Raw genomic sequence first — 70,434 nt, forward strand, 5'->3', positions numbered from 1 at the left:
CAGCAGCTTTTTCGGCCCAACCATATGGAATTAAGCTCTGAAATTTCACCACAATGATCTACACTCATTTTGTATCATTTGATATGAAGAAGTCGATGGCCTATTCTGATTTCTTGGTAGAGATATAATTGAAGGAATAAAGGAGCCGAAAGTGATTCAAAATCACTCCAAAACTCATCATTTCTATCTCCATTTAGTGCTCCACTATCTCCAATTAGTGCTCCACTATCTCCATTTAGTGCTCCACTATCATTTATTTAAGGCCAACCACTTTGGCATGGTAGCCTATAAATAGAGGTTACAATGAAACACTTCAACACACAATTCATCAACAACAATCTCTAAGATTATCCAAGCCTCTCTAGAGCAATCCCTCTCCCTCTCTTACTGGTAGTCACACTCCAGTCCTAGTTTTCTCAAGAGCTGACTGTCAGTGCTACCAAACCCTCCATCCAAGCTAAAGTCACGCTTTAGCAAGTTCTCCCCACTTCCCGGTGATTTTCGCTCTGCTTGATCTACAATGTCGAATATCGATTGTGTGATATTGAAGAAGCTCAGAAAAAGTCCTCATCACGAGGCACAAAGACCCCTGCGACGAGGTTGGTGTTCCCCTCGTCTACAATCACTTGAAAGAAGTCAGGTCAAGGGACACCCCCAATGACCGCACCCAAACGGTTCTGGCACGCCCAGGCAAGAAAAGAGACTATTGACCAGCTGCAACAAAACTGGAGCCAAACACCAGGTAACGAAAACCCAGTGGGACAAAAACAACCCTAGTCGAAGGAGAAAAAGAGTACAACGCGCATATGTCATAGGTAGCATAATTTTGAATGCTCCCCCTAATGAGAATCTCCCCTGATTGTTGCAAGCTTCAGTCATGTATGTAATAAAATACATGCACCATGTATATTAGATATGGTGTGTCGATCACATAGGTGAGACCATGTGTGGTGTGTCGATCACATAGGTGAGACCATGTGTGCTTTGCATAAAGGGGATTCATCTTGAATTGCAATTCCTGCAAAAGTTAGGGTAATACCAATAAACTATGATAATAAATCTTACCTCAAGTAAAACCAATTTCATATGCTCAAATTATAGATAAAGATATTAGCAAAGAATAGCAATATAAAGGAACAACAATTGACTCATTTACCTTTATCCGAGCATTGAAATTTAAGTATGACATACTTAGCCATAAATATCAATTTGTATAATTGATAATTTCATATATGCTCAATATGAGCTCTAGATAAATTCATAACTTCGCGAAAGTTAGAATATGTTGCAACATTATGAGTACGATTCGAATTCGATTTCTTGGTCTTGTTATGTACTCATTGAGGCAATAAGTCACTTTGACCCTAATTGAATGAGTATGTATGAGCTTTAAACTTTTGATTCCACGAGTAAGCTTTAAACTCATTCATTCATGGACTTACCTTTGACAATATGAATCGGTCAAGGATTTGATTAAGCAATATGCTTATAATGACACATAGGATTTGGGGATTTGCTTTTAGCAATTTTCCATTAAGATCTTCATATTAGCCAAGACAACATGCCATAAGTCTCTTGTCAATATAACACTGTCCTTATAGAAAAGCTGTCGCTTGGAGAAGAATGATAAGCCCATGTCTCTATAAAGAGACTTGTGTCATAGTGATTTTAATTCACTGGAATGAACACCCTCATGTATTTTAGGGGTTATAAAGTCCAAATATATCATCACATTTATAATGTTCAAATTCATTAGAATTACCTCTTTCCAATTTGGCCAATAGTATAATTTGTTGACACAATGAAACGTGGTAGTATACAGCCTTGATGATATTTAGTAGCTACAACATATGAGATATCATCAATGATCATCAATTAGAGATCTATCACACATTCAAAATATATGCATGCATTAGCTATAATAAGCTTTGTTGATATCAGGTACCATTGCCTCTTTTAGGGCATTTGTTGTCTCTCAATGACAAATTAATTAAAAAATTTGGATCTTTGTATAACCTCATGAAGAGCGTTATAGGGCTTGTATAATATTCTCTTATAGGGAGATTAAAACATTGGACTTGGTGGAACCGACATAGGGGCCCACTTTTCAAACTTTAAACCCCCCCCCCCAAGGAGGGCAAAATAGACATTTATAATTTAATATAATTTCTTTTCTTTTTTCTCTATTGACCACGGGCAAGTTGACCGCGCCACCTGCTATCCATCAATGTCGTCGCTCTCCAACTTTCCAACCTCTACGCCACCTCCGAGCTTCTTTACCACACTCCCCACCCTCCGCCTCTCCAAGAGGCTCCCCGATCTAGCCGTCGACCTTGGAAAGATTGACAGCAACCAAATCAATAATCACAATCAGCCATTCAATTCATAATTCAAGATTCATAGTATAACTTGAATTCACAAGCCCAACCAGGTGGTTATCACGCTCCAAAACTCCAGATACAAGCCCAGAACCTCCTTAACAGCTGCTAGAAAAATCCCTGAAAACCATTGTGCACAGTGAGGTCCGTCGGTACCGAAAGCAACCAAAAACAAATTCATTCATAACTCAAGCAATTGAAAACCACGTATACAATCGTGTAGAATGTGAAAAAGGGATCGATTTTTGTACCTCATGCATTGTTGATGATCACCGGAGCCACCAAAAACATTGGTTCCTTTTTAATTTCTGATTTCTTTCTCCGACTAGGGTCTGAATTTTGATCCTCTCCTCCTCACCCAGTGACCCAACTCTCTCTTTCACACCTCACAAGCTCCCACCATCCACTACACTGAAATTCTCAACCAAATTCCACACCTTCTCAAATTTCTAATTATCGCCAATCAATGCGAGCACACCACCGTTTCAACACAATCCTGCAAATAAGATGCAACACAACTTCTCAATCCAATTGGCCAAATTCCCAAATTGAAATAAAAACCATTCAGAGCAATCAAATCAAAATTACCTGCCCTCTGTGTGCTTTCTCAGCCTCGTAGAAAGCCTTGATAACAAATTCTTCATAGAAAATCTTGTGCTGCAACTCAGCACCTATAAGCAATTCTCATCGAAGGACTTCTTGCAGAGCTCAAAACCCCACTGCTGCTACTCAAAACCGGACCCTGAAACACCAAAATCGGGCTCTGAAATTGAATCACAAACCCATATCGAGAAAAAGTTTTCACTGAAATTGAAGGATCCGAAATTGAATTTCATCATGATAAAACCCAATTGGATTTCGCAGAAACCCAGTTCGTCATGACAAAACTCTGGATCTGCTCCCGTAAAGCCCGAACCCGCTCCGAGCCCAACACCTCAACGCTCCTGGATAAGTGCCTCGACGACCAGAGAAGTTACAGAAGCTTGTGCCTACGCTGCCGATTCCGATCGAGGAGGAGGACGAGGAACGAGATGGCGTGGTGTGGAGCTTCAGATCGAAGGAAGGTGGAGGTGGAAGTGTGGTCGTCGATGTAGAGAATGGGAGAGAGGAAAAGAGAGAAGAAGAAAAAATTAAGAAAAGAGAGAAAAAAAAAATTAGAAAATTGGAAATGTCTATTTTGCCCTCCTTGTAGGGTTTAAAATCTGAAAAGTGGCCCCCATGTCAGTTCCAACTCAGCATATGGCATCATCTTTCGAGCAAAATTCAAATTTTGGACTCGGGTGATGTCATTTAAAAGTATTGGGACCATCGAAATCGATTTTCAGAAAGAGGGACCAATCTGATTTTAGGCCCAAAGTTTAGGGGAGTAAACTAAATTTAATCCTAAAATAAAAATACATCGGTCACGCCAAAATAATTTTTATTTGGCTCAAGGAAAATTTTTAATTCATGATATAGTATACAGTAGTATACTCATAGTTGATTAATACAACATAAAATAGGTGGAAATTTCATCACCAATATATGCAATGGTATTCCATATATGTAACATAATATGAGCTCAGTTGGAGTCGGCTATCAATCAAGATCTGCAGCTCTTGAGATGATTGTTACCTTTACCTTTTGGAAGCATCAATTGTGAAAAATTATCAACAATTGCAATGGATCATGTCCATAGTTGCATTATATGCATGCAAGACAACTATGTTTGTCATTATATTTATCATGAACATTATGGTTCAAATTGAATTTATTAATGAACACATGGTTCATATTATTATTTGACACTGAAAACAAATGTCAAAATTATATACTCAAATTTGAGTCTGGGACAGTAGTCCATATGGGTATAAGCATATACTCTAATAATAATAGATTTAGGGACCGTGGCCCTCATACTCAAAACATTTGATTTAAGTCTTTACAATTAGAAGCATGTTCTAAAATTGGAGTGAACATAGGTTCACATGTATTCATAAAGAGAAGGGACAACTGTCTTGACATAATTGGAGATCAAGAAACAAGAGGTTTCGATCTATTTTATTGTATAACAATCAGTGGAGGAATTTTAAGTCCACATGTAATTGGATCAAGAAACATGTACGTAGTTTCGATCTCATTATAAAGTGACAATTTTATATTGAATAATCAGATAAGATAATAAGAGGAAATTAAATTGAAGTTGTCAAACTCATGAAAATATATACCTCAATTTTGTTGAAAATATAATTGATATTGTTGATTTGTTGATACCAATATGTGAGTACCATATGCCAAAAATAGAGGGGTACTCATTTAGAGTCAATAATTGATACATGCATTAATATAACATTATGACAAAATAATCATAAATTTGTTGTAGTCTAGTTGGTTAGGATATTTAGTTCGCATCCAAAAAGACCAGACCTGGGCTCAAGTCCCAGTGATGGAAAAATAATTTTGTTATTTTTTCACAAACGACATAATCATATGAGGTAGATATGACAAAAATAATCATAAGACATCATGATCGAATAAAATAAATAGCTATGATAAGTATCGAATAATGGTAATAGAATGAGTTACTTATAACAATAATTACCGGAGAATGGTAATAAAATTGATAATAAAATGAGTTATTAATAACAATAACTACAAGATAATGGCAATTAAAAATATTATCATGATAATTGTAACTCTTGCAACAAATTCTCATGACAAATTTGGTTATGAAAGAATTGTAATAAAAGTAATTTAAACATAATGAATGTGATTAAACAGATAAAGATAAGGAAACGTAATTATGTTTAATCGGTGGCAAAACATAGGCTTAAAATGACTAAATAAAATAAATAGAGACAAAAAAAAAAGCCTAGACATAGGCTTAAAATTAACCGATGTCAATAAGATCGGCGTTGATCATGTCATCAACATGTTTTCCATTGTTTACAAAAAAAAAATCAGAGACTTTGAGCTTGTTATCTTCACTGACAGATTCTCCACATAATTTTAGTTGAGAGGTAATCATATATGTTTACCGGAATTAAAAATCAGTGACAGATTTAAAGCTATGAAGGCGCAAAATGCGTCCATTCATATCGTGCTCTAGATAGAACAATGATTTTCTGGTGAGCAAATCAATCAGCCAATGCTTGCCAAATCCCAAGTGGATCTTTCACCAAGTGGATCTTTTACGATCTTATCAAGATGATAACACAAGAAAATCATAGGCTTGGCAGGATCTTGCACAGATGACTTGTTGTCAACTTTGATGGCTTTTCCAAGGTTTTTAGTCATAAGGTGAATTTCAGCATCAAATAGTTCTTGCCATAAATTTTAAGAGGAACAAAGTCCAATTTTGTCACGTGTCATCTTCTCCCGAGAGAAAAGACGAGATATAACAAGATCCATAATTATTAGAACAGTATGTTCTATGAAAAATGATAGAAAAATCATATACGAAACAAAGGTTTCGAAGAGTTCATAAATATGAACAATGGATCCCATAGGGAACACACGAGAAAAACATTCGTGTGATGTCTATAGAACTATAGGTTCTAAGACTACTCGGTTAGAGGACTCGAGTCTTGAGCAATGGAACATGTAGTTCTCATTGTCGTATATGAAATATAAATTTTCAACAATTATATTGTATAAAAAATACATACAAATATATGTAAATGATCGCATAAAGAAAATTGATATTCATCTAGGAAAGAAAGAAGAAAAACTCATAGATCATTAGCCTTGGTCATAAGCAATTATGTTGCACCATAAGGCTTGCGGATTATCATGGAGTTCAAAGAAGAAGAAGAAGAAGAAGAAGAAAAATAAGAGCAAATTCGTGTTGATAACGTGTTATAAACTAGAGAATTAGAGAGAGATAGAATAGAGAAACAAAATGTAGGAGGAGGTAGAAGTGTGTATTTCATTCTCATTAGACCCCTTTATATAGGAGTAATGTTTACATCATAAGGACATAACTAATGAATATTTACAGTGGACAACCATATTTATATAATATTTATAACATATAATTAATAAGTAACTCTCCTAATCTCCTATTTAATCTCCTATGTTGTCGTACAACACACTCCTAGAGTTTGTAATCGAGTTGCTCACTGCCTAGCAAACACAGCCTATGAAGCGAATCATACCTCGGTTTGGCTAACACTACCTCCAGATTTCATTATGAAGCTACTTACCGATGATTGTAAACATTTAGGATGATTTATCCCCTTGAATGAAGTACCCTTGGCTCATAAAAAAAAAAAAAATTAATCATTTTTGAGAATTCTCATGTAGAATTTCATATCTTTGTCAGGTCAGTGTATCTTATTATACTTCAAATTAATACAATCATTATACAATTAAGTTCATTAAACACTTTTTTCAAAATATTATAGGTAACTGATCACGTAAACATTTCATAAAAATTCAGTAATGATTTCCATCATTTTTTTCAAAAATTTACTTAGATCGAAATTTCCTCGATATTTCCATCAAAAATTTCATTTTTTGGACTATCGATATTTCCTTGATATTCCATATTTTAGAGCATCTTTAGTAGACTCTCTATTTTAGCTCCTTAGCTATTTTGGAGGGCATGTTTAGCTTTTTATCTATTTTAACAACTGCACCAGACTCCTAAGTGACTCTCTATAATTTAAAACATTCATTTTAAGTTATTTTATGTAATTTATAAATACATTTAAACTCTTTAATCATCATTTAAAAAATAATATAAATTCAAAATTAGCTAAAATAGAGAGCATTGATACAGACGTATTTCTAAAGTGGCAAGCCAAAATGACTTTCTAACTATTTTAGCTAAAATTGAACTAAAAAATGACTACCATTGCTAAAGATGCTCTTAGTCCTTGGTTTATGGAGCAACCTTAAGGCCTCGTTTGGTTCGTGGAAAATAAGCATCAGGAAAGGAAAGTTGTTCATTTCATGTGTTTAGGATGCAAAAAGAAAGGAAATACTTTCCTGAAGCAAAGGAAAATAGGGGAAATGGTTCATTCCATACTCCAAATGAATCACTTTCCCTTCTTATTTCCTTACATTTATCACTCACAACACATTATTTTATTCCATTAATTACATATTTTTTAACAATTTTCCGGATAACTTTCCTTACATTACCAAACATCAGAATGGAAAGCTCTTCCGAAATTTCATTTCCCTTCCCATGGGAAAGACAAAGGAATTACTTTTATTTCCGTGAACCAAACGAGGCCTAAGAGGGGCTAGGGTTCTCGTGGTGGTAGCGGCGACCTTGTGGTCCCAGATCAGGCAATTGAGGCGAGACGACGACAACGTGGCTTAGAGAGGCGATGCTCCTGCAGGTTTCTCGTGCGATAGTATGGTTGCATCTCGACCCGGTTTGAGACAATTTTCAAGGCTCTGATTGCAGCGATAGACAGTTCAGGGTGTGGATCCGAGTGCCTAACTAGGCGATGGTCTCTCTGAGGTCGATCTGCATCGGTCGCATCAGAGATTAGTCGTCCCAAGGAATGCGGCTTCCGATGTTTGCCGTTGATTGCATTTTGATCAGTCCGATCAGATCCAGGCGGGTGGCAATCTAAGTATGATGGTAGTGGCTTTTCCAAGTCGGGTCTAGGAGCTTCTTATCTAGATTATGACAATGGTACAGGACTAGGGCCGGCCACCGGACTGGTGACCGGAAGCTGTCTTCTTGGTGGCTCGTTGTTGGTGGTTCTAAGGAGGGACGGTGTGAGAAGATGGGCTTTGGCTATTTGGGCCTTCGTCTGCCTGGGCCGCTGTTTGTGGCTTGGCTGGGCTAGCCCATCTTCTTTTCATTTTCCTTTGTTGGATTTTGCATGTTGTGGGCCTTTGGGGGAGCAACAGATTGTTAATTGTTTTTGCTTCGAATAATTGAACTCGGCTCGGCTCCTACCCATTTTGGCCCTTGATTATTGATGTGTGCTTTTTGATGAGTGGCGATGTACACCATGAAGGTTTTAGGCGTCAATACTTGTCATGTCAATTGCTTTGATTTAGGGTTGGATAGGTGTAGGGGTTCTTTTACTTTTTGTTTTTTCATTTTTAGTTTGGTTTTTTAGCTTTTGATAACTCTGCTATTACAGGTTGATTTTTGCATTGAGATGTAATACGAGGAATTTTTGAATTCCTCTAACTTGACCGAGTGAGGTCGTTATTATTAACAGAACCTGATTTAATTTCCCTAAACAAAAAAAAAGATATGCAAAATGAACACTTGGAAAATAGTTGTTCTGGGATGATCCTAAATTGCAGAATGTATGCAAGTGTAAGACTAATGTTTTAACAAGAAAAAGAAGTACCATGTATTTAATTTCCCTAAACAAAAAAAAAGATATGCAAAATGAACACTTGGAAAATAGTTGTTCTGGGATGATCCTAAATTGCAGAATGTGTGCAAGTGTAAGACTAATGTTTTAACAAGAAAAAGAAGTACCATGTACTAGATAGGCACTTGGCTATAGTTCCTATTCCATTTCCATACAATAAAACTATAAGAAAAAAGACGCGTTCCTAGATATTCAAAATTCATTCATCTTTGTCCTTGTTTATGTGAAAATTCTACTAGCATGGACCAAATAGAAAATTCTGGTGGTCCTGGTCTTAATCACTTGATGCGACGTGCAACTATTCAATTTCTCAAACTTTGAATCTTCAAAGCAATTACTACCAAATTGCAAAGAGATGGAACTTTCGTGCAAGTAGCGCCAACGATGGCCTGCTGTCTACAATTCAATAACACCACACAAAACTATAGTCTATGAGTAAACATTTATCATGTGCTTTATCTAAAATATTTGACCTTTTATTCAAGATTCTTATTGCCAATGCTCTACCCACTACAAATTAAACCAAATTAAATTGCATACATTTGATCTATGTTTTGTTTACGGTAATGGGCAACCCCATCTCCATTAAACTATGGTGTGAAGGATTCCACGTTTTGAATATGGCTGCTTTTGCTAAGTAGCGAAGTCTTGGTAAACTAATATGTGTTCTTCGTCAACAAATTATATAGTATATAATTATATATATATATATATATATATATATATGATCGACAACTTTGTGTTATAATATAATGAGGTGCATAGAGCACAGCGCAGTGAGAACATTTATAGATCAATCTAGAAATAAAGGATTTAATATTATGGGTGCAATTGTTTTGTTTAGGAAGCGTTATGTGCCATTATGCTTTTAAATGAAGCGATCATACACGATTAGTATACTCAAGAATAAACTAGGAAGATCAGTATACCAATATTGGATATAAACAGTGGGTGCGAGCAGCAGCAATCCACATCGGTGGTTTTCGAATGCAAGTAGTTTTTGGCTACCTTTAATTTGCAATAGTTTAGTGCAGATGGGGTTGCCATCTCCAAATAAAGGACACCTTATTAGTTTTCAAATACAGTCTCATTTAATTTGATAGACTTAATAGATATGAGTCTGATTGATTTTATTCTTTTGATATATTGCTTTTAATGGCAATTTTAAACACGACGCATTCATATGTTTTTAGTTATTAAGCTCAATCATAAATATAACAAACTGTAACAAAATAATTTCAAAATAGACTGAGAGGTCACGTACGTACCCCTCAACAACAATAAATAATATATTTCTGTTGTTGTTTTTTTTTTTTAAGGCTCAATATAAATTATGAGATAGGTTGTCAAGAGAATCTCCTTAATATCTTATTTCGTTATTTCAATGGAAATGGTAGAACTAAGAGTTTCATTCGCTTAGGGTTAGTTTTCACTTGGGACAATAAAGGTAGGGGTTAGAATTCAAGTAGTAGACGGAGCGTGGCCTCGGAACATGAACCTTGTAACAAATGCATGGGATGAAAACAGCCTTAGGGTTCCTGAAATTCTAAACGCAATTGAGCACAAAAATAATATAATTTTAGTGAAATCACTAAGGTAGTCACTTTGTAACTCACTCATTTGCATAAATCACAATTTTTCTTGTGTAATCGTACTCTAACAACCAACAATCATGTCAACAATTAAAAGCCATGTCGTACCTGAATCTGAGAATAATCTCCGCAGTAAGAGCAAAAACGGAAGTGACGCTTCAATCACAACAAATATATTGTCAGTATCAACATGAGAGACTTTCACGTAAACCTATGTTTGAGGATGAGATCCAACCCAAGCCACTTCATTCGAGTTCCGTTGGGGGAGTAGCGGCACCCTTCCGGTCTTCTTGAGCTCCTCACGCATATCAATGTCAAGCGCCAAGGAGTCACTCAAAATGTATGACCTCTTTAGAAAATAGAAACCTAAGAAGAGTAGAGAAAACGACATGTCCTGAGATTAGGTCTAACGAAACCGCGTGTTGCTACGTGGCAAATTTCAAAATAAAAGAGAGAATAAGGAAAAAGTCTTGGGTCTAGCCACGTGAAATCGCAGAAATCCACCACAACACCCCCACGCAGCTACTAAAACTCCGACACGCTTCACTCCCCGGAAGTCCACTTTTCAAAATGACGAAACCACCCCCGGCCGAACTCCACCGAAATGTGCACCACGTGCCGAAAGCTCGCGAATCTCGAAAGGGACACGGGAAATAGAAGAGACCCGCCCGCCTCCCCCACGCGCGGGCCCCAGGTCGGTCCATGTCGGCACGGGAATGCGGAATCATAAACCCCCCCCCCCCCTCCTATATATCCCACCACGAGGACATTTCGGTAATTCCGCTCCACGTTCCTATGCCTTTTCCCCCCCCCCCCCCCGCATTTTCCTAATGCAAAAAACACGTGCTGTAAAAGTTTTGATTATTATACTGGAATATAATGACACCAAGAAAGCTCATGGTCGATTAAGAGCTACCTTGTTTGACTCCCCCATATATATTCACATCCGCTGCGCTCCATCTTCTCCACCATCTCCAACACACTTACATACTTTTCTTACATTCCAATCCAAACTCTCAAAGCCCTCAATACACAAATTCTAAAATGGCAGAGAGATCCAACTTTGCGCAGACCTGCAACCTCCTCAGCCAGTACTTGAAGGAGAAGAGAAGCCAGTACCTGCAGGGAGATAGCTTCGGAGTGAAGCCAGCCCCGGCGACCATGAACTTGCTCAACACCATGGAGGCCGGCCCTCCAGCGGCGGCGAGTACTCCAGTAGGCCAGGCTCCGGATCAGCCCAGATCTGCTCCCATGACCATCTTCTACGGCGGGCAGGTCCTGGTTTTCAACGACGTTTCGGCTGAGAAGGCAAAGGAAATTATGGGATTGGCTACCAAAGGAAGCGCTGTGGTTTCCTCTACTGAATCGAATGTTGTAGTCAAACAACAACAACCACCACCTCAGGCTGTTGGGTCGGATTTGCCTATTGCAAGAAGGGCTTCGCTTCACAAGTTTCTGGCCAAGAGGAAAGAGAGGTAAATTCATTTCCCAAATTGGTTTTTGTTTGTTTGACTTCATTTATTCCCTGATTGGGTGAATATTATGGATGGGAGTTCTTATTGGGTTGTTTGAATTTCAGAGTGACTGCAGTAGCTCCATACCAACTGAACCACATCCAGAGAGCAGCTTCTCCCAAGGCAGAGGAACCAGTAGGAGCGCAAAGTTCAAAGCAGCTTGAACTCAGTCTATAGAGAAGATTTAACTAGCGCTCGATCTGATTAGATTTTAGGCTTTATATTTTGGGTTTTTTAGCGGAGGAGGCTCGTGTTCCCAACTCTGTTGTAGAACCCAAATTATTCTCACAACAAAATTTAATTTTTGTAACTATTTGTTTGATCAATCGATATAGATTGATCCATTTATGAAGATTATGATAATACTATCCATCGTGTAATTGAATTTCTTTCATAATGCAAGTTTCTTAATTAGGAATTCGTAACTTGTCTGGGATTGGATGAAGATAACCAAAAACTTTGCCTTCCGATCCATTCACATGTGGAATATAGGACGCCAGAGAGCTCGGAAAACGCGCGCGCTCTAAGTTTTGGCGAGTGTGACTTTGCCGCCGCCTAGAGTTTCCTAGATTTGTGCTTCTGAAACTCAAAATCATTTCAGGATTTTGGGAACATCGATCTCCCTTTATGGAGATGTAAAAAATCCCATCTTTTTTTTAATGGAAATTATTCTATGCACAATGATACACTTGTAAGATGATCTCAACATTGATATTTATAATTAATATTTTTATTAATAATCTAAGAGTGTATTTAATATAATCTAACCATCCATTTATGTCGGTGTACTGAATCATTCCCCTTTTTTGAAAGAAAAAAAGCTATACGTGGTAAATCCAAACAAGTTTGATTCAGAGTCATGTAACCAACTTTGAATTGTGAAGATTAGTTTTATGAGACCTAAACCCTAATGAGTGAGTTGCGCATACCAATTCTTTAAGCTCATTAAGAGATGACCTTTATGGTATGGATGAAACATGAATCACACCTACATCTTTCAATTTTCAACTTAAAGTATCTCTAAAAGCTTTTCTATAAGATACATATATAATTATATATATATATATATATTTTTTTTTTTTCAAGCTCATCAAGAGATGACCTTCATAGTATGGGTGAAACATGAATCACACCGGCGGCTTTCAATTTTCAACTTAAAGTATCCAAACGCTTTTCTATAAGATACATGTTTTTTTTTTTTTTTTTAAGAAATGAAGGACTCATAGATTTGCATATATGACCATGATTTTAGATATAGAATAGTACAAAAAACCACTACTCCGTTTAATACATTTTGAGCACCGAGTAGTCTATACTAAACTAAAATACTTCGCTCTATAGGCAATCTATTCTACTTAACTCCAGACGTCGACCACGTCATAGTGGCACACTGGAATCAAGTATTTCTACAAAGGCTCATAGAAGAGCTCCTGCCAATTAAGTATATATAGACATGGGGCAAACTAACATCTAGAAAAAACAACACACAAAAAAACAATGCCTAGACTGGGCCGAAACCCTCTGCCTCCCCAAAAAATTAGGGATATTTTTTTGAAATTAGAAGTTGATTGTATTAGATCAACAGCCAAAATGCTATGGACTATAAGCACTTACGAATAGAAAAAAAAAAAAAGGGAAACAATCAAATTCCTATCTAAGCATAGCAACTCATTAATTAGAAGACAATTTGAGCTCGTTTTTTAAAGCGAGCCTATACACAAAGACTAACTTTGTGTCTTCTAGAGAAAAACCATCAACTAGCACTCTATCCACCTAATGAAACAAAAAGCTACGTCACAGCAAACAAATAAGAACGAAATCATAATCCATAAGCCGCTTTCTCCAGTCTAACTTGATAATTACCAATTTCATATAATCATGACCTGAATTACGACTGACACTTTGGAGACTGTAAAAAGCCCAACATCCCCCAAGAAGGTCAAACTCTCGAATTAGGCCGACTCAAAGGACTAAGTAATGAATGAGGGTGTCAATGCACCCACCACCCTCACCCAATTCTGAATAGAATCAGACTTACTCAAATAGGCTCAGAAGAGGCTGATGACATGGCCTAGGCCTAGATCTAGAGGCCCAAGTCCAAGTAAGAAGATTGGAAGGAACACACCCCCGTTGCCAACCTGCCGCAAACATCGTCTAGGACTCCGGCGGCCGTCTAGTCCATCTAGCCATGGTGCACTGATCAGACTTCGACAAACCAGAAAACTAGAGTAGTTCCGACAAATTTTGAAAACGCTGATTTGCCGCAACGCACTTGACCTCGATCTTTCTCCCTGCTTTGCTAGACGATCAAACCCAGATCACCTAGTTCTCCCAACATTGTTAGAACTATCGGTGTCACCACCAAACTGAGGTTGAAGACACCACTAACCTCCTCTGCCTTCAATCTGAAATCACACCGTATGCCAACGCACGCCCAACGCCATGTTGGCACGGCCCGCAATGAGAAGCTTCGCCTTCATTATATCAGCCTACAATCAGAGAAACTTTCACCGCTGCCGCACTTTACTATACCCTAGGGTCTCTCTCTTCTTTTTTTATTTTTTGTTCAAACATAATGTGTGAGTTAAACTAAAAGTAATATAAAAATTGCAGTAACACTTGAATTCCAATATTTTTTTATAAATATTCTCTATAATTTATTATCCATAATTAGATATAATAATATTTTTAAAATTAAAAAATAATTAAACAATCAATGATAGAAGTAATATAATTGTTTTTGAAAGGGGAAGTAGAGAGAAGAAGAGAGTAGAGAATAAAAATGTTGTAAAAGATGATTCTCTATAATTTTAGAGTTTGCTGTAAATATGGAGATTTTGTTTATTCTCTCTTCACAATCTCTAAAATAGAAAATAGAAATAGGTGTAGGGAAGGTGTTGGGGTAAAAAAAATGCAATTTTTCCCTTAAAATAGAGGGAAAAAAAAACAAGATACAAATAAACTATTAGAGGTGCTTTTCTACTTTTTACTTTTCAACCAAATTTATGAAAATAGGAAGGCAACTTTGTTCAACCAAAATTAATTTATGTTCGTTAAGACATACAAGTCGAAGAAAAGAGTGGAGCAAGCTATCCGACACCAATCGACACGAAATGATCCAAAACCTAAAGCCAAGTCAGATACCAGGATAATCGTTGTAGGAATAAGATTTGGAAATGACGGCACTCGACAGTCTTGAAAGTACCACAGGCATGTGCAGATTCTCCAACAAATATTAATGGAACTACGATTCTTCGAACCAACATCTGGACGCTATCAGGCGGCATAAAGTTGTCGACCCTAATGGCCTAATAAAATGGAGATAGACAAATAAACCTCGGACAGCAGCAGCAACATTACTATTACTACTATCAAACCTGGAAGGATCGGCCTTGTCCGCATCCTCCGCCAAGTCCTGGTGCCATTTGAAATTTTGAATGAGAGTACCTAAGGAATGGTTTTCATTTTCCCTCGGTGAAAGGGCTTCAAATTGAGTTTAAAAACGCTCTGCCCATGGTTAATTGGCATCAAACAAATCAAGGCCGCCCCTCCGTATATAGAAAGTAATTATAAGGAGGTTTTTTTTTAAGGAAAGGAGGATGATTATGGTAGAGATGTTGATTATAGAAAGTAATCAGAAGGATGTTGATTATGGTAACCTGTGTAAAATTGTGGAATTAAGGACATATCCCTCGTAAATGATTCAGAGCACCGCCGTGCACTTGCACCAACATAAATGAATGGTTGGATTGCATTAAATACACTTTTTGTTTATTAAAAATAAAGTTGATAATAAATATCAAATGTTGAGATTATTTTACAAGGATTTGGTCACTTACACCGTCGGTGCATAGAATAATTTCCAAGTATATATATGTAATCATCCAGTTTTATTTGGTCATGTATCATTAAAACTACATGTCATTTATTTGTCTCGTTACTTTAAAATCAATTAGCTGTGAGTCTGTGACTTATTAGTTATTTGAAATAGTCGACATTATGAGCAATTATAGATTCAAATCTCACTGGCATCATGAGATTGATGTATGAATTAGAGAAAATAATTATCAGTTATACTCAAAATAAAATCCGGTTGTTTATTATGATTTTTGATCCGTTTTGTACCATATGCATGATTGAGCTTTTCTTGGCCTGATTAAAATGTGAATCAAATTTCATGCATATTTCTAGCTATCAGCTTCTTTGACATAAAAAACTTTATTATAATTTGGAAACTATTCTATAATTTTTTTACATTATTCTTTGAGTTGATAGTTTGAAACATCAGATTAGAAGGCATAATTAGATAATTACAACTTAAGAGATTCCCTTTGCCATAATTGAAATTCATGCCATAAGATATGCTATGGTGGAGATGTGAACACAATGATCTTCTATCATTATTAACGCATTAATTAAAAAGGGAAATGCGACTTGGTGATTGATCCAGTAGTGGACGACATAGATCTTTGCACACTCAATAATATTTTGGTTTTGCCATGTAGAGATGGTTCATATCTTGATAATATATATGGTGGCGCGCGAATCTCTATTGCTCCTGCATTGGAACCCAACTTGAAGTGCCCTAGTCGAGCACAACAACATGCATCATCTTCCAAAAGGGACAGTCACCAAAAACAACCCCGATGCTCCCCGCAACTCAAAGATCAAACCAGAACATGAGCCAAAAAGTCAGAAGAGAACACAAGTCTAGGCTCCTCATATAGAGATATATGCAAAAGATATATATGAGATACCTGCAAAAGATATTTTGATCCTCGATCGAGTAAGGCTCCGTTTGAAATTGCTTCGTTTTTAAAAAAATTATTTTTTTCTTCAAAATTTTAGATTTTATTAGGTTTGATAAATAAATAAAAAAACAGCTTTAATTGAAAGTTATTGAAAATACAAGAACAAAATGTGTTTTTTGGAAAACGGGGATTGCAATGCACGAATCAATCCTTACTGGGCAGCAGAAACCAAAATTAACAAACAGAACACCAGATTTTGGTTACGCAGTGAAAATCTCAACTTTTGAGATTAAAAACACTTTGGGGCTCTTACTCTTGAGAACCCAAAATAAGAATGAACTTATGATGAAGGATATGTTATTTACAAACTGAGAAAATGTTACAAACAATACCCAAACTAAGGTTCATTCTTAACTTCAGTACCCGACTATATATGCAAAACTATCACTTTGGTACCCAAAGTTTGAAGTCCGACCCAAAAATGGTACACGTCGTCCATCACGACGTTAATTAGTTAACCACGTGACATATTTTGAGGGCCCTCATGGTTTGCCACGTAGCAAAGACTTAACGCTGTGATGGACGACGTGTACCATTCTTGGGTCGGACTTCAAAGTTGGGGTACCAAAGTGATAGTTTTGCATAGTCGGGTATTGAAGTTAGGAGTCGGCCTAAGTTCGGGTACTGTTTGAAATATTTTCTCTTACAAACTTGAATAACACTAGCTCGGCTACAATGATTAGATGAAAACTAATACCAAGTTTCACTATGTCAATAAACCCATCAGACAACAGAGCTCAGACGACAGAATTGTTGCTTTCTGTTGTCTGAATAACTTTAACGACAGAATGAAAAAATTCTGTTGTCTGAATATAGTGATATACCATGGTAAATTGATTTTGAGAAAAATGTTTTGGTTCAGACAACAGTTTTCTGTTGTGTGTGTAATGGAGAGTTGCTTAGTTTTGAAAGTTTGCTTCTTTTTTTTTTTGGAAAGGACTGTTTGGTTTTTTGGTAACACATAAATGAAATTAGATCAAGTCATCAAACAACTTAATCAAATCGGGCCCGATGGATTTCTCAAACACTGAAAACGCCCCTCTCTCAAACTTCTCTCTTCTTCACAGCACATCTCTCAAACCAAAACCACTGAACTGAAAAATCCAGCGCCAAATCCAACATCAATCTCTTCTATTCGTTCACTATACTGCTGGTAAGCCATTCGATTAAGTGTTTATAGATTTAGGGGTTTTGTTGTATTGGGAATTTAGGGTTTTTTCGATTAACTGTTCAGCTCACTTTGCCTAGGCGAAGACAGAGGCTAGGTGGAAGACGGAGGTCTGCGAAAACCCAAACTTCTGAAAACCCAAACCTCCTCAAAACCTTCAACCCAGTCTCTGCGACGGTCGACGGCAGCGGCACGACGACCTCGTCTCGTTCTCGCGACATCACTCTGTCAGTCTCGGTCTGTCCCTCTCTCAGATTCGATCTGATTTACCTTTTTGTTAAAAGATTGCTTGATAATTCGGTTTGATTTACTTTTCTCTAAAAATAGCTTGATTTGATCTGCAAGCTTGAAATTTTATGTACTTGTTGCAGCTTTTGGTGGCGGAGCAGAAGAAAGAAAAGAAAAAAATAAGAAGGGGTCGGGAAAGAGAGGAGAAAGAAGAGGATATGGATGTTAAGAAAGATAGAGAAGAAAAGAAGAAGAAATAGGAAGAGGGAAGAAGTCAAGGTATCTGATATCCTCCTCCTCGCTCTTGATTTGAGATCCTTTTAAAAATTTGCTTCAGATTTTGATTAATTCTCGGTCTTTTCGAGTAGATGTCTCTTAGAGAATTGAGAGAAAGAGATTTTGATTACTTGTTTTGACAATTTCTTTGATCACTCAGTGATGTGTTTGCTCAATCACTGGGATAGTTTGCAAATATTTCATGCACCAGCTGCAGTTTGAGGGCATTGCTACTTGTAGTTATAGAACAGTAGTCTAGGATAAAAATTGACCAATAACTGTTTTCCAGTTACCAACTTGGAAACAAAAGCTCGAACAAACAGGAAACAGCACCGGACCAAACATGTCATGTCAGGATGTTCATTGTGTTATGTGCAAGTTGATATACATTTAATGCAATTACTAGAGTATGGAGGAGATTATCTAATATGTAGTCATTTTCTATTTCCTTCCTGAAGTTGCTTAAGCTGTTTCTTTGATATATTTTTAGTAAAGAGCACTGCTCTTTATAGAAAGGAGTTTCTGGTTTTTCTTTTCCAGAAAGTCTATAGCTGTTTTATACATGATAAAGACTATTGTTCTCAATTAATATAATGTAGACATTAAGTTCTTCTGGGTACAAGTAGAAGTATCTTAGCTTGTTTGATCCTGATGTGGAGTGTACCAGCTCATGTGAATCGTATCTGTTTTACTTGTTATGGATTGATTGATGATGCTGCTTAATTCAGAATAGCATAATATAATTTTAAGAAACCAACTGTGGAAAATCTGATTTGTCTTTGACGACGCATATCGGCCTTTTCTCTATTTGTCATGACGCAGAGCTTCTTCTATTTTTGCTCTATCTTTTTTCTTTGGATTTCGGTGACGCAGAGCAGTTTACTACCACATTTATGTATAGCAGTGCTTCCATCATCATATGATATATGAGCTGGTTGACTTTACTGTGTATATGTAGAACATGTGGAAGTTGGAGAAAATCTCAATGTGTTTATAATCTATGTACTTGAGTGAGTTGCTTGTTGTTATTATGATGAATATAGTCTGGAATTGTATTTAGAGTTCAGATTTTGTAAATAAGATCAAACAAAATGATACTATTGTATGCTCTTTTTTTGGAAGGTCACTAGGGCAAGCAGCGCCTGACATCTCTGCATTCATACGAGCCAAGGCAGCTGCGTATCCCATATTTGAGATGATAGAGAGGAACACAGTGAACCAATCCAGTAGCAAAACTGGCCGGAAACTGGACAAACTTGAGGGGCATATCCAATTCAAGGATGTATCTTTTAGCTACCCATCTCGTATAGATGTTAGTATCTTCAATAAGCTCAATCTTGATATCCCTGCTGGGAAGATTGTAGCCCTTGTGGGAGGAAGTGGTTCTGGCAAGAGTATAGTTATATCTTTGATTGAACGATTCTATGAGCCACTTGCTGGCCAGGTGTTGTTAGATGGAAATAATATAAGCGAACTTGACCTCAAATGGGTGAGGCAACAAATTGGGCTGGTCAATCAGTAGCCTGCTCTTTTTGCAACAAGCATTAGGGAAAATATTCTCTATGGAAAAGATGTTTTCTGGTATGTACGGTTAAATATTTTTCATATACAATAGAAATGAAATAGTCGTTTCTTTAATGCTAATGCTGATTTCTGTACAGAAGTGTACGTACGTACATGCCAAGCTTTGCTCTTCCTTTGGAAGTAATCTGTAGCTTTTATAGGATGTCTTTCCGTTTGTTTCATTTTAATTGATAGATCCTTCTTTCTCTTGAGAATGCATTAGAAACAGATAGCAGAAGCAATTCTTTCAGAAATAGATAGCAGAAGCATTTGACTTGTATCTGATGCTGATAATGTGTATTTCTTTATCTGTAGCATTACATAAGAGAATGGCGTTTGTCAATCATGACTGATAAATTAAACTAAATGACCCTCAGTGATTAAAAAGCTTTTAAGAAACAGTTTAACCATTAGGGACAATACAAAACTGCCAAATTTTAAGACTAAAGACCACACCATCCAGACCCAATAGTGTCTAGTATAATCTGGATAGCTCCCCTTAATGGGGATTGGGGATTTTAAAGTATTCTAGAAACAATGTCCTATAGTTATGAACTTATAATAGTCTTCTCTTCTTTAATTTTCTTTTTATTTAATTGCAGCAATTTTGAGGAATGAGATCGGATGGTTTGATGATACAAACAACACCAGTTCTATGCTTTCGTCGCGTCTAGAAAGTGATGCAACTTTATTACGAACTATTGTTGTTGATCGCTCAACAATTCTTATACAGAATGTGGGTTTGATAGTTGCCTCATTTATCATTGCCTTCATCTTGAACTGGAGAATCACATTAGTGGTCTTAGCCACGTATCCTTTGATCATTAGTGGTCACATCAGCGAGGTCCTATACCATTACTTCTTTCTGCTGTAGTTTTGAAAGAATTACTGAATAAGGATATTATTTTTTAACAGCATGCCAACAATTTCTACCTTTTGTTTCAGAAACTTTTCATGAAAGGCTATGGTGGCAACTTGAGCACAGCACATCTGAAAGCTAACATGCTAGCTGGGGAAGCTGTAAGTAACATCCGCACTGTTGCTGCATTTTGTTCTGAGGAGAAGGTCATCGACCTATATGCTCATGAGCTTGTTGAGCCTTCTAGACGTTCATTTACTCGTGGTCAGATTGCTGGCATATTCTATGGTGTATCTCTGTTCTTCATATTCTCATCCTATGGCCTGGCCTTGTGGTATGTTGCTTTTACCTCCTTCTGCCCTCCAGTTTTCTATAAGATTGGAAAAATTCTGTTGTCATTGATGCTAAGCTGGGAATGATAACAAAAGCTCATATTGGGTAGTTATTTCAAAATACTTTGTTTTTCTAGGAAAGAAGAAAATGATATGAACATAAAGCTTAATCTTTAATTTGTCATCTGTATAAAAAAAATCTTTTTGGCCTTACTCTATCTGTCATGAATGAAGAGCTTGATATGAATTCAAAGCATAATCTTTGGTTTTTTTTTTTTTCTGTCACAATCAGGTATGGTTCTGTTTTGATGGAAAAGGAGCTTGCTACCTTTAAATCTGTCATGAAATCATTCTTTGTTTTGATTGTAACGGCATTAGCAATGGGTGAGACTTTAGCACTTGCCCCAGATCTTTTAAAAGGGAACCAAATGGTGGCATCAGTCTTTGATGTAACAGATCGTAGAACAGAAGTCCTAGGGGACATAGGAGAAGAGGTTACGAAAGTGGAAGGGGCAATTGAGTTAAGGGGTGTTCAATTTAGCTACCCATCGAGACCAGACGTAGTGCTTTTCAGGGACTTCAATTTGAAAGTTCGAACTTGAATGCATAGCTAGATTATGGAGGGTTTTTTTGCCTAACTAATATGATCGACTTTTGCCTTTATTGATCATATTTTGACCTCCTAACAGATTACTCAACTTGTAGGATGGATTGATGGTAATGTTGAATATTGATGTAGTTTGCTGGCTGATTTAAATGAAATGGCCTTTGACTTGTTATAGTTGGATGTTGTTATTGTGCTTACTAGTCAACACAGGTTTTTCAATATATGATGTGGTTATAATACAGCTCATACAATATAAATACCGAATGAAGTTGTTGTTGCACCAAACATCAGACAACTTAAATACCAAATCAAGCTGACGTTAAACAAAACATCAAACAACAGATATTTGTGGTTATAAGACAACTGAGACAACATAAATAACCAAGAAACTGATATTAAACCTTGCATCAAACAACAGAATTTAACCAAATATCTGTTGTCTGAAACAATAGAAGACCACAGAAGAAATAGGCCATCTAAATTCCTTATGACAACCAGACAACAGATATATGTGGTTATAAGACAACTGAGACAACATATATAACCAAAAAATTGATATTAAACCTTGCATCAAACAACAGAATTTAAGCAAATATCTGTTGTCTGAAACAATGGAAGACCACAGACGAAACAAGCCATCTATATTCCTTATGACAACCAGACAACAGAAAACATAATAAACATATGTCGTCCACAATAGATTCACACAACAGAAAATTAACCAAGATAGATCAAAACTCTATATTCACACCACAGATTTCTGTCGTGTTAACTAAATACATACGATAGAGTTTTATAAATAGATGTTGTCCAGAATCTTTTATAACAACATATTTCTGTCGTTTGATTACATCTTCAACCTCAGAAAGTCATAATTCGGCATATCTCAATACAATCAGACAACAGATTATTGGCCGGCCTATGTTGTTTGAGTGAAATATAGATCACGGGTAATATCTGTCGTCTGAAGGCCTAAGAGATATCAGGCTACTAGACAACAGAAATTTTCTGAATCAGACAACAGTCCTCGGCTGTTGTCTGATGGGTTTATTGACATAGTGTTTGTCTTCCATCTTGAACTCTTTCTTCACTTGAACGGTCACCAAATATCGCTCTCATTTCTTCACAGCTCCTCAACTAATTCTTGCGTCCTTAGATGCATCCCCACTGACCGTGTATACTTCTGAATATATGAAGGACCAACGGCCAAACCTCTAACGCAAAGATTCTACCATAATTCTCCTTTAATTATGAAATAAACTTTCCATATAAGAAATCCAACAAATCTTAAGGAAAATCAATTAGGAATAGACAAGTCCTAAAAACCCTAGAACATCAACACCATGATTTTAACAATAAGAAAAATCTTTAAAAACGTAAATACATAAAGAGAAAATGTTACAAACAGTACCCGAATTAAGGCTCATTTTTAACTTCAGTACTCGACTATGCAAAACTATCACTTTGGTACTCTAAGTTTGAAGTCTGACCCAAGAATGGTACACGCCGTCCATCACGGCGTTAACTAGCTAACCACGTGGCATATTTTGAGGGCCCTCATGGTTTGCCACGTAGCAAAGACTTAACGATGTGATAGACGACGTGTACCATTCTTAGGTTGAGCTTCAAACTTGGGATACCAAAGTGATAGTTTTGCATAGTCGGGTACTGAAGTTAGGAGTCGGCCTTAGTTCGGGTACTGTTTGAAATATTTTCTCATACATAAAACCCAAAACCTACTTTCCAAAATTGGACTCCACATGAAACTGACTACTGACTCGGGATTGCAACGTGTTGCAATCCCATGCATATGCATATGCATTTACCTGTGATTCTCTGAGATCAGTAAATAGATTTTGTCACAACTTTGTATGGGAATGCCAACACGATCTGTACAAGAATTGTACCTACAGTTATAGGTCACTGACATCATATTTTATAAGTAGCCCAGATGTTGCTTTTAGAAGTTGTTGTGGATTAAAACACGCTCTGTAGTTGTTTTATGTGCTGACAACACTTTTAAAAATATTATTTACCAAACACAAAACTGTTTTAATTTACAACGGATTATTCTCACAACACAGCAGCAACAGTTTTTTTTTTTTTTTTTTAAATCACAACAATCAATAAACTAGAGCTAAATGTTTGTTCAAAAGGTCTCTCGAGTGAAACAAGGGTCAAAATGTTTGTACTTTCTTCCATGCGTATCAAAATGTTTGTACCTTCTTCCATGTCTACGCATATATTGTATTTATACTTGCTCTATTGTATCAGAACACATCTTTATCTTGCATTCTTGCTGGTTGTTCATAGGAGTTGGGCCGGGCTTTTGGTCTTGTCCTCGTTCGTGACCCAATGATTAGGTAAAAAGGTTTAACTTGGGCCTAGTGTTTTTCACCCTTCACAAAAATACAAGAACTAGAAGACAAATAAAGTCATATCAAGGACCTACTCATCCAGATAAAAAAAAAAACAAAGGAAAAAAAAGGGACCTACTCAACAACCTAATTCTGTCTCATATCTGCAAACAGATTTGAGGTTCTCACTCGTTTAGCTTGCATATTAGAAGTTTTGTGAAATACGTTTATCAATTATCTATATTTAGTTAGAACAAAAATAAAAACAAGTTTTCTGAAGGATTGAAAAAAGTGATGAAAATTGTAACAAAAACAAAAAAAAAAGTAGTGAAAATGAATAATGAACCACTCCTTTATACGTAAAGAGTTGAGCTCTGATCCACTCATTTTCTCTCCACACACATTACTTATTTTCATGTACGAAAATGTTCACTAGGTCAGTTATTGACCAAGAAAATAATGCTCAACCATCTTTGGATGTAAATCCAATGGCAGAGAAAATTATTATTAAGTTGAGGTGTTTTGTTTTCCACCATTGGATGTAAATCTAAGAGTTATTGAGCATAAATTCTTTGGTCAGCAACTGACCAGGTGAACACCACTGTTTTCATGATAATTGTAATTCATGATAATCTAACCAAATACTAAAATAAAAATGAAAAATTTCATGATAATTGTAATTCTCCATAAACAAGCCACTTCGGAATCCAAACCTGCCCAACCATAATATTGGCTGCCTAAACCAGTAATAATTGAACCAGGAGTTGAGATGTGCCTAATCAAGTAAGTATCCAGGTGGCAAGACCTCTGGAGACCATTTTTCAGCTCGTCATTGGCTGTAGCAGAACCCAAAATCACCAGCACGGTGTCGTTAGCATTTTATCCCAATCGTTTAAATAATAATAAAACCATGTAAATATATAAAATCCCTGAATAGGGACCATTAATGATCTCTCTCTGTGTCAGAGGCCTCTCTCTCTCTCTCTCTCCTGCTCTGTTTCTTTCTCTTTGATTCCTTGAGGCTCGAACCCTAACCAGTCCAATTGATCGGCAAAACATCGGGGCAAAATCGGCGAGGAAATGCAGCACCAGAGGCTGAAGCAGCAGCAGCAGCAAGCTCTGATGCAACAGGCTCTTCTTCAGCAGCATTCTCTCTACCACCCCGGCCTCTTGGCTCCGCCTCAGGTTCGAGCTCTGGTTCCTCTTCCGTCGTCGCTCTCTCTCTCTCTCACTTTGATTCTCAATTTTGGATTTCGAGTCCTTAGCTTGGTTTTTGATGGATTCATCTTTGAGCTTTAGATTGTGTTCGTCTGTGATTGGATTGTGGAAAAGCTAGGGTTAAGTGTCGTTCCGTCTTCTTTCGGAAGCTCCTGGCTCGCGAAAGCTAGCGGATTTTCGGATGGTTTTGGTTTGGTTGTTTGTTGGTGATCAAAATTGGGATTTTGATTTTTGGAGCTAAAATGGAGCTCGATGTTTTGGGGATTCGGTGATTGAAATGTGTGGAAAGTTTGATAATTTAGCATTGTGAATTATTTTCTTGGAATTCTAGAATCTAGAGGCATTGTTGGCATGGTGTGATTTTTTGGTCATCATTATGTTGTAGTGATGTAGTGGGAGGAATTTAATGAATTTGTTGAACTTTTTTGTGGTTTTTATTGATTGGTTCCAATTGTGTTGCTGGTTCTGATTTTGAAGCGTCCTTGTAAGTTCATGATGGTGATGACAGGAGTTTCCACTCTATAAGTAAACCATGTACCCCATTTTGGATTAGTTTAGAAGTCGAATGAAGTGCCCAGAGGTTGCCCTCTTTAGGTGAAGTTTAGTTCTTGTCCATTTACATTCCCTTTCATGTTGGAGCACTAGTATTTTAATTTTTAATTGTGAGGTTTTGGTACAAGTACCTACTAAAACTGATTCTGCGCGTTTAGGTAGGCACACCTGGTTTGGTTGATAAACAAGTAGGGTTTTGATTTATTTTTATTTAGGCTTCTTTTATTTTGCTTCCGCTTTTAGGTTTCTTTTATTTTCTTTCTTTTTACATTTTTATTTTTGCAGATAGAGCCAATCCCAAGTGGAAATCTGCCTCCTGGTTTTGATCCAAGTACTTGCCGCAGTGTGTGAGTGTTTGTCTAGACATTTTTTGTTCTTTTTTCTTTTTGGTTCCACCACCATGCTTAAATGAGTGTCATGTTACTCCATAGTTTCTTTCCCGTAGATTTACATAGAATAATTTTTAGTTTTATTTCATTCATTCTTTCTCTTCAATTTGTCAAAAGATTAAGAGACACTGGTGACTTTATGCATTGTCTTGTGTCTTTCCTGGTTGAGAGTTGAGAGTTAGTGTTTTGTGTAGATTAATCCCCCCCCCCCCCTTTACTTCACTTCGGTTCTTAATACTTCCATTTTGCTTTCTTCTTGAGAAATTTCAGGTATGTTGGGAATATCCATACCCAGGTGACAGAACCACTTCTTCAAGAGGTTTTTGCAAGTACAGGTGCTGTTGAAAGCTGTAAACTTATAAGAAAGGAAAAGGTAAGCTCGCAATCATCTACACCCCACCCAAACCTTTCCAGTTGGTTAGCTCTTTCCTGTACAGTTCTAATCCAACAAACAAGTTTACTATCGAACATTTCTGGACTCAATTAGTTACTATCTGCATACTTGATTTTACAACCTTATGATCACATCACTGTTCCTGGCTTTTGCAGTCATCCTATGGGTTTGTCCACTATTTTGATCGCAGATCAGCCGCTCTTGCAATATTGTCTCTCAATGGAAGACAGCTGTAAGTACATGTCTTATTTATGTTCCATCTGATTATTCTTTACTTGTCTATTTTTATGTTGTGTTTTATCTTACAACTTGTTATCTGGTTTCCAGGTTTGGACAGCCTATCAAGGTGAATTGGGCATATGCCAGTGGTCAGAGGGAAGATACATCAGGTTCGTTCTTTTCTTTTCTCCTCCTGGGAACTCATACAGGTGATTCTCTGGCATTTATAAGCTAGGTTACTGTATGATCCTGTCTTTTTTTATTTGCAGGTCACTTCAACATTTTTGTAGGTGATCTCAGCCCTGAGGTTACTGATGCTACATTATTTGCATGCTTTTCCGTTTATTCCAGTTGTTCGTAAGTGTCTCATCTCATAAAATGGTTGTCTCAAATTTCTCAATTTTTTCAAACAAGACATGTGATGAAACTCTAGGTTCATCCATTTATTGTGGGTTATGCTTAGATTGTTTTTTTTGTTTTGTTTTTGTTGTTGGGTTGGCCTAATTTGATTTTTTTTGTTGGTCTTAGAGATGCAAGAGTTATGTGGGATCAGAAGACAGGGCGCTCTAGAGGCTTTGGGTTTGTCTCATTCCGGAGCCAACAGGTAGCATCTTTTTGAACAGAAATAAAGGATCAAAGATTTGGGTCTTTTGGAATGTGTGGAATCTTGAATCCGCTTTCCCGTTTTCTTTTGTTGCTGTCTTAATTATGAGTTTTGAGTGCAAGGGTTTAGATTTAGAAATATTAGCTAACGGCTCAAACATAATGAGATCAAATTACAAAATTTTCTTTTAGAGTCACTATTTTAAAGCATCGGCCTCAATCTATCCTCTGCTTTTATAATTGTTATTTGTACATAAGTAAATTCTCATCATATTTCATTTTTTCTTTCAGGATGCTCAAAGTGCTATAAATGACTTAAATGGTAAGAACAATGATATAGTTTTTTGGTTTTTCCTTGGAAAAATGTTTTGTCTGTATAAGAAGTATATTGAAACAAAGAATGTGCAAGGGACTAACGGGTGCAACCTGATTAAACCAGAAGGGGGAGCTGGAGGGAGGGAGGGAAGGGAGGGAGAAAATGGATATGGTCACTGACCCCTTTTAATTACCCATATGTTAACAAATTTTACATGCCAAGCCACCTTTCTTTCTTTTTTCAATTTGGTTTTTGGTTTTTCTGAATTCATAATATGTAAGAATTGGCAATCCCGTTAGAGCCTCTATATATGTTCACCGGTTACTTTTCACTCATGACTTTTATAACAACTTTGTGGGGTGTTTTGTGTAGGAGCAATTTTCTTATACTAATTCATCTACACAGTTTCAAGGTAGTATATAAGTACTGTGTTCTTTTAGTTTATTCTGTGGCCCTTGGTTGTAAGTCATAAGTGGCAGTTTCTTCAACTGGAAAATTTTCAGTAAATTTTTGAACCAGTATGCAAGTTTTGGAGAAAGTCTAACATGGGGTTGCTATGGAGTGGGCCCAAAAACAGTTTGCCAAATCAGTGGGTCCCACTTTAAATTACACAGATCACACCTAATGTGCAGCTGCATCAGCCATGTGCTGTTGCTGCCTGACCGAAGACCTCATAGTTAATGAGCCTTGTGGCTTCCTCGTTTACTTTTATGTTCCATCTCTTCTCACCATAATCTGAACTTGTTTGGTGAAATGTGCAGGTAAGTGGCTTGCCAGTAGACAGATACGTTGCAACTGGGCAACAAAAGGTGCTGGCACCAATGAGGATAAGCAGAGTTCAGATGCCAAGAGTGTGGTGGAACTAACAAATGGTTCCTCAGGTGAGTCCAGGGTCATGCTTTTTAATCACTTGATTGGAAATAGCATGATTATAATTTGGGTTTTTGTTAAATTGATTTTTTTTTCTATTTTTCTTTTATTGAGTTGTGTGCAAAGATTGAGCTCTGTCTATGTTGTGCCTATGGAAGACTCATATGCTCTTCTGATTCTGCAGAAGACGGAAAAGAGGCAACTAACAATGAGGCTCCGGAGAACAACCCCCAATATACCACTGTCTACGTTGGCAATCTTGCTCCAGAGGCAAGACATTTTCGAATCCATTAGTTTTCTCTCTCTTCTCCCTCTCTCTCTCTCTCTATATATATATATATGTGTGTGTGTGCGTGTGTTTATATATTAGATATTCTTGTATATCCCTCTATTCCCCAATGAAGTAGTAGCAGAACTGAGGTTGAGTTTCAACTTTCTGTATTAGTGCTTCTGTGCTTGTCAATCTGTGTGGAGAGGTTATAGATGTAGAGAGCAAATTGAAGCACATAGTATTTGCATTAGGAATTCTAGTGCCGTCAGTGATTTGAAACCTGTTCTATTGTTTTGTTACAGGTCACTCAGCTTGATCTTCATCGTCACTTTCACACTCTTGGTGTTGGAGTAATTGAAGAAGTTCGGCTTCAGCGTGATAAGGGTTTTGGGTTTGTCAGGTTCAATACCCATGCTGAGGCAGCTCTGGCTATACAGATGGGAAATTCTCAGTCGAATTTGTGTGGAAGACAAATAAAGGTGGGGTTCACTGCTATTTATTGTATCTATTGCAACTCTCAAGATTGCTGGCACACAAGACGTTGTGGTTTGGTACAGTATTACATGCATTTACTTGTTGGACTGAATTTACATCACTGAAATCTGATCAATTGTCAAGGGGAATCTCGTACTGATCCATATTCATGATATTGACTGTTTAAGTGTTCCGTCTTTTCATGTCTATATATTGACTGCTGAGTTGTTTCTTGTTGTGCATGCAGTGCTCTTGGGGCAGCAAGCCTACTCCACCAGGAACAGTCTCAAACCCACTCCCTCCTCCTGCTGCAGCAGTGCCTATCCCGGGCCTCTCTGCAAGCGACCTCCTGACCTATGAGCGGCAACTAGCAATGAGCAAGATGGGCGGTGTCCATGCCCTTATGCACCCCCAGGGACAGATCCCTCTTAAGCAGGGGGCAATGGGAATGGGCACTGCTGGAGCAAGCCAGGCTATATATGATGGTGGATTCCAGAATGTTGCTACTGCCCAGCAGCTCATGTACTACCAGTAATAATACATAAGTTAAATGCTACAGCCTACATATATATTCCTGTACCATGCAGGCGTTATCTGAGAGTTAAAAACCCTTAGGAAGCTATTTATTGTTTATCCCTCCCTTGTGTGGAGAGGTGGTTGTTACCTTGTCTTATATGCTTGCTCTTGTCTCTGTATGGATATGTAACATGTATGATCTCCTGTTTTCTTCATTTTCATGTTGAGAGCTTATTATTAACGAGTGTTGGCCTCTTTCTTTTAGCCTTGTTTCTTTTTTAAAACACGGCCTACTTGTAAAACCCACTTCCTTATGGTTGGTTAAGTAAATAGATGAAGGATTTTTCTTTGGAGTTGTGCATATTACCAACGATGTATTGGTCATCTGGTGTGCAATTTTCAATTCTCAATTTTCAATCGGATTATTAATTGCTTAGCATTTCTGCCGGCGTTACTCAAAGTACGTATATTAGTGATAGTATGAGCTGTACGTAATCACAAATTTAAAATACAACATCTAACAGAAGATTTCTTCATCCATACAATACTATCTTTCTTTAGATACCAAAGTGATACTAACATGGTTGACCTTGTTGAGAAGACGAGACGGGGTAAGAGGCATTCTACAAGAAACAATTTCTAACATTGAACCCAAAACAAAATGATCCGCAGGCCAGTGCAGGTGACAGGTCATCCACACCTTTCTCATGATAATCCATACCAACTCGGTAATTCATGTGACAAACTTCTGGTCATAAAGCTGGTTTAATCTTTCTCCAACCTTGCAATATAATTGTCATAGAACTTCCCTGCGCTCTCAAGATCTCCAAGCTCGGTATAACAATCAGCAATTGCTCCATAAGCTTCTGTGTTTCCCGAGTCTTCTCCTTCTCGCTCAGAGATTGCCAAAACCATAGAATGGTACTTAATGGCATCTCGATATTGGCCCTGTCGTTGCAGTGAGGCTCCTGAGAGATGCAAATCAAATTACTGAGAACATGCTTAGAAAAGAGATCCTTATAGCAAATAACAAAGCCAGCATAAGAATTTACACAGCATCCAACTGAATCTAAGAAATAAGACCAACAAATGCAGAAGTAGTCTGTAACCAAATTAGCACATGATGTTTACTTTTATTTGCTTGTTCTTATTTATTTACCTTAGGAAAGTTGCAACTGTTTCTTTGCCTGTCAATGAATGAATTTGGGATCTCTCCATAAAATTCTATTTACACATCATACAATAACAGAGCTTAACTAATGCATAAAGGAACTGAAAAGGTTTTGTTTTTAAGACGTGGCCACTCCAAACTTGAAGTGCATTAGGTTATAATATTTTCTGTGTCTATTTAAACTGCTCCAAACTTAAAGAACATTAGGTTTCTACATTGAGTTATAGTAACTGAGAGGGGAGTAACGAACAAGGGAAATGAAAACAAACCTAGACCCCTTGCAGCCTTCTTCTCCTCAATTGAGTCCTCCAAACTTTGAGCAAGCTCCAGAGCTGCCTTAAACTCAGTAGATGCTTTCTGTGGTTCTTGGTTTCTCAGAAAGTTTTTCCCAGCCTTCAATCGAGAAATCAACTCATGCTTCCTTGGATCAATTATAACCTCGCTCTCTGGTATTCTTCCACTAGGTGCATAACTCAAAGTGGGAGCATATGATTCGATCTTAGCTTGTCTTCTCAGAGCAGCATTAATTTGTCGTAACTGTTCGTTCACTCGTTGTAATTCCCCTTTCCTTTGCCGGGCAACCAGCCCTATGATAAAAGAACTAAGCTATCAACAACATAATGAATACTTTTCAATGAAGTCATCATTTAAACCAAATAAAACAAAACAAAAGTACTCGATACATCTTTCCCCTTATACTCTACGGAACATAAACAATGCTGATTGTAAAGCAAGTAATATCTTACCTCCAACAGTGGCCCCTACAAGGGCAACAGACAGTAGCAGAGGCATGTTGAAAAAAGAGTTGTCGGCCTCACATGTTTCTGCCAAAGCATTCAAAGGTGCAGTGAACATTAAGGCATTTCCGAGCAGAAGCTCCATTGCTGGGAATCTCAATTCTGTAGCTCCCTGCAGAAGTGTTCAGTAGATCGAAATAACCACATGTATCTTTAGTAAAACTAGAGAACTTAAAAAAGTCTCCTCATGCCAATTCATGTGACATCTTCCAGTCGAACGGCAATCAATCCACAGGAAGTTTATACAGACACTGGAGCGCAGCACGAAAATGTATATAATGCGCATCTAAAACAAGTTATAAACCCGGGAAGAATCGGCAAGTTGGCAATGGGGAGGTCAAATATCTCCCAAGAATAAACAAAAGCTGATAAAGACGAACTCACCATCATACCTGACATTTTGTGGCCGGCGACATCTCCAACACCTCAATTTGATTCTCTCCAAACGCTTCGACTTTAAATGGAAGAAACGCCGACTTCCATGGTTCTAGCAACGAAAAAACACTTCATCTTAAAACAGATGTACGATCCGACAGAACAGATATTGCATAAATCCAACCCTTCAGGTTCTTGGCATTACTCATGTTAACAGTTAACCAATATTAATCACAGCGACAGATGCACATTGTAATTGTATGTCACTGTCACAAATCGAAACGAAAAGGAGAAAGCTTTTCAATTGCTGAACCAACCTACATTTGAATTGGGACAAACCCTTTTTACCCGAAATGTGAAGACTGTATTCTGAGTAACCAACAAATGCAAAGGTGGGAAAGCAGAGAATGGTAGTGGAAAATTAAGAGGAGTTGGGGGAGTGAGTGGGCTTACCGAGGAGGGTGGACTTGAGGGAGAATTGATCGGAGGGTGGAGATCGGGCGGAGGTCTTGGGGTGAGTGAAGAAGCAAGAGAAACGAGCTACCACTGCCATTGCTGCTGCTGCTGCCGCTGCTTCGGATAAACGTTTGGCGTAAACGGTGGGATTTTCGATATAAAGAGAATGTTTGATCAAGTCAAGTGACCACGGTTTTGGATAAAATACCACTCGTGCCATTCGTCATGGGACGACAATGCATCACCCAATGGCACATTATATATATGAATTATTTTGCTGCAAATTAAAATTTAGCACCTTGTTTTTTTTTTTTTTGATCGGGAAGTTAAGTTAGTAACTCACACACTCATGCAGTGGTATCCCAGCATCTGCAGTGTCATTGCGGCGAAAGCCAGACTAATCCACTGCATCGCAGGCGCACAAACTCAAAAGATCCTTCAAATCTGTTGGCCACATAATGGAACTAGGATTCGAACGCTAGACCTAGGGGTTCTAGACTAGACCGTTCGACCAGCACACCACACCACATGGTTAAATTTAGCACCTTGTTAAAGGCTCATTTGCAAATTTTTTGTATAGAAGAAAATGAATTCTATTCACCTCCAAATTTAGAAAAACACTAAGTCCTTATTAGTTGCCTATGTGTGTCTAAATTCTCTTTTTTTTTTTTGTTTGGCGGTAAAAGACAAACTTTATTAGCAACAACAAAAATTACAGACCCATAGATGGACCACAGCTATTACAACAAGAGAAGTAAAGAAGGACATAAACAGGCCCAACACACAACAAAGCCCAATGAAAACTAATCCAGGGAGGAGGGGAGAGGCCGACGCAATTGTATTGAGATCGACACAATGTAGACCACTGCGAACGGGGGCTGCCGAATTTGGAATCACCTGGAAAGAACACCAGAACAAATCCCATCCACAGACACAAGAAATCCCCGCAAACTAAATTCTATAGCCTAAGAAGAGCGCCACTACCACAGCCAAGATGCCTGACAACAAGGGAACCAAAGAAAAAGAAAAAAAGAAAGTAAGGAGCGAAAGAGCCAGCATCGCAAGCGAAGGTGTGATTGTTGAAATAGCGAGAAATCGCTTAAGATGGCGTTGATGAATGGGAAAAGGTACAAGCTTCTGAAGGAAGAATAGAGGGATTGGAAATTGGGGAGAAACAGAGGGAAGGTTGGAATAATGGTGAAAAGGAAAGGAGATTGGATATGATGGAAGGGGTAAGGGATGGGCGAACATGACAGAAGATCTAGGGTGTCAAGGTTTGGAGAAAGTGGTTGGGTGCAGGGGAGATGGGAAATACAGGGGAGCCGCAAAAGAAACTGCCACGAAGGGTAGGGTGTAGATCAGTGTCTCCCCCGCCTCTCAAGCCCATGATCAAGATCAAAATTGATCGAGATGTGGCAAGGGGGGGGGGGGGGGGGGGAGGAAACTTAGTTAGGAAGGTTTTCTAGAGAGAAGGTAGACTTTCTCACTCTAACTTGAGGATAAGTTTTTTGTTTCCATTATTTGCAAATTCTCTCTTATTTGCATACAATAAGCAAGTTAAATTCATGATTTTAACCGTTTAAAAGTTAAATTACTTGATAATGATCAGCTCTGCAAAAAATCAACGTAAATTAAGAATTATTTATTCATTCAATTGCATCAAACAAAAAAACAATTCACTATTTTAGCATATGGACTAAATCCTAAACTCATTCAAATTCCCCAAATTCACCATGTTTGTTTCCCAGAATCTGGGCATTGGGAAAGGAAAGTGTTTCATTTCCTGCGTTTGGGACAGCCAAGGAAGAGAAATTGGTTCCCAAAGGAAATGACAAAGTGGAGGAAATTGGTTCATCGGTTCCTCCCCCTCAGGATTCACTTTCCCAATGAAAAGGAAAATGATTCATTTCCTTTCTCATTTTCCTTTCCACCAACCAAACAGGCCCGGGTTTGCTAGCTTTCCTTTTTCTTCTGTTTACCGGTTTTGGCCCACATTTCACTAAAAAAGAATGCCTTATCACTTGACTATAGGCTGCAACAATAATATTTCCTTTTTTTTTTGCTTTTTTGGTTGCAAAATTAGAAATTTAGAATTGACATTTGTTTTTCAAATAATTGACCCAACAATGGAGGTGAAAAAGGAGAAGTCCAGACGACATGTCGATTCCGAACAAGCAAAACCCTTTTGAATTCGGTCTTCCATGTCTCTGTGAAGTAAAACCCTCACTCCAATCGTACTACACTTCCCGCGCTCTGACCTCCGCTAGGGTTTAACCCTTCACCGACCTCAACCCACCGGCAATGGATACTTCTCCCAGCTACTTCGACCCCGAAAACCTCACCACCAGAGAGCAATTTCGTCGCTACGGGTTCGTCCCCAATTTCTCTAAATTCCTTTCCTTTTTCGATCATTCAATCCCCCCCGTATTGATTCATCAATCGATTTATCTCTAATTTCAAATCTCGTATATTTAGGACTGCGATTACGATTTCGGAGCTAGTAAACTGTGCAACATAGAATGCCATATCAAATCTGTGTAGCAATAGAAGCAATTCAAAACTTTTCTGTATTTCTGGAGATGTAATCCTAGACCTAATGTTGTTTCAACTCATTGCTTTGATGTGAACCAGGAAAAGGCACCCGAATTCGAGCATTTCGCCCCACCGAGAGAATTCGGCTTCCTCCAGGCCACCCTATGATGGCCAGAGCAATATCCACAGCCCTACTAATGCTGCTCTTCTTCTGGAAAATATTAAACAAGAATTTGAAAGCACTCCTGCAAAGACTCGTTCCGTCTCGAAAAGGCGGTCCTTGTTTGATGTTACCGAGGTGGATGATAGCGCTGAGGCAGTGCGGTATTCGTTGAAGCTTTGCAAGCATGAGGAGGACTCGCTGGCTGATGATGGAGATACGACTTTTGCTCTATTTGCATCTCTACTTGACTCTGCTCTTCAAGGTTTCTGAACTAGAGTTTCCTTCCAGTCTCGAGCTTTTTTGTAATGTGACGAAGTATATTCAACTTGACATTGCATTTTAGTTGGCTATTTGACTAGAGTTTCTTGGTAAATTTTTTTTTTTCAGGGTTGATGCCTTTTTCTGAACTGATACTAAGACTCGAAGAATCATGCAGAAATGTTTCAGAGTCAATTATGTATGTCCTCATTTTGACAGTAGTTGCAAAGATGTGTTTGTATTGCAAATGCACATTAGTTCACGCATAAATGTACCATTCGGTTATTCTGTAGGTATGGTTCCAACATACGGCATCGGATTGTAGAAGATAAGTTGATGAGGCAGAAGGCTCAACTCCTGCTTGATGAGGCTGCTTCCTGGTCCCTCCTCTGGTACCTTTTTGGAAAAGGTAATCTACCTCTTATCGCTATTGTCTTATGCTATATGATGTCCTTCATACACACACGCACATAGATACACATTATGAGCTATGACTTTTAATGTGAGAGTTATTCTTCTTTGTGCAGGGACCGAAGAGACCCCTAAAGAACTCATCTTGGTAATTCATTTCCCCTGAAGACCTAAAACATATCGATTCTTTTCCTTAAACTTGTCAAGTTGAAAAGTACATGGAGGAGTTTTTTCTTATTTAAATACGTTGACCCATGACAGTTTCCCTCAACATCACTTTTGGAGGCTTGCCAGTTTGTTGCGGACGATCTTACAGCACAGTTATGCTTACGAATTGTTCAATGGCTAGAAGGCTTGACTTCCAAAGCACTTGATCTGGAAAGAAAGGTTGCCCTTACTGCTTCATTTTTTATTCCAGAATACTTTAAACTTTGCACAAGTGTTATTGTCTGGTCAATATTTTGATCTGTTAGGCAAGTTTTATTTTTTTATTCTCAACATGGACAGTGGTAACTCTTTATTAGCTTTCCATGTTTGTTTGGAGTTTTATATACTAACCAATTTTGAATCGGATACTGTCAAATACTTGTAGGTGCGAGGGTCTCACGTTGGTGCCTGTCTCCCAAGCTCTGGAATTTGGTTCCATACTCAACGCTATCTTAAGAAAGGAACATCCAGTGCAAATACTGTTCATCACTTGGATTTTGATGCCCCGACACGAGAACAGGCTCATCTACTACCTGATGACAAAGTATTTTTCTTGTGTTCTTTACATTTTTTTTTTCAAGTTTGCTTAAATTTTGAAGTATTTAGTGTTTAGTTTGGTCCCGTACCTTCATTGCACATAATAATTTTTTTTTTCTTTCTAAAATATGTTCTTGTAAGACCAGGTTTTTAATTAGAGCTTTTTCTGACTGCCTGCCTTTCCTTCCTGGAGTTGGAGTTCTCAGTACAGTGCTGGTCTAGTTCAATTATATGTTCTAATCAAACACAAATATATGCAAACTGCAAATAAAAGTACGGAAAGTACCTCAGATTCCTTAGGTTGTAACATACGACAGCATGCTTGTGCTTGTGCTGGTGCTGCAATGCAACAGTGATATCCTCAATAATATCCTAGTTTTATTTATTTTTGTATTAAAGGGGCTAAGGCGCTCTCAAATCAAAGTCAATTAACTTAATAGATGGCCCCAACTTCAACACCACTCCTTTTGTTGGCCAGGGATTCACAAATCTACTTTTAACATGAGTTATGGACTGGATTTTTTTTTGGCATATTGTTGAATGTTACCTATAGGTGCTTGTGACATTGTAGTGAATTAGAACATCATCACTAATTTTTATGGATGAACATTTGTCTGAAGCAGTACTAACAGTTTTACCCCATCAGAAACATGATGAATCTCTTTTGGAAGATGTCTGGACTCTTTTGAGAGCAGGAAGACTGGAGGAGGCATGTAACCTTTGCCGGTCTAAGGGACAGGTAAGTGAAGTTCTGAAAAATATGAGATTATCTCTACATCTGTACTCAGTGATACTGTCCTAAGAACTGCTAAAATTTTGTTAGGCATGGAGAGCTGCAACCTTGTGCATATTTGGAGGTTCTGACCAATCTCCGTCAATTGAAGCCCTGGTGAGGAATGGAAAGAATAGAACCTTGCAAGCCATTGAATTGGAAAGTCGCATTGGCCACCAATGGTATCTCTGGAAATGGGCTTCTTATTGTGCATCAGAGGTATGGGTGAAAGGAATTATTTTTTATATCAAGGTCATACATTGGCAACATTGTCAATACTGAACTATATGTACAGTTATTCACTGCATTTTGTAGCTTAACAAATGTATTGTGTTTTTCCTTATCTTCACGTGCCTTTTATTGTTCTTAATGGCGTAAACTTATCTGTTGCTTTCCTGTCATTAAAATTTTGACCACTGTTGATGTTAGAGATTATATATTTTTTGTCTTTTTCCCTCCCAATTATTGTAACATGTCACTTTTGTCTTCTATCTTTAATATGAAGAAAATAGCTGAGCAAGATGCTGGCAAATATGAAGCAGCAGTCTATGCGGCACAATGTAGCAATTTAAGGCGCATGCTTCCAATCTGCACTGACTGGGAGGTATTTGCTCCCACCAACTTTCAATTCTCCTTTAGTTCATATGTTGAATTAACTGATTTTTCTTTTTAAGTTATTAATTCTGTGGTAGGAATCGTCAATAGCTTGCCCCGCATTTAATGTTAATGGTCCATATTCATAATTTTTAACTAATAGGTAACAGTGTATTACATCATTTTCGTATTCTCTTTTCAAAATTATTGTGCAAGTCCCGCTCTAGTACACCAGAGGTTTATAGGAGAAATAACTCAAAATATTCCTACATAGACATTCTATTTAACACAGACTTCCCAACAAGCAAGAATACTTAGGCTTACCTGTTTGATTAAGTCAAAGAAAACACAAAAGGCCATGGATCTCTTTCGAGCATACAAGTCAGCAAAAGATGATCAACTATTTTGTTCTACTTTTAAAGGTTTCCAACCTTCAAATTTTTATATTTAATTCAAAGGTGCTGCCTAAGAAAACAAAGCTCTTTTGTAGGGTAAATATGTTTGCTGTACTATAGAAGTAGTTGAAATTTGTTGGAATTCTTGATTACAGTGATTTTCTTGTCATTACCTTGTATCATCACCATCAGTTTTAGATGCCTCTAGTGAATTCTAACCAAATATATTTGCAGTCAGCGTGCTGGGCAATAGCAAAGTCATGGCTAGATTTTCAGGTGGATTTGGAATTGGCTCATTTACAACCAGAAAGACTGGATCAAATTACAAGCACTGCAGATGCAATTGATGGAAGTCCAGCACATGGTGATGGAGCTGTTCAGCCTTCAAGTGGACCAGGAAGTTGGCCACTCCAAGTTTCAAACCAGCAACCACGGCAACTTTTAGATCTCATTCAGAAACTTCATTCAGGGTACATTTTCTATACTAGTTTCATTACTTTGAACTTTCTTTTCTTGCAGTGTTGCATACTGGTAACGAAAGTGTAATTAATTTGAATTAGGGAATTGGTCCACGAAAGTGTTACTCGAGGATGCAAGGAACCACAACGACAAATTGAGGTATTATCACAAGGAAATTACTCGAGTCTTTTTTTTTTTGCTAGAAAATATTTCCTTGGATTGGAAAGCTTTTTTCTAATCCGTGTTTGAAATGGAAAAGAATTGTTGAGTTGAGATCTCTTTTAGTATGCAAGCATTCCTTTTTGTAGAAAAAAACTTCTTAAAAGAGGAATTTTTCTATACCAAACAACAGAAAAACAATATCAAGGAAAATATTAAGGACAAGAACTTTCTCAAATGTTTCTGTTAGGCTGAAGTCTTGATCAAAACAGAATGAATAAAGAGTTAGAAAGAATTTTCCTAAATTGAACTAAACAGAAGAAATGTTATTCAAAGAGATGTTTCCAACAAATATTTTGGTAAAACACTTCTCTTCCTTGGAATTGGAATTCCAAGTTAGTTATTTGTTTAAAGAAATTGTATTAAATCGGTATATGTTTTTTGTTGAATCACTTATGAAGAATATGTTTATTACGTATTGTTTATTATACAAGTCTCTCTCTCTCTCTCTCTCCACACACACACACACACACACACGTTTTTTTGTTGAATCACTTATGAAGAATATGTTTATTTTTTGTTGAATCACTTATGAAGAATATGTTTATTATGTATTGTTTATTATACAAGTCTCTCTCTCTCTCTCTCTCTCCACACACACACACACACACACACCAATCTGCGTACTTGTAATAACACATTGTTCGACAGATGATTCTAATGTTAGGGGATATCCCACGATTGCTGGACCTTATATGGTCATGGATTGCACCTTCAGAAGATGATCAGAATGTCTTCAGGTAATGTAATGTTAGTTGCCTTCACCTCTTTTTTGATATATTTCTAAAACTCTAAAAGGACGTCCGAGTGACTTCTTTAGTGCTGGAACTTACAATATTTCATAAACCATTTTATATGGCCATAAGCAAAACTATGCAAATGGGATCATTTCTCCGTAAGTTGACAATTCCTATCCATTTGAGATAGCCGGAAAAAGTGTCAGATAATCACACAAAACATGCAAATTTTTCAACGGATCATCATGGACATGGTTTTACCAAGTATAATGTGCTTTCATATGTTTTTGGCAACAAATTTATTGTTGTATTACAAGTTCCACCAAGGAAAACTGATTCAAGTAGTTGTCTAATGTTTATATTGTTTGATTAATGGGCGTTGTTTGTTTTTCAGGCCTCATGGGGATCCTCAGATGATTCGGTTTGGTGCACATCTAGTGCTTGTGCTTAGATACTTACTTGATGATGAATTCAAGGATACTGTCAGAGAGAAAATCATGAATATTGGTGATCTCATTGTACACATGTAAGTAGTTTCAAGTCAGTTTTGCCAGTTTCTTTGTGAGAAGGTTGACAAATTAACGATCAATACCATTTTGTGAAACCAATGAGCATGATGCTTAACAGTAATCCTTAGGTTGATGACATGCCGGTTGATTAAATCATACCATCCATACTTCCATAGCCTTAAAAAGGTTTGAAAAAGTACAATTTAATTTATGAAACTATATAATGAACTAGGAATCTAGATGACTCTGAGATTTCTAATTAAAATAATACTTATATTTTTTAACCAAAGCATAGTACATTGTTTGAGTAGATACACTCTGCTCAATCATATATAACAGTTGGTGAGTCTAATTCCAGGTATGCCATGTTTCTTTTTTCTAACCAACATGAGGAGCTGGTGGGTATATATGCTTCTCAGCTTGCACGCCACCGTTGCATTGACCTCTTCGTGCACATGATGGAATTGAGGCTGGACAGCAGGTAACAGATGACTCTTTATAGGGATTATGAGGTTATTGCATGTGTGCGTTTTCTTATTACCTTTTGTTCATGAAAAATATGCATGGTATTCCGGATTTATAGAATGTACTGTAGAAGTTATTTTAGGTTGTGTGGTATTTTGTTTTACCTATATTGCTCTGTGGATGGATGGGTCAAGCACTCTTATATAAAACCTCATATATGGTTTATAATTATTCTGTGTTGCTTCTTAACAGCGTGCATGTCAAATATAAGATCTTCCTCTCTGCTATAGAGTATTTACAATTTTCTCCTCTAGACAATTCAAATTCAAAAGCAAGTTTTGAAGAAATTGTTGAGAGGTATATCCATTTCTTCTTGAGACTTATTTACTTTTGTGGTAGGAAGAACTGCTTCTCACAAACTGTTTGAACAGGGTTTTTTCAAGATCTCGGGAAATCAAAGTTGGTCAATATGATAAGATATCAGGTGTTGCAGAACAGCACCGGTTGCAGAGTCTTCAAAAAGCGATGGTTATCCAGTGGCTATGTTTTACACCCCCCTCCACCATTAGTAATGTTAAGGATGTCGGCAGAAAACTTCTTCTGCGAGCACTAGTACATAGGTGAGTTCTATCTATGTTTTATAGGAATAGCTCTGTAATAGGATTGTGGAACCTAAAGCTGGTTTCTGGTATTTATTAATACAAAATGAAAACAACATGAGAAGTTGAGAACTATTTTCAGTGTTTTATACGTTTTGTTATGTGTTAAATGCAATATATATGTTTGCATGAAAAGAGGTGATGTTTACTAGTGCCATGAGATTCTCTATTAGGTATTTTGGTAGCTTAGTTGCAGGACACAGTCACAGTTTTGATTTGAACTGTGGCCATGCATGAGGTAGGGACTAGCAGTGGGTGAGGTACAACATGGGGTCCTCTCATTGACCAGCTACTGCATTCATATTGCAACTTACTTCTGTCTTTTCAAATTTGTTTCCATCCCTGACTTCCTACACTTTCGTATCGTTTTTCCTTGTTTTATTTATTTATTTTCTGTATTTTCTTTGTAGCAATATATTGTTCAGGGAGTTTTCACTGGTTTCAATGTGGAGAGTTCCTGCAGTGCCCATTGGTGCCCACACAGTACTTAGTTTTCTTGCTGAACCTTTGAAGCAACTTTCGGAATCTTCTGATACCTTGGAGGATGTTTCTCAAAACCTGAAAGAGTTCCACGACTGGGTATGCTTCATTTTCTGTCTGTCTGTCTGTCTCTCTCTCTCTCTCTATATATATATATATATATATATCCTTCCAACTTCTTAATATGTTCTGTGTTATCCCCATGTATGTGCTTATGATATTTGTTAATCGTCTTCAACAGAATGAGTATTATTCTTGTGATGCAAAATACCGGAATTGGCTCAAAATTAAATTAGAGAATGCAGAGGTGTCCCCAGTTGACCTCTCAATGGATGAAAAACAAAGGGCTGTTTCAGCAGCCAAGGAGACTTTGAATTCATCTCTGTCATTGCTACTGAGTAAGTTGAGTTGATTATTTCTCTTGTATGTGAAAAAAAAATGCTCTGAAAGATAATTGGATTGGCTAATTTTTGTGCACTCATTAGTTTTCTGATTGAACTTTTGACATACAAATATTTTGTTTTGGCTATAGGAAAAGAAAATCCTTGGTTAGCTTCTGGTGAAGATCATGCCTATGGATCTGTGGAACCTACATTTCTTGAATTGCATGCCACAGCAATGCTATGCTTGGCTTCTGGTGAGTGTCTGTTTCCAGATGCAACTGTGTGTACAACGTTGATGAGTGCTCTTTACTCTTCCGTGAGTGAGGAAGATGTGTTAAACCGCCAATTAATGGTAAGTTTAATTGTTTGTTGAAGCTGATTGGAAGAAAGACCTACATGTGCTGATTTTCTTTACTAAGAATCTTCATCTTGGTGTGGGTTCTTGATAGTGAGAATTCATATCAGAGTTGTATGCTGTCCAAGATATTGGTGTTGCATTTCTAATTTTTCATGCATTAATCTTCTTTTTGTTTCTTTAGTTTTTTTCATTTTGCTCACAAACAGGATTTTTGGTTTTCGTAGTTAAATGTCTCCATATCATCAAAGGATAATTGCTGCATAGAGGTTGTGCTTCGCTGCTTGGCAGTTCCAGGTGATGGTTTTGGGCCACAGGAACATGATGATGGAGGTATTCTTGGTACTGTTATGGCTGCTGGCTTCAAAGGTAATCAATATACTGAGATTGCAGTTATACTCTTTTTTGCATGCCGCGTTACTGTTCTAAAAGTTATCACCAAGTTAGAGTTTCAAGGAAAAAAGAAGGTTTTATTGAAAGAAAATGGTCTTTCTTTGTTTTCCTCACATCTGCACATTTAGCATAACTAAAGTCTTGATCAGCTGGACAGAGTGGAATCATAAGTTCATGCCTACTCAACAAATGATAGCAAATTTCTAAAGAAAAAGAAAATGTGGAAGTAAGATTATGAAGGAAGCAGAAGTTACTCTTCTGATGCTAATTTTGGAAAGGTGATTGAACTGATTAATTTTCACTGCAGGTGAGCTACCTCGATTTCAACCTGGAGTTACAATGGACATTTCCCGATTAGATGCCTGGTATTCAAGCAAGGATGGTTCTTTAGAAAGTCCAGCAACATACATTGTGCAGGGCCTTTGTCGTAGGTGCTGTCTTCCAGAAGTCATTCTTCGATGCATGCAGGTACTTTTTCTGTGGAAGCCTCTTATATGAACTCTTATAATTTAATCATTAAACTATAATTCCAAGAACTGGCACACCTTTAATGGTGCTATGGATGTCACATCTGCAGGTCTCACTCTCGCTCATAGAGTTGGGTATTGCACCTGAAAGCCATGATCAGTTGATTGAATTAGTTGCTTGCCCTGAAGCTGGGTTTCTTCATTTGTTTAGTGACCAACAATTGCAGGTATGCTAAAGTTCCATCTTAAGCCTTTAACCATAGTGCCCTTCTTTCTATCAATCATTCATTTCAAAATGACCCAAAGAACATGCATATTATTCCACCTGGGGAATTTTTGTATTGTAAATGAAATATAAACCACCAAAATTTCAAATGTAGATATCCTTTGCTTGAAATCGAAGCATTCAGATTCATCACTAAAACTCGGCTGCACTTTAATTTTATCAATTTTGGGATTTTGTACGTCCTCTTAAAAAATAAGAACCAAGTGACAAAAAAAATCTCTTGTGGGGACTTGCAGCTCCAATGGTAGTACTGAACATTTACCACCACACCATAGGTCAAATATTGAACCACCACCTTGGTTCAATAAAACCAAAAAGCAGAGCATCGTTTGGTTTATTTCATCATTCAGGAGCTACTTTGCAGTTTGCTTTGCCTTTCGTTGCAGTCGATTTAAATTAAGCTGGTTTATTAATTTGCTATCTTATGTGCAGGAATTTTTATTGTTTGAAAGGGAATACTCGATAAGCCAAATGGAGGTTCAAGAGGAAATTTCTTCTTGACTGTTGGCGAATACGAGGTCTCCGTTGCTCACACAAGGCTGATGATGCTGTAAAATGGTAGCCTGTTTATCTGTAAGAGGTATTCTGAAACATTGACACAGGTGTAAATCATATATCAAGAGTTACAGTTTGTACTTTGTAGAGGTTCTTGTTAAGACTTCTTGTGAGTGAATGGATTGGTGTTTATTTGGGGGTCCTTTGCTTTTAATTACTCCCGTCCTTTGGTTCTCATTTTCATTACTTTGGTCCGTTGATGCATCAATGTATCAAATCTAGATGTTTAGTTGACAGAAAATTGATCACCATTCTATACATAATTAAGAAATATCTTTTTTTTTTTTTTAAAGAAATTCAGAAATATCTTGATTCAATCTTATCTTTAAAAAAGCTCGGGGGATTCTCATATGAACAGTGCCTCCGCCAAGGTGCAAAATTTGAAAATATATATATCACTGAAATACTGAAATTTAAACAACATGAAGCTTGAATGCCAGCTCAAGCCAAAGCCCGTCTGGAAAGTCAAGTGGCAAACATATGTCATGCTACTGAAAGTGTTATCAAATCCTTTCTTTTAGAGAGTTTCTATTCATACTTTCAAAATTGGCATTTAAATCTCTTCACTTTTTTTTTTTTTGAAGAATATCATGTCGATATATTAATATTTCTCAGGCCAGAAAAGACCATTACCCTCTACCATCTCTAGGTCAGATCATTTGACGGTACCCATGCTTACTTATATAAAGAAAGCCGAGAAACTATGTTACAATGACAAGTAAATAGGCTTAGTTCAAAAGAAAAAACTAAATTTTTTCCTTGCCCTTAACACTAGGGCTAGGAGGTTTTCCAGGGCAAAGCATGCTAAGCACCTCTTCAGTTGCAATCTTCTTACCCTTTGAAGAGTTCTTGTTTTTCGAGCCCAGAGGCCGGCCTCTTTTCTTCTTTTGTTCCATTTTGACGAGCTGCAATGATTCCTTAGAGAGTGATCCTTCCTTAGGAACTAAGACACCTCCCGAAGCTTCAATGAGACCCAATGATTTAGCAGAGAATTTGGTGTGGAGCTCCGGAACTTTCAATTTCTTAGGCATTATAGTTGAGCTAGCAGCAGTCTCACCATCATTAAACATAAATTTCAGTTTCTTTGGGGACGTATAAGGTGATGCAGGCCTATTTCTTTTCACAGTTGATGACTCCACGTCCACAGGAACTAAGGCTATGGCATTTCCTTCCTCAGCATACCTTAGGTTTTCACTTCGCACTACAATAAGCTTGCGGTGCTTGTTCAGAGCAGAAGTGCCAAATAGGTTACGCACTACTGGAGGCAGTAGCGGTGTTTGCAGGCCTTGAAATCGGAACGATCCATTCTGGAAACGAAGATCAGACAAACCTGGAAAATGGGATGTGAGCGACTTCCCTGATGTCTCCGATCGTGTAGTGGTGTTATGCACAGCCTGGGCATCAACAGTAGGGCAAACGTCCTGTTCATGAAACAGAAGATGGCAATCTTTGCATATTCCATGCAAATTTTCATAGAAAAAAGTAATCTCTTTCACCACTCCAGGGATGATCTTGAGAGTCCGTTTCAAGAATAATGGATGGGAAATAGCATGAGCTACATGAACCCGAATTTGATTCTTATTGTCATACAGTCTTTGATCAAAATCCAAATACTTACTCGCAACAGAAGCAACATTCATGATAATCTTTTTCTCTTCTAGGGCTGGCGAGATACCTGTGATTTTGACCCAAAAAAAGAGCAGATTCATGGGGATGACAAGAGGATCTTCCAGGCCATCATATTGTTGCAGCAGAACCGGAGCTTTGTTAAAATACCACGGCCCTCCCCGTAAAACCTTATTTCGATCACGTTTCAGATCAAAGGAAAAAACAAAGCGGCCTTGGGTACTGTCTTGAACCTTGAAGGTTCCATAAATGACCCAGATGCGTCGGAAACGGAGCTGCAGATCCTGAGTGCCAAACTGTTTCTTTGTCATTGGTTTGGCCAGAAGGAAAGGCTGAGAGTTTGAACGCCTGTCGGAGCCGTTCAAGTGCGAGATGTCAATGACATCAGAGCCCGCTAGGGTGAGAGATGCCGCGAAGCTTGCGGTAACGTCGTCAACGGAAGTCATTGTGCAGTAAACAGGGTTCGTAGGGTCAAGGTTTTAAGTTTCTCCGAAACTGCCGAAATTTCCGTCGAAATTTCCGTAAATTTGAAGTACCGAAACGAAATTCATATGTTATATCATTTCCGTCAGGAGTTTTCCGAAATTTACCGAAATTTTCCGTACATTTCCGCGAAATTCTAAATTTCCGAAATATCTACACACACAAAATATATTTAAATATTCAAACCGAAATTTTGTCCGAATTTTCTTTGAAATTTCTGTTAAATTCGTATTTCACAGTTTTCGACTTTTCGCTGACAAAATATGAAATTTTGATTTTTTTTTTTCAATCCTCCTTCATAACACTGAAACTCTCTTTCTATCATGTGTATCATCCACCATATAATTATTAATTAAGAAGGTATGTTGAAGGCTTTACTGTTCTTTTTAGTTTTTACTAGTATTTTCTTAGTGCGTGGCTTTTTGACCATAATGATGTCTTTTAACTTTTTCGTAGGCTTGGAGTTCAGTTTTCTCACAACAAACTTTGAATTTTTCTAATTATTAGTGAAAAAGGCGTGATGGCCAAGCCTCCCACTGGGTTCCAGCCATAAAAAAAAAGAAGTAAATCACATTCACATTATCAATATACATAACATTTATAATTACATATAGAATTATAGATAGTGTTTAGCAACTTACTACAGTTTTAGTTAATTACTCGTCGTCTCGTCCATATTAAATATCACAATTCTATTATTTATGTATAATTTTATAGAGTTTACATTGTAAATAGGTTTATTATAGGTTAGTTTAGTCTATGTAAAAGTTTCATTCAAAAATATCATTTTATACATGCAATTAATGTGATTTCTTTATTTTTAACCGAAATTTCCACCGAAATCGAAACTTTCTCCGAAATTTCTTTAAATTTGAAGTACCGAAATCGAAAACGAAACCGAAATTTGAAACCTTGCGTAGGGTGTACCGCCTTGAGGAGGAAGAATAGGGTTTGGGAGCGGCTAGAGTCGCATTAGGGTTTTTTTGGCTTCCTTTTTTAAACCTCTCTACTTAACAGACCTCTAACTTAGTTTTATAAATAATCAGTATGCTATCTACACATTCTTAACTTTTCCACAATGCCCATCGTTCAATAAAATTTATAATTTTTTTATTTTTTATTTATTATTATTTTTTTATTGAAAGATGATAGCTTTGGAATCCTTGACCATGAATCAAAGTCCTCGAAGTATGCAGCTTAGGATTTGTGATGATCCCAAATTGGGATTCTTGGATAGTTGGATTTTGGGCCACTGGACATTAGGAGCAAAATTGCTTCTTGTTTTGGAATGAGAGAGGCTCGCTGCTTTGTTTTTACATGTAGTTAAGATTGAAATTTTTTTTGCTTTAACTGCAGGGCTGTCAAAACAGTTGCAATTTTCATGAGAATCTAAGAAGAGTTCATTTTAGTTGGTGTTGTTGGTTCACTTCCCCTCCTTTGACAATCGCATCATCTGTTTCATGGATCTCTGTTCTTTAGTTATCAAAATTCAGTGCTCACAAATTAGATCCCCCTCCGAAACCACAACCACATGGATAGAAGCTAGGAGGAAATCCAAATATATTTCTCACGATGCTGCCATCAATATAATCAAACGTTATAGAGATCCACAACATGCTTTGGAAATATTTAACATGGTTTCGAAGCAAAAGAGTTTCAACCACAATAACATTTACCACCTATGCAACTATCATTAATAAGCCGCTCAGCCCAAGAAGTTCAAGACTATTGATCCTTGTGATGATGGCGTTATGTTGTGACAAACCATAGATTCCTATTATTATTATTATGGGAAGCAAATATTTTTTTTCCCCTTCTTTTGTATTCTTATTAGTAATTCGACATGAGTTGGCAAAGTCAATTATCACTTAAGAAAACGAACATGTCTGTACATACATGTACATTTGCAAGCATAATTAGCTATAATGGGCCACGCTCATTGTACCGCCAAAGGTACTGATTCCAACTAAAGGAATGACATGCATACACACCGCCAGGCGGGCTACAACCTCAGCGTCGGACCATCCCCAGATCGCCGTCGACGCGCCGCCACGCACCATGCCAAGATAGCGTCAGAAGCTCCTGAAACTGGGAACTGAGACATGTCAGTCCCACATCGAAAACAAAGAGAAGATCAGCCTCTTCCTCACCTATAAAAGGTTCTCTCCTCTCTCCTCATTAATTACGTATTCAATACTTACCTACTGTTACTTTGTCAACATAAATACATTGACTAACTTAGGCATCGGAGAGTTGAAGACCGCCCAGCGCGGTCTCCCTCTGACGCCCATTGTATTTTGTTTGACAGGTAACGGGAACTACAATCACAACACAAGTATCAGTCCGCCCACCGGATCAGCGTTAACTAAAGTCCAGCTACCGCTAGACTTACAGACATCACCATTGGCGCCGTCTGTGGGAAGTCTTGAACTAAAGATCATCCCACTACAATCACCATGACTAACGGTAGCGGGGGAAAAGCTGAAGAGCAAGCGGAGCTCCCCGCCATTCCCCAACCCTCCGACCCCGCGATCGGCGTTAACCGCGCACTATTCACAACCCCGGCCAATCCCGGCGGTGAGGCAAATCCAGGCAGCAGCCGCCCGTCAGGCCAGGATCTCGTCACCATGTACGAGATAGCACTGGCGGATCTTCATAAGGCAAACAGGGAGCGTGAGGAGGAGCGCAAGGAGAAGGCTGAGGCCCAAGGACAGATGGCTGCGCTCATGGCACGTTTCGAGGAACTAAAAAACACTTTGGCGGCCACCAACCGCCCGGCACAAAGCGAGCAGTCACGCAGCACCAGGCGTAGTCGACCCAGTGCCGGCACAATAGCGCCAGGGCCGGTCATACAAATGCATGTACCGCTGAACCCACCTGGGTTGTCGAGAATGGGACCGCCACCCATACCCCAGCTAATGTTAGAACAGGTGGCGGAATCACTTCCGCACGCCAACCGCTTGAGTGCCAGGGCAAGGACTGAGGGTGATCCGCCCATACCTAGGCACAAGCCAACTCGGCAGGTCAGTCAAGCCGATTCCACCGTCGATGCAACCGCCCAGCTATTGGAAAGAATGCACCAACTGGAGCAGAGGTTGATCCGGGCGGAGACGGGCGTCCCGACGTCAACTCGGAACCCGCTATTCACTTCCAAACCCGGCCCCTTTTCCGCCGCAATCCTGCAGGCAGTCAGACCGACATATGCAAAAACCCCAAAGATGTCACAGTATGGCGGAATGACCGATCCCTTTGTCCACATGGACACCTTCAAGAAGGTCACCAACAACAAGGGGTTCGACGACGCCACCTTATGCCATTTGTTCAGCGAAACGTTGGATGGCGAGGCAATGAACTGGTTTTTTGAGTGTTCGCCAGGATCTGTCGGCTCATTCCATGCACTGTCGCATGCTTTCCTCTCCCGCTTCATCTTACTGTCCGCCGGACATCAAAACACAAGTCAGCTTTTCGGCGTTAAACAGGGAGATGACGAATCACTGAAGGCCTTTGTCACAAGATGGCGGGCGGCAGCGTCTCAGTGCCGCGACCTAGACAAGACCATGGCATCGGCAGCCTTCAGGAAAGGACTCCTCAAGGGACCGTTCCTCTATCACCTCAACTACAATCATCCCAATGCGACGTACGACCACGTCATGAGTGAGGCGGTCATTCACACCCAGGCGGAATTCATCACCTATGGAGAGACCCCACCACCAGCAACGCCAGCAAGGTCAACCCAACCATCTTCCAGCCACAAGGAAACCGCTGACAAGCCCCTCTCAACACCGCCAACTGACAAGAAAAGGGAGTGGCAGCAGGATCACCACCAAACCAAGCGGCAGAAGGGGCAGCATTATTACAAGGGAAACCGCCCAACTCATAGGGATAACCACAACAGGCAAGCGGAGTCCTCGCAGCGGTACGCAGTTTTCACGGTCCTAACGGCCTCATATGAAGATATTTATAATCAGTGCAAGGATCAGATCCCACCGCCACCCCCTCCGAAGTACCCAAGGACAGGCAAACCCAGGAACACTGGCAAGTGGTGCAAATACCACGCGGACAGCGGCCACAATACAAACAGCTGCAATGCTCTCAAAACGGCCATTGAGACTTTGTACCGTGACGGCAAGTTGGAGCAGTTCAAGGTGCGCCAACCACCATCAGTGATTGCCAACGTTGAAACCTTGGGCCGCATCAACACCATCGATGGCGGTGCTCCAATCACCAACATGTCTCACAGGGCAAGAAAGCGCTATCAACGCGCCAATCACCCAAAGGAAGTTTGCAACATCCGCTACGAAAGATCCGCCAAATTCCCAAGATCAGGTTGGGAGCCTATTACCTTTTCGGAGGAGGAGGAGCGCGGAGTACATTTACCCCATGACGACCCATTCTTAGTCGATGCCATTCTTGGCAAATTCTCGGTGGGGAGAATTTTGGTGGACAGCGGGTCCGCTGTCAACGTCATCTTCAGCGGTTGCTACGACCATCTCAAGCGGAACAAGAAACTACTCCAGGATCACGAGCCATTGCTCAGCTTCTCCGGTGACGTCACACAACCACTAGGGTCGGATTACATGCGACTAGTTATTGGTACTAGTCCCTGTATGGCGGAGGTGCACACGGAGTTCATTATTGTCGACTGTTTCAGTTCGTACAACGCCATCATTGGTCGACCAGCGCTTAACAAACTCAAGTGCATCATTGCCGGATACATGCTTCTCATGAAGTTCTCCACGCCCAACGGCACAGGCTGTGTGAGGGGAAGCCAACAGCTGGCACGAGAATGCTATTCAACAACTGTAGCGCGGTCAACGCGCCGCCATGAAATCCTGACAGTGGGTAATGACCCACCACCACCGAATATCTTTGAGGATCCTAGAGATGAGGAGAAGAAATATGTAATGAAGGAGCCGGTCAACCCGGACACGTCGCTGAAGGTCGTCTGCATCTCAGACGAGCATCTTGGGAGGACAGTCCGCATAGGCGCCCAACTAGACCCAGAAGTGGAGGCAGAACTCACCCAGTTCCTACGTGACAACGCCACCGTCTTTGCATGGTCCTATGCGGACATGCCTGACATCTCCACTGAAATAATCACCCATAAGCTGACCATCAAACCTTCCTTCTATCCCATCAAGCAGAAGCGGAGGGCTTTTGATGAGGAAAAATACCGGGCAATCGGACAGGAGGTCGCCAAACTACGGGACATTGGATTCATCCGCCAGGTCATCTACCCTTAGTGGATCTCAAATCTGGTAATGGTGAAAAAGCCCAGCGGCAAGTGGCGGATGTGCGTCGACTTCAAAAATCTAAACAAGGCATGCCCAAAGGATAGTTTCCCGCTACCTCGTATCGATCAGCTGGTAGATGCAACCGCCGGACACGAACTCCTCAGCATGATGGATGCCTTCTCCGGGTACAATCAGATCAAAATGCACCCCAGCGACCAAGAATGCACCACCTTCACCACCGACAAAGGCCTCTACTGCTACAATGTCATGCCTTTTGGTCTGAAGAACGCCGGTGCAACTTATCAGCGGTTGATGAACGCCATGTTCGCTGAGCATCTGGGAAAAATTATCGAGGTCTATGTGGATGACATGCTAGTTAAGAGCATAAAGGCCAGTGGACATGTGGCAAACCTCAGGATCATAGTAACCATCTTCCTGGCCTATGGTATGCGCCTCAACCCAGAAAAATGTTTCTTTGCAGTCACCGCTAGCAAATTTCTGGGTTACATCGTCAGCGGGCGAGGTATCGAGGCTAACCCAGACAAGGTACATGCCATCCTTAACCTGTCGGACCCGAAGTATAAGGTAGACGTCCAGTGTCTCCAAGGCAAGTTAACCGCCCTTTCTCGATTCATCTCTCGACTCACTGACAAGTGCGCCCCATTCTTCAAACTCCTCAAAACAACTCACAAGAAGGTCATCGACTGGAACCCAGAGTGTCAGGCGGCGTTCCAGAGCCTAAAAGAATATCTAGCGGCGGTCCCTCTCCTTTCTGTCCCTGTGCAAGGAGAGACACTATTCATATACCTGGCGGTCTCGGCAACGGCAATAAGTTGCGCCATTGTTCGGCGGGAAGGCCAGGATGAACTCCCAGTATTCTACGCCGGCAGAGGCATGAACGGAGCAGAAACAAGATATTCACCGTTGGAACAGCTGGCCCTCGTACTTATCGTTGCCGCCAGACGCCTCAGGCAATATTTCCAGGCTCACACGATCCATGTGTTAACCAACCAACCGCTGAGGCAGGTGATGCAGAACCCTGAACACTCAGGGCGCCTCAGTAAGTGGGCGATTGAGCTCAGTGAATTTGACAAAGAATACAAGCCAAGAACCGCCATGAAGGGCCAGGCAGTAGCGGACTTCATCGCTGAACTTACTGAGCGTCAGCCGGAATCCAGTACTCAAACAAAGTCCGCAACAGAAATAGTAGCCAGTGCAGAGACAACTCCCCCGGAGTCTGATTGGAACCTGCACGTGGACGGCTCCGCCTGTGCTAAGGCCAGCGGCGCCGGAGTCATCTTAACCGGACCCGGGGGACTGAACGCAGAGTACGCGTTGAAATTCAACTTCAAAGCATCAAACAACATGGCGGAGTACGAGGCACTCATCGCCGGTCTACTCCTCGCCATTGACTCCGGAGCTGACAACGTCAATATATTCAGCGACTCCCAACTAGTCGTCAATCAGGTCAATGACAGCTTCCAAGCGAAGGACCAGCAGCTAGCGGCATATTTGGGGTACGTAAAAACGTTGCTAAAGAAGTTCAAGTTTCACACAATCACACAAATCCCCAGGGAAAAGAACGCCAAGGCTGATTCACTAGCAAGGCTGGCAACCGCCCAACCGCATCAGAGTCCAGCGGACACAAGGGTGGAGTATCTTGACAAGCCAAGTATCACAAAAACCTTGGCGGAAATTTTCAACGTCCAAATCAACCCCAGCTGGATGGACGAGATCATTACATATAAGCGCAACGGAACATTGCCAGAAGATAAGGTCCAGGCAAGACAGCTAATGCGAAGGGCAACCCGTTACAACATCCAGCACGGCAAGCTTTACCGCCAGGGATTCACCCATCCTAACCTCCACTGTCTAACCCCAGAGGAAGGAAGGGTTGTCCTAGCGGAAATCCATGGCGGGGAATGCGGAAACCACTCGGGCGCCAGATCCCTGACCAACCGCACAATGCGACAAGGCTACTTCTGGTCCACACTTGGCGATGACGCCCGGCGGATTTCGAGGTCTTGCCACAAATACCAACAGTTTGCAGATCTCCTACATGCACCAGCGGAACCATTATCAATCATCGTGGGCCCATGGATTCATTCCACGTGGGGCCTTGACCTGATGGGAAAGTTCCAAACCGCCAAGGGTTAGTTCAAATACATCATTGTTGCCATTGATTACAACAGCAAGTGGATAGAGGCGGAGCCACTGACGGCAATAACTACAGCCAAGGTAATTCGCTTCCTTTGGAAGAATATCTATTGCCGCTACGGTGTCCCACACACAATCATCACAGACAACGGCACACAGTTCAACAATGACGAGCTCATCTCCTTCACCACCAACTTAGGCACCAAGTTGAGGTTTGCATCTGTCACCCACCCCCAGACCAACGGCCAGGTCGAAGCGGCAAACAAGATAATCAAAAAGTTGTTAAAAAAGAAGCTCGACAACGCTAAGGGTTTATGGGCGGAAAAGCTCCCAGAGGTCCTGTGGGCCATCCGAACAACTCCAACCTCCGCCACCGGGGAAACTCCTTTTTGTATGATGTTCGGCACAGAGGCTGTCTTACCCATTGAAGTTACTCAACCTACCGCTAGAGTCGAAGGCTACTGCCCAGAGACCAACAGCGCCGGCATCAACTTAGACAAGGACCTCCTATAAGAGAAAAGACGCAAGGCCCATTTACACAATTTACAAAACAAACAACGGGTATCACGTTTCTACAATGCCAGAGTCAAGGCCCGGAACCTCCAGTTGGGGGACTCGGTCATGAAGGAAGTCATTCCGCCACCAACAAAACTCCGCCCAACTTGGGAAGGCCCATACAAAATTGTGGAAGTCGTTAGCCCAGGCACCTTCTACTTAATGGAAAAGGACGGCGTCACGACGCCCCGCCCTTGGAATACTGAACACCTTCGGTATTATTACAAATAGTCAGACCGCTACCCATGCGCATCTTGACTTAGCTAAATTTTTGTTCAAAAATTTAGCTAAGGGAAGCTACCCAACGGGTACTACCCCACTTTTGTACACTGACCAGTCAGCCATCAATGAAACGAGGAATTATTCAAACCATTGTTACCAAGTCTAGCACTGAGGGCAACTGGCAACGCCAGCAATCGTCGGCGGACCCCGTCCGCTACGTGGTGCACTTGGACCAATCTTAATCCCTTTAATGTTTCATTGATAGACAAAAGAAAATATAATTCAAAGGTACTAGCACAACATAGCAAAGCAGGTCAAATTTAATTCATTACGCAAAGGTAATTACATAGTTCTGCCTCAAAGGCTACACGAAAAAACATAAGAGAATCTCTGGCGGTCCCATTCGGCTTCAGGGGTTGCCTTCGGCATCTTCTGTTTCAGTAGGCGGCGGCAGAATCGAGTGACTCGCTTGATCGGACCCGCGCGCTGTCGGACTGGGGGTCTCTATGGTGCCATCCGCCCGGGTGCGCTGCGCCAAAAAGTCAGCACGCGACACGTCCGACGGGGTAGGATGGGGTGTTTGTTGGGACTCTTCCCCCGTATGTCCGCCACTCTCTCCGCTGCCTGAACGGGCACCTCCCTCGGGAGCAGGAACAACGGCTGTCTCTGGCGGGATGCTCTTGGTCGGGGGCGCGTCAGGCTGTGAAGCTTTCACAAAGTCGATGGCGCCCTTCCGCCTCAACATGTCTACGTTTGCTCGGGTGCCAGCCTTCGCCGCCTCAGTCATCGCCTTTTTATACTCCACCGACAGCTTGAACGCTTCAACAGCGGCGGCCGCAGAAGCACTCTGTTCAGTTTTCAGGCAGTTAACCTCACCGTCCAGCCGCTGCATCTCATCCAGTCTGGCGGCAGACTCCCGCTGCACAATAATGAGCTTCTTATCTTTAGCGGCTATCCGCTCCTACAGCAGCGCGATCTCCTGCTCCAACTTGGAGACGTGTTCATTCCTCTCCAGATCCCGCCGGATGGCCGCATTAAGCTTGCCGCGGGCGTCCGCATAATCACACTCCGCCTTGACCAGTCCCCGCTCGACCTCCGCCAGTCTTTCCTTGGCCTCCGCCAACTCCCTCTGGAGACCTCCGATTTCTCCCCTGAGCTCTTCCTCAATCCAGGGCTGCTTAGACGCCGCCACGAACATATCGTGTAACCCCGCAGATATTTGACCAAACGCCGAGCTGAAGGGCGATTGGTCAATTGCCGTCGGGCGCGATATGCCCGCCAGACCCCCGAACCCCAGCCGCTCGCACAGATGGAAAAGGAACTCCCGCTCCCCTTCTGTCATGAATGGCGCATACTCGGCGAAGGAGTCTAGATCACTGACGGCGGGCGCCTCTCCCTCCGCCACTGCAACCTTCGACGCAGCTTGTCGGGCCTTCTTTTGTTGGCGGACCCTGATCACCACCTCTTCTTCCTCTTCCTCGACGGGGGAGTCAGGCTGCCGGCGTTTTTTCTCCAGCGCCCTTTGTTTCCCAACAGCGGTCCTCGTCACCCGCACCGGCGGCTCACCCCTGGACTCGGTGGCAGTCTCCGTCGGCTGCACCGTCTTCTTTTGAGGACTGCGCCTGGTGGCAGGCATCCGCTCCCGCGGCCCGGTAGCAACAGTTCCCCTCTCCCCGCCGCCCGCTTGGGTATCCGCCTGCACTACCGGCAGACCATCCTCACCCAGATGGGAGTGGTGCGGCATCGGCAGCTCCACCGGAACCTCGGACTGGCTCAGCACCAGCGTCTCCGGGTTCACCACCGTCTGCTGGGCCGCCAGCCCCTCGGCATACATAGCCTCTAGAAAATTCTCTATCTCGGCGCGATCCATTGCTTTTTCGAAAGCGTCGCGACTAGATTTGTTGCCGGGCGGGGTTTCTGAAAAGAAAAACACAAACACCCGTCAGTCCGGATCACTTGCTAAAAAAAAAAAAAAAAAGGAGGTGTGGCAGAGATTTTCTCACCAATAGAACTAGTTAGCCGCAGGTCGACCAGCAACTCCCAACCGGTCAGAAGACGGAAGTCCAGCAAATTGCGGTTCCGCCAGCAGCCACGGATCCTCGCCACGCGACACTCCTCTTCGCGCGTCAAAATGTACCGCAGTCCCGCTGCACAAACACAATAATCATTAGCAAAAAGCGCAAGTTTGCAAAAATTTGAACCCGCCAGTTATTTTTAGCGGAAACCAGTTGCCAACCTCGGATGGGTTGGAACTCCGACTTAGTCTTAAATGTCGGCCCCTCCTCATTCGACCTGGCGTGGTACTCCCAACCATCTGTGGCGACGCAGAAGGTCCCTCGCCAGTAGGACATTGAGTCCCTTAGATTCTCAATCAACTTGGGCGCTCCCTGGCGGCGGCTCAGGTTCACACACCCTCTGCAACCTCGGCGCTTCACATACACTAGCTCGTAGAAATGAAGCACTTCCGCCACGGTAGGCCCCTCGCACCCCGACAAGCGCCACAAGGAGTTCATCGCCAACATCAACCGCCACATGTTGGGACAGATCTGACCAAAGGCAAGGCCAAACTCGCACACAAGGATTTGGAGATTGGGCACCAGCGGGAATGTCACTCCTTGGCGGAATATGGCCTCGTGCACGGCCTCACACCCCACCGGGAGAATCGACGCCTTCTCATCAGCCGTCGGTGGGCGCAGTTTCACCGACCCCGGCAACCGGAACGTCTGCTTCAGTCGAGTGACAGCAGTACCGCTCATCCCCCTCCTGCCTCGTCAACGGCTGTCCCATCCGGGAGGAACCACGCTGACTCAACATTCTGCTCCGCTGTTTCTTCCTCCCCAGCGGAGCCGCTGGCAACACTATTGCTCGCCAGCCGCTCGTCGCGCCTAGCTTTGGCGGCAGCAGCCTCACCCGTCCTGGAACTCTCCGGACGCTGACCACGACCCATTGTTACTTCCCAAGGTATGGTCTGTAGCGGCTCAACCTCTAGCGGTTCCGGCAGTGAGGTTCCTGCATGGGCAGACGGACGCAACGAATCAATAAAAATCCTATCCGCCGCGCTGAGTGACGCGTCAGACCCGGAATCCTCACTGCTCGAAATCTCTATGACGTTAGCCATCCCAAACCCTAAAACCCACACCAGTCAGCACAAATACAGATCTAGCCTATCCGTACATCAAAAACAAAACCCAGAAAAAGCCAAAATACGAACAAACGCACTCAACCCAGATTCGACCATCTAACAAATCCCTAAAAGCACTAACTCTGCCAACCGCCATAATCCAACCCCCCCCCCCAACCTCACTGTACAACTCCGATTACGCCCAAAAAAGGCCAGTAATCATCCCAGACAACAAAACCCAGCACAAATAGCAGATCAAAAGAGGAAAGAGAGGAAGAAGTCCAAATACCAACCTCGGTGATGAAGCCTCCGATTCGATTGGACACTGTACTCGTACGGGAGACGCTCGTTGTTTCTCCGGGAACGATACCACTTTCTCCGGGACAGGCAGAGCTTCAAGACGATGACTCGGGTTTGAAATTTTCACAAAGTGTCAAATCCCCCAGAGTTTCCCCCCTTTTTATATCGGCCCCAACGCGTCCTCAGCCGTCCGCTCCATATCGACATCACTTATTAGCCGTACACGTGTCGTTAATCTCCAATCACTCTCCGGATTACCCGAGGCGTCATCTCGGTTACGAAACCCACAGTTACTGTCATTAAAGGCTAGAAGACCGACATGCTTAGCAGACAAGCCTACGCACGCTAACACGCTATAGGTTCGACACGTATTAACCACTGAAGGGGCAACTTCGGAAACACCGCCAGCGGAACTTCTCGTCATTTCCCAAGTGACGAAGTCTCCGCTGAGCGAAACATCGCCAGCGGAACTTCTCGTCATTTCCCAAATGACGAAGACTCCGCTGAGCGAAACACCGCCATCGGAACTTCTCGTCATTTCCCAAGTGACGAAGTCTCCGCTGAGCGAAACACCGCCAGCGGAACTTCTCCCTTGTCATTTCCCAAATGACGAAGTCTCCGCTGAGCGAAACACCGCCAGCGGAACTTCTCCCTTGTCATTTCCCAAATGACGAAGTCTCCGCTGAGCGAAACACCGCCAGCGGAACTTCTCCCTTGTCATTTCCCAAATGACGAAGACTCCGCTGAGCGAAACACCGCCAGCGGAACTTCTCGTCATTTCCCAAGTGACGAAGTCTCCGCTGAGCGAAACACCGCCAGCAGAACTTCTCCCTTGTCATTTCCCAAATGACGAAGTCTCCGCTGAGCGAAACACCGCCAGCGGAACTTCTCGTCATTTCCCAAGTTACGAGGTCTCCGCTGAGCGGACAAGTGACGAAGTCTCCGCTGAGCGAAACACCGCCAGCGGAACTTCTCGTCATTTCCCAAGTGACGAAGTCTCCGCTGAGCAAAACACCGCCAGAGGAATTTCTCCCTTGTCATTTGCCAACTGCCGAAGTCTATCCTGCAAGGGTGTCTTCCGCTATAACCTTTGACGAAACGCCCTTTTAATCTTGCAAGCGGCGTGCTTTGTTTCAACACTATCGTTCAACAAAGTACCGCCAAGCACGCTGCTTCCTGCTACATTTAGCGGGGGGATATCCGCCAAACGGCGAATCCCGGGGCCACGCCTCACTGGCAATGTCCGCCACGCGGCATTACCGCCAGACCGTCCCTACGGGACACGGGGACTAGTCACAGTCTACGACGGCCCTGATCAGGCAAGTTGACCCCCGTCATTTGGGTGCTAAACATTGGGCTCGCTACCCAAGACCCTCTGCTCCGTGCAGCTCCCCCTCAACAAACAATTTGCCGACCATCCGGAGGTCTATCTTCGCCGGGGAGTGGGGGACTCCCTGGGGGGCCTAGCAGGGGCCCACCCGAAAGGGTATAAAGCGTTTGCTCAGTAAAGCCAACGGTTGACAACGCACTGACGCTAATTATGCTCTTGCAAGTCTAGCGGAAGAAAACGCTTCAAACCGCCGAACAACTCCCCAACCAAGATTGCCCTCCTTGACTGGGGACTTGGGGGACTTGTACATACATGTACATTTGCAAGCATAATTAGCTATAATGGGCCACGCTCATTGTACCGCCAAAGGTACTGATTCCAACTAAAGGAATGACATGCAGACACACCGCCAGGCGGGCTACAACCTCAGCGTCGGACCATCCCCAGATCGCCGTCGACGCGCCGCCACGCGCCACGCCAAGATAGCGTCAGAAGCTCTTGAAACTGGGAACTGAGACATGTCAGTCCCACATCGAAAACAAAGAGAAGATCAGCCTCTTCCTCACCTATAAAAGTTTCTCTCCTCTCTCCTCATTAATTACGTATTCAATACTTACCTACTGTTACTTTGTCAACATAAATACATTGACTAACTTAGGCATCGGAGAGTTGAAGACCGCCCAGCGCGGTCTCCCTCTGACGCCCATTGTATTTTGTTTGACAGGTAACGGGAACTACAATCACAACACAAGTATCGGTCCGTCCACCGGATCAGCGTTAACTAAAGTCCAGCTACCGCTAGACTTTCAGACATCACCAATGTCCAAATGTCAATTTTGGAGGTATGAATAGAACCTCTATTCTTTTATTTAGATGCGGAAGATGATAGTTCGTTTCACAGCCAATATTGCCGCCACCTTATATATACGGAGGATCAACATCTACAAGCAAGCCAACAAGGGAGGAACATTTTAGTCCAACCTAGCAGGAGCCCGGATCCTATTCTGCCACTCCGCCTCCACTACCGCCATCAATTCCGGCGGCCTTCCAGCCCACATCATCAAACCGTCCATCGACGTCTAGTTTAACACAGCCAGCTGGAGATCGCCTTGAGCCGCCGCGCTCAAAGAACAACCTCGATCAACGTCGCAAAACGACGACGCCCAGATCGAAGCACCAATCTACACACCCGAGCAACTGGCCTCGTCTACCGTCGCGGCTAGAGCCAACAACCACTCGCCGTCGACGCTGAACGACTCTCAAAGACCGGATCTAACCCAAAAAAAAAAACACTGTTAGAGAGGCCTCTAACCTCTCCCTACAACTTAAGATCAACGCTGAGACCCCGCCCCACACCGCCGCAGTATCTCACTGCTCCACGATCTCCGCCTTGCCTGAGGGAAGACCGCCTTGCCTGAGAGAAGATCGCCACCGCTAGTTCGAAACCTAGGTTTCGAAAAATCGAGGTCGCTCCTAGACGCTCGGAGATGCCTGCCTTGCTTTCTACTTCTATATTCCCTTCAAATTATTGTGCATTAATTATATAATATCAAAACATTTATATCTTTTTTTTTAATCGAAAAGGTCAATGTATTGAGATTTGAGCAAGCAGTACAAAACGACAGGATCCAAAATAGCTGTTTTAAAGAGTGTACACTAAAAAACCTATTCTAGAATAAATATTCCAAAGTAGAATAAATAGTTCATCAGAGTTATTAATTTTTTTTCTGCCTATAAAATTTAAGCAATAATAGGCGCCATAGAGACCCAAATCTTCCAAATCCACAACAAATGGGCAGTCCATCTTAAGAAGAGGCTAGCCCAGCACACCTTGAGCCCTAGAAACCCAACACAAGGAAACCGTAGCATTGGAATTAATTTCTATTTAACAGCCTCCACCGAAGAACACCCCGCCGCTGCCGACAATTTCACCTTCATTAGGGACACCCGAGTAAGGAGCCTTAGAGCCAGGTCATTCAACTCGACTATCACCTTTTGGCTTCAGCTAAAAACTAGCTTCCGCCGTGTGAGAGACATCGACACCAACTAAATTGTTCTAGCGTGTTGTAATCCCGGACCTCCACGACCTTCTACAAACAGTAGCCCTAAAGTTCTTAATAACCTAATCTATTGAGGGCCAAAATAGAGCTCTTCCACTATTCTGAATTTGGTCAAACACCAAATCAACCCCACCCCGACCATCGTCAAGAACCTTAACGATAGGAAAAGATAGACCACATGGTCGAAGAAGCCTGCCATCACCACCAAGGTTTGGACCACAAAGGAGGGTGAGCCCATCCTTCCTGATTAGAGATACATCCACCGCCAGCTGAAGAGGGATGCAGGCGAGAAAATTTTCTCGTGAAAGGCATGTTTTTTAGCCCTATTTCCACTCTAAATCTTAAAAACATTTACATCTTTGTTGAAAATTATTATTGACGATTTTATTGAAAAAATTCATGAGATTTGTGGAATTATATATTTTAGTATGTGAGGATAGAGGAGTGCTCTAGAGCTAACCGGTTAGTTTTGTATTAAGAAGCTAACCATCTTTTAGACAAACTTTTTGGTCACATATCTGCATATCCACCATTCAGTTTTTAGGTCCATATGGATAGATAACTTTTGAAAATTTTCAGCCAAATTGATGATCGTTTGGATACCGAACTATGCAAATCAATCGGCAAACTGAATATGTTCAGCCTGAACCATTCATGTTCATAATTAGTAAATCACAATTATGAATACTCAAACGATCATCAATTTATCTGAAAATTTGAAGAAGCGATCTACTCATAGAGATCCAAAAACTGAACTGTGGAGATGTAAATATGTAACAAAAAAGTTGGTCTAAAAAATGGTTAGCTCTATAGCATTCCTCTGTGAGGATATAAATGAAATATTAGTAGGATTTAGCTCCCTTTGCTTACACAAATCAAACACTAAAATTGAAACAAACATTTTTTAATTGCTTCCCAATATTTCTAAACAGCACAAAAGAAAGCTAGTGGGAATTTTTTTTTCTTTTCTCTTAGGAAATACAAGAGTGTGTTTGGATGAGGGAAAAAATGATGAAATTTAATTGAAAGTGAGGAAATTATAATTTCTAGAATCCAATTCGCTTGTTTGACATTCTCAACTTGAAAATTTTAAATTACTCTGTGGGAAAAAAAAAAGAAGGAATTCATTGCTCGAATTCCTCAGTTCATTTTCCACCAAAATATGTGTCATTTCGAATTCCTTTTTTTTTGAAAGGTGGATTTCATTAAACGCATGCCAAGATGACCATTACATATCATTTTGCTGCCTTTAACTAGATAGATCAAGAAGTCGTAGCAAGAGAACTACTGTGATACAGAGACAGACCATCTATATTCGAACTAATCGCTCACTTATTTAAAAGTGAGCCTATAAATTATGGATAATAGCAGACATAGTAAATAAGCTCCTACCACAATGAACTAGATTTTGTCCTTTCCCTTCAAGGCTTCAAGCTAGGTCTTGGGGGCTTGCCCGAGTACAAAACAATTAGGACTTCCTCAGCAGAAACCTTCGTTGCCTTAGTAGTTGTATTTTTGGATCCCAAAGGCCTGCCTCTCTTCTTCTTTGCACTTGGTACCTCAAGTGATGATTTTGGCAACATAACCTTAGCCGGACCAACATACCACCTGGAGTTTCTACAAGGCCCAAAGACTTAGCGCTAAATTTCGAGGAGAATTCAGGCACCCTAACCTTTTTTGCAGAAGCAACTGGACTTGATCTTCTTTCAAGCAAGTCAGACATGCATCAAGAACTGCAATTTTTGTGGGGAGGGAAAAGATCGGCCCCTCTTAGTTGGACCGTCTGCCTCAATTGGAATAAGAGCAAGGGAGTCCCCATTACTAGTTTCCCGCACATGAGCATTTTTGATGATCACCGACCTTTTTGGCTTGCTGGACTCAGGACCCCCAAACAACGATCTACCCACCGGTGGCAAAATGGGCGTGGCCATGCCCTGAAATCTAAAAGTTCATTCCTTGAACTGATGGCCATGTACTCCAAGAAACTGGTGAGTAAAGTCCAGTTTACGAGCAATCGGTGGTTCCGTGGTTTTCATAGCAGATGGCACCATGTTAGGGTTGCATGGACTTTTCTCATGAAAGACGCAAGAACAGATATCACACATGCCTACCATATTTTCATACAGAAAGTGCACCTCCTGCTCAACACCCTTAGCAAACTTTAGGGTTTTTTTTTTTTTTTTCATTTTTTTTCCAGATAAAATGGTTTCACGATCGAGTGGGATACCCGAACCCTAATCTCCCCTGTGGCATCAAATAGCTTTCCATCAATGTCCAGATACTTTCCCGCCACTGTAGCCACATTTGCAATGGTTTTCCGCTGTTCAAACGCTGGAGGCATATCAGTTATATGAACCCAGAAGAAAAGATCAAGCATAGGCACCGATCTCAGCGGTGCGATACCATCATAGGGCTGCAGTACCAGTGTACCACGAGAGTCCGGTTAAAACTCCATGGTCCACCCATCAACACCCTCTGGCAGTCATTCCTGAGATCAAAAGAGAACAGAAACCTATCTGGTGTCCTCTGCTGAACATTAAAGCCTCCACTCAAAACTCAAACACGCTGGAAGTGGCGCTTCAGATCCATCGTCGTCATTGGCTTCTTGGTGAGGGGTCGTGCCAAGAGATAGGACTGGGAAGTACGCTGTGCACCTCCCTCAGTCATGTTAGAGATGTCAACAACGTCATTTCTTGCAATGGCAAGCGAAGTAGCAAAGTTTCTGGTAACAGAGTCGATATTTGATAGGACCCGCCCCGAATTTCACCCTGAAATCCGAGGTGGCCCTGTGGGGCCCACAATAGGGATAACTCTACCAAAAATTCGACAGAGTCACCTTTAAAATAGACTACCCAAAAACCTGTAAAACACACAAAAACACTTCAAGCAAACCAACCTTATACTCCTAGAGCCACCCTGCTCTCAATTACCAACAACTCCACTTTCACAAAACACAAAACTCAAAAATACTAATTCCAAAGGTTATCAGAGCAATACTACTATACACATGGATATAAAAAGAAAGAGTACAAGATCAAGCGATCCTACACTGCGAAAGTAGTGACAACTATGCCTCAAATGTCATGTACGCCTGACCTCCACTAATTCGCCTGCAAACTGGGCATTAGAAACGGAAAGGCCCAGGGGAAAGTAGACGAAAACGTTAGCGTGAGTGGACAAAAATAAACAATTTAAAAGAAAAAGGATTTCATACTTTCCCACATTTATTTCATTAAAAACCGATGCATTCAACTATTAGAAAAACACATTTAGCTTTAAATCCAAGAATTCCAAAACGATAAATCGACTAGCCTTGCTAGTCACTACATTCGAAAACTATATCGTAAAACCGAAATCTCTTTTCTCAAGAAGATAAGACCAGCCCCGTTGGCTACAGTGAAAATCGGAACGATAAAATATGGGGAAAAAGTTTCACCATACGAAAAAAGGGGGCCTCCCAGGATCGGGTCGGAGTGTCCCACACTCTGGAGCATCCCATGCTCTGCTCTTACTCACCCACGAACACATAGTAAGCAGGGAGGAGTACTAATAGGCTAGCTAGCAATAAATATGACGACCCAGGTATGGTGGGTTAAAATCATACGAAAATTGAAAATCAGTAAGGCTTCCCCATAAGTCCCGCGAATAAAGAAAACACGAGTACGATTCCCAACCGTACCCAGAAATTCTCGTAGAAAGTTACATAAATCGACAGCGTGTCCCACACGCTAAAAGAATAATTAGATCATCATCAAGGCATTCCCAATGCCAAAACCGAAGGTCGATAAATAAATATGAAAACTAACTCCATCGAAATCTCATTTCGAAAATCTCTTATAAAATCTCAAATCGACGAATAGAAACATAATATAAGTTGTATAATTCCGGAAATCACCTCGGAAATAATTCGTCGAAAATCATGCTTTCAAATAAAAGTCATATATCAGATATACTTATCGAAGGCTCAAAATCCATTTCCAAAATTAAATCATAAATCCAGATCCAAGCATAATAAGTTCATATCCGAAACTCATGAAAAATCAATGTCAAATTATAATCCAAGACAAAATATCATGCTCGATAAATAAAATGATAATTAAATTAATTAATAATTTCAAGATAAATGCATGCATCATTATTTAAAACAAAAGTCCACTCACAGCACTATTGGGCGACCATGCAAACGAGTTCCTTCATTTAACTGTAGCTCGCGGCATTGCCCTATACACAATTATATTTCCGTCAACGGCAATCCGATAAAATAATTACGAACCTAAACGAAACCTGAAAATCCCTATCTCCATTACTTCTCAAATTCAACCCAAATCTCTCCCACAACACCAATTCCTCAATTAAAATATTCCACAACGAAAATGAGGGAAATCCGACAGCCGGATTTCCAACAATTCAATCACAAAACTTCAAACTTCGGAAATTCACAAATAATTCCAAACTCCTCCATAATTCACCAAACTTCACATACAAGCTCTACAACATATATACAATTTGATGGGCTAAAAGCCGAAATTAAAACACTGCCCTACACGCCTCCACGGGCCACCAACAGTGGCAGCGCGTGGGCCCCACGCGCCAAGGCAACCACCGCCGATGGCCACCAAAATTTGGCAGCACCATATACTCAACAAACCCAACCTCTTTCTCAACTACAACAAGTTTCAATTTTACCTGGAAGAGCTCCAATTTGGCCAGTGAAAAATTTCCAGAAATTCCAAGAACCCAAGAAATTGAAATTGTTAATTCGACCTCTACACTGCAAATTGAAATGAAAGAACTTAGGGGAAATGATCTATGTCAAAAACCGAACCTTCGACGCCAGTTTGGTGGCCGGAGACTGCCGGAATCGGAAAATATCGGCGTTGACTCAAAACTGCTACAGTGACCGTCCTCTTCTTCTCGTTTCTGAACCTTCCACAGTTCATATTAAGCTACGAAAGGAACCCAGAAATGAAGAGAAGGAAGAGAGCTTTCCAACGACATCTTATACGTCAAAATCTGTCGCCGGATGGAGGAGTTATGGCCGGAAGAAGGTGAAGAGGTCGGAGAGGAAGAGAGAATCGGGGAGAGAGAAGGGAGAGGTTTCCGGAAATGGAAACTTACTACAGTAACTCGGCTATTTATAGAAAATTATCATAAACAGTAATTTTAGTATTTTGGCCATAACTTTCGCATATGAACTCCGATTTTTACGTACCACATATGCACTCGCTCGGTTCAACGTCCTCTACAACTTTCATGAGGAATATTTTCTCAAATTTTGACCCGAACAAAAAGTCATATTTTAGGGCCCCCTAAAAGTACTGAAACGACAGTAAAAGTGAAAGTAAATGTCGTTTACCGTCCTAATGATTAGTAAATTAGTAAATTTAGGTTCGGGACGTAACAATATTTGCCATGATATGCAGTGAGATAGGGTAGAAGATTGGTGGGTGTGGTTGCAGAAGCCGCTGACAGATGCCGGAATTGGATGCTAGGGTTTCTAGGTTTGCGCGGCCGTGAGGGCCTTTAGGGTTTCTTAGGTATGAATGTTCAAACCTGTCATTTCGAATTCCTTTGCAGTAATTAGTTCTTTATTTATTTTCAAAAAAGGCTTTTCTCTATTTTAATTTATATTTGATTTAAATTTTCTTAATTTATAACACATTCTAAATCCTGAAAAAATAGAAATTCTAAATCCTGAAAAAATAGAAGCAAACAATAGAAATTGCAACAAATGGAATTCTAATTAATGAAATTGTAGGTTCCATCATTCATAATTTTCTACGAATTTTTCAATTTTCTCATCCAACCACACCGCAAAGGAATTGATTTTCTTCCTGCAAACCTAATGAGGCCTAAATAGAGTGAGCTCATTCAAACTACATCGAGTCAATTTATGGGGTACAAATTAGAAACAAACATATTTTCTCCTTGTTTTCCCAACGTTTCCAAACCGCAGTTAAGAAAGCTAGTGAGAAGTTTGTTTAATAGAGAAACTGATTTTTTCCCCGCGAACCAAACTAGACCTAAACAACAGCGTGAGCTCATTCAAATTGCATCGAGTCGATTTATTGAGGACAAAATTAAAATGGGGAATTTTTTTTTTTTTTCATAAAAAGAGAAAAGAAAAAGAGAATTTGGGTTGGACGGTCCTAGTCCAAACTAGTGTTCTCTCTCTCTCTCTGCTTCCCAACTCCCCGCGTGTCGTCTCTTCGTTTGCTATTTCTGTTAGACTCATTCTCTCTCCCTCTCTCATGAATCCAAACTAACTGCAAACATTCTTTAGGGTTTTTGTCCCCTCTTTCCCATGATCCAAACTCAATAACACTGACAACCTCAATTCCTCAGAATATTGAGTAAAACCCCATCATGGGTGTTTCGTTTAAGGTCTCAAAGAACGGTACCAGGTTCCGTCCCAAGCCTCCTCTCCCCTCCGAGACCAACGTTGTTGCCGATGACGTGTCCGAGATCAATGCCTCCTCCAATTCTCGGAAGCTCCAGGTTCAAATCTTTAGAGTAAATTGCTGAATTTCCATTCGTTTGGTTCAATGCGAGAAAAAAGCAATTGAAATTCTGGGTCTTTTTACCTTTCAAGATTGAAACTTGGGTCTTTTTAAATTGAAAGTTAATTTGTTTCTTTGATTGTATGATTGATTTCTGGGACGTTTTTGGTTGCTTAATTTAAGCAATTGGCTTAATTGTGGTGATTGGGTTTGAACTGGAAGTTTATTCTTTTGGATGAAAATTGGAGATTGAAAATTAAACCAGTACAGATCCAGCACTTTATTTACTGAAAACAGTTACTTGAACTAAGCGGGGCTTGTTTTAGTTTTTAGTGTGTTGAGCTGTTTTTTTTTTTTTAAATTTATTTTTATGCTTAAACATGTGAAGTTTGATGCTAAATCCATCATACCCAGTTCGATGTTTCATTGAATGAGACTTAGTAGAGGTTCTACATGTTTTTAGCGTGTTAATTTGTATTTTTTTTTTTTACTTCATTCTGTCAGTGATTTGTGAGTCCTTATCTGTTGGATTGATGCATTACAGCACTCCTTTTGTTTTGCTACTGAAATCGGAGAGAACGTAACTTTATACTTGTATAATATGACTCTGCAAAAAGCTCTTATTGTAGTTTGGTTGGGAGACATTGGATAAGTAGAAGAAGGAAATGGTTTAGTATAATGTTTCTGTGTTCTTTGTTTTCTGATGAATTGGATTTCCCTATGGTGTATAGGTTGAAAGAAAGGAGAATGTGGCTGGTATGTCTGGTTCTTCAGAGTCCTCTGAAGTGCTGCTCGTATCTGCAGGTTTGTCGTAGTGTTGTTCATTTGTTCTTCTGTTACTTAGTAGTTGTTTTTATCTTAATTCCCTTCATTTTGACAGAGACTGAGGCTTCCTTCACGTTAAATCTCTTCCCAGATGGATATTCAATTGGAAAACCGTCTGAGGTCTGTTACAAAGAAATTTTGTTGATAACATTGTAGAAGAAAAACATTTCACAAAGAAGTGATTCCTTTCCCTCTCATTTCTTATTCATAAGGTCTTAAGTTATTTTTTTTTATTTTTTCTGCTTATGAATATTCAGAATGAGAATGCTCATCAAGATGTTCCGAAGCTGCTGCACCCATATGATAGGACATCAGAAACTCTCTTCTCGGTAAATGTCTAGTTATTTATTCTTCTGGGCATCATCTTCTTGTATTATTATTTTCTTAAATATGAAAAAGTGTCATGCATCCATTATTGTAGCTCAATGGGAAATTAAATATAAGTGCGAAAGAAAAGAAGAAATGCTGGTTTGTTAAAAAGTACTTCATCATTTTGCTTATTTGAATTAAAGTAACTGAGCAGTCACTTTATGGCACCTACAAGACCTTCTCATCTGCATAACTGCTACTTACTTTTTTCTATTTATTATAGCTTTTCTTATACTATGTGCTTGTAGGCAATTGAATCTGGTCGGTTGCCTGGAGATATTTTAGATGATATTCCTTGCAAGTACATTGATGGAACACTTGTGTGTGAGGTGAGTTTGATTCTTAATATGACATTTCTCAAGTACTTTGTAGTACACTTATCAATATTAATTGATTATTAATTAAACAATACTGCTAATCTTCGAATTGTGATGACAATACTTTTACCAAGTAGTCAGATTCTGTTTTTGTTCTGTGGTGTGAAAGGAAGATTTTGAAAATGGGGAGAGGATTTGAATTTTTGTTTTGGACAGTCAAATCTGTTCTCCTTTTGTGTATATGTCCTCCTTTATCCTTTAGCGGAAATAAATTATTTGAATACTAAAGATATCTCATATTCCCTTTTGGAGGCCTCTATTAGATACCTCTTCCACTTGGTAGTACCCAATTTAGGTAAATTTATGATAGATCATTAAGAATTATCAGGAAAAGTAAACCTTATTAATCTTATATTCTTAAATTGATAGGATGGCCCCTAAGGGACATCTAATGTGGCTAGATGCCGTGCATGAATATCTTATAGAAGGCCAATCTTCTAGATAAATTTGTTGTTAAAAACTGACAAAGTGGACAGGGTGAGAGCTCATGCTAAAGATAGTCTTCACTTTCTGAATGTGCGAGTTTCTTCCAAAATTTATGATGGTTGTAAATGTATATACTTTTTGTACTTGCTATAGAAGATACTTAATTAGGTTTTAAGTTTCTATCATTAGTTGTATTTGGGCTTTGTAAATTGGTTATACGAGATTTCTTGCAGGTTCGAGATTATCGTAAATGTGCTTTTGAACAAGGGGCCGCCAGTCCGCCTACTGACGGATCCCTTATCGTAAATAAGGTCCGCCTCAGAATGTCACTGGAAAATGTAGTGAAGGATATCCCCCTGATCTCGGATAATT

At 40.3% G+C, this 70,434-nt stretch overlaps 6 protein-coding genes and 1 long non-coding RNA gene across 9 annotated transcripts in view; 5 read left to right on the plus strand and 2 right to left on the minus strand.

The window, feature by feature from the left end:
* Window positions 1-2,292: 2,292 nt before the first annotated feature.
* On the minus strand, window positions 2,293-3,204 carry LOC112189650. The gene is made up of 3 exons (XR_002932010.2): window positions 2,967-3,204; window positions 2,630-2,874; window positions 2,293-2,498 (listed from the first exon to the last, which is right to left on the minus strand). It is a non-coding gene; the product is annotated as an uncharacterized LOC112189650 (long non-coding RNA).
* Window positions 3,205-11,241: 8,037 nt separating this feature from the next.
* LOC112190005 (protein TIFY 10b) lies at window positions 11,242-12,237 on the plus strand. Its single transcript, XM_024329420.2, has 2 exons — window positions 11,242-11,780; window positions 11,885-12,237. Exons 1-2 carry the CDS (start codon window positions 11,350-11,352, stop codon window positions 11,994-11,996), a joined length of 543 nt encoding a protein of 180 aa, XP_024185188.1. The 5' UTR covers window positions 11,242-11,349; the 3' UTR covers window positions 11,997-12,237.
* Window positions 12,238-19,387: 7,150 nt separating this feature from the next.
* Window positions 19,388-21,673, plus strand: LOC112188835 (ABC transporter B family member 10). Its single transcript, XM_024328054.2, has 4 exons — window positions 19,388-19,883; window positions 20,468-20,709; window positions 20,811-21,058; window positions 21,349-21,673. Exons 1-4 carry the CDS (start codon window positions 19,865-19,867, stop codon window positions 21,656-21,658), a joined length of 819 nt encoding a protein of 272 aa, XP_024183822.1. The 5' UTR covers window positions 19,388-19,864; the 3' UTR covers window positions 21,659-21,673.
* Window positions 21,674-24,955: 3,282 nt separating this feature from the next.
* On the plus strand, window positions 24,956-30,195 carry LOC112186988 (oligouridylate-binding protein 1C). The gene is made up of 12 exons (XM_024325580.2): window positions 24,956-25,205; window positions 26,076-26,137; window positions 26,450-26,552; window positions 26,729-26,805; window positions 26,901-26,962; window positions 27,062-27,149; window positions 27,321-27,396; window positions 27,687-27,717; window positions 28,473-28,592; window positions 28,766-28,851; window positions 29,155-29,331; window positions 29,574-30,195. Exons 1-12 carry the CDS (start codon window positions 25,101-25,103, stop codon window positions 29,859-29,861), a joined length of 1,275 nt encoding a protein of 424 aa, XP_024181348.1. The 5' UTR covers window positions 24,956-25,100; the 3' UTR covers window positions 29,862-30,195.
* Window positions 30,196-30,315: 120 nt separating this feature from the next.
* On the minus strand, window positions 30,316-32,876 carry LOC112186989 (protein FLUORESCENT IN BLUE LIGHT, chloroplastic). Of its 2 annotated transcripts, none has more exons than XM_024325581.2 (5): window positions 32,639-32,876; window positions 32,203-32,297; window positions 31,760-31,922; window positions 31,283-31,600; window positions 30,316-30,810 (listed from the first exon to the last, which is right to left on the minus strand). In XM_024325581.2, exons 1-5 carry the CDS (start codon window positions 32,859-32,861, stop codon window positions 30,608-30,610), a joined length of 1,002 nt encoding a protein of 333 aa, XP_024181349.2. In that variant the 5' UTR covers window positions 32,862-32,876; the 3' UTR covers window positions 30,316-30,607. The 2 variants fall into 2 exon arrangements, with proteins under 2 accessions (XP_024181349.2, XP_024181350.1); XM_024325582.2 differs by having other exon boundaries at window positions 32,195-32,297; window positions 32,639-32,693.
* Window positions 32,877-34,751: 1,875 nt separating this feature from the next.
* Window positions 34,752-44,654, plus strand: LOC112189608 (nuclear pore complex protein NUP107). Of its 2 annotated transcripts, XM_024328951.2 has the most exons (24): window positions 34,754-35,010; window positions 35,273-35,598; window positions 35,724-35,793; window positions 35,888-36,003; window positions 36,122-36,153; window positions 36,267-36,392; window positions 36,598-36,756; window positions 37,396-37,488; window positions 37,573-37,740; window positions 38,027-38,125; window positions 38,745-38,980; window positions 39,071-39,128; window positions 39,840-39,928; window positions 40,320-40,451; window positions 40,793-40,915; window positions 41,152-41,256; window positions 41,331-41,519; window positions 41,969-42,137; window positions 42,280-42,436; window positions 42,571-42,773; window positions 43,004-43,145; window positions 43,477-43,637; window positions 43,747-43,863; window positions 44,355-44,654. In XM_024328951.2, the coding sequence occupies exons 1-24, from the start codon at window positions 34,943-34,945 to the stop codon at window positions 44,421-44,423; spliced, it is 3,207 nt and encodes a 1,068-aa protein (XP_024184719.1). In that variant the 5' UTR covers window positions 34,754-34,942; the 3' UTR covers window positions 44,424-44,654. The 2 variants fall into 2 exon arrangements, 1 of the variants encoding a protein (XP_024184719.1); XR_005806886.1 differs by lacking the exons at window positions 43,747-43,863; window positions 44,355-44,654 and having other exon boundaries at window positions 34,752-35,010; window positions 42,571-42,675; window positions 43,477-43,618.
* A 23,063-nt stretch (window positions 44,655-67,717) lies between these two features.
* Window positions 67,718-70,434, plus strand: part of LOC112184920 (protein PHYTOCHROME-DEPENDENT LATE-FLOWERING) — a 7,760-nt gene continuing 5,043 nt past the window's right edge. The window contains exons 1-6 of the mRNA XM_024323146.2: window positions 67,718-68,063; window positions 68,797-68,869; window positions 68,946-69,010; window positions 69,148-69,219; window positions 69,508-69,588; window positions 70,296-70,434. The exon at window positions 70,296-70,434 is cut by the window's right edge and continues 23 nt beyond it. Of these exons, the coding sequence (XP_024178914.1) occupies window positions 67,932-68,063; window positions 68,797-68,869; window positions 68,946-69,010; window positions 69,148-69,219; window positions 69,508-69,588; window positions 70,296-70,434 (562 nt within the window). The 5' untranslated portion in view covers window positions 67,718-67,931. The remainder of the gene's footprint in view (window positions 68,064-68,796; window positions 68,870-68,945; window positions 69,011-69,147; window positions 69,220-69,507; window positions 69,589-70,295) is intronic.

The sequence above is a fragment of the Rosa chinensis genome, chromosome 2 (genome assembly GCF_002994745.2).
Source record: "Rosa chinensis cultivar Old Blush chromosome 2, RchiOBHm-V2, whole genome shotgun sequence".
Taxonomy (NCBI): domain Eukaryota; kingdom Viridiplantae; phylum Streptophyta; class Magnoliopsida; order Rosales; family Rosaceae; genus Rosa; species Rosa chinensis.

Coding starts and splice junctions, on each gene's coding strand:
- LOC112189608 (XM_024328951.2), top strand. CDS start 34,943: ATGGATACTTCTCCCAGCTACTTCGACCCCGAAAACCTCACCACCAGA. Junction 36,757..37,395: donor ATCTACTACCTGATGACAAA/GTATTTTTCTTG, acceptor TTACCCCATCAG/AAACATGATGAATCTCTTTT. Junction 43,146..43,476: donor TATGGCTGCTGGCTTCAAAG/GTAATCAATATA, acceptor TTTTCACTGCAG/GTGAGCTACCTCGATTTCAA.
- LOC112190005 (XM_024329420.2), top strand. CDS start 11,350: ATGGCAGAGAGATCCAACTTTGCGCAGACCTGCAACCTCCTCAGCCAG. Junction 11,781..11,884: donor CTGGCCAAGAGGAAAGAGAG/GTAAATTCATTT, acceptor TTTGAATTTCAG/AGTGACTGCAGTAGCTCCAT.
- LOC112186988 (XM_024325580.2), top strand. CDS start 25,101: ATGCAGCACCAGAGGCTGAAGCAGCAGCAGCAGCAAGCTCTGATGCAA. Junction 28,852..29,154: donor TTGGCAATCTTGCTCCAGAG/GCAAGACATTTT, acceptor GTTTTGTTACAG/GTCACTCAGCTTGATCTTCA. Junction 29,332..29,573: donor TGTGTGGAAGACAAATAAAG/GTGGGGTTCACT, acceptor TTGTGCATGCAG/TGCTCTTGGGGCAGCAAGCC.
- LOC112186989 (XM_024325581.2), bottom strand. CDS start 32,861: ATGGCACGAGTGGTATTTTATCCAAAACCGTGGTCACTTGACTTGATC. Junction 32,298..32,638: donor CCTCAAGTCCACCCTCCTCG/GTAAGCCCACTC, acceptor TTTCGTTGCTAG/AACCATGGAAGTCGGCGTTT. Junction 31,601..31,759: donor TGTAGGGGCCACTGTTGGAG/GTAAGATATTAC, acceptor CTTTTATCATAG/GGCTGGTTGCCCGGCAAAGG.
- LOC112188835 (XM_024328054.2), top strand. Junction 20,710..20,810: donor TTAGTGGTCACATCAGCGAG/GTCCTATACCAT, acceptor CTTTTGTTTCAG/AAACTTTTCATGAAAGGCTA. Junction 21,059..21,348: donor TCCTATGGCCTGGCCTTGTG/GTATGTTGCTTT, acceptor TGTCACAATCAG/GTATGGTTCTGTTTTGATGG.